The sequence below is a fragment of the Hyalella azteca genome, unplaced genomic scaffold, assembly GCF_000764305.2.
Source record: "Hyalella azteca isolate HAZT.00-mixed unplaced genomic scaffold, Hazt_2.0.2 contig14048, whole genome shotgun sequence".
NCBI lineage: Eukaryota > Metazoa > Arthropoda > Malacostraca > Amphipoda > Hyalellidae > Hyalella > Hyalella azteca.
In genome coordinates, this window is record NW_025943947.1 from 41,973 (window position 1) to 114,061 (window position 72,089).

A 72,089-nucleotide genomic window follows, 5' to 3' on the forward strand; every position below is an offset into this window, starting at 1 on the left:
GTACCCTAGGGATTGGAGCGCCTAATGAGTTAACTAGAGTCTTGAAGTTCCTCGTGGAGGCGTGACCCCCCTAGGCTTGCATGGGTCGAGCCATCGTGTTCTAGGCGAGAGCGCAGCCGTGCACCACCAATTTTGTGCACCAATAAGCCCTGAATCGAACGCCTTGGATCTCTCCGGATATCCACCAATCAGCCGTGCACCACTCGGCTTTGTCTTCCTCCGGCCTTGACCACCACCTGCCGTGCACCACCAGGCCGCGGATCGAATCTGACTTCCGAGCATCGTTGAATTACGCAATTTTACGTTCACCGCATCTGAGGTTAGGTTTCAGATAGCATAGTTCTGTTCCAAAATGTATCGTCCTTCGACAAGTGGCCGTTCGACCGAGGGCTGGTTCGACCCACGGCCTAGATACGGACGGCTTGAAGTGTTGAAGGCTACGTTCCGGAAGGCAGGAATCATGATGGTCCATTACATTCAGGGCAGTTGTGGTCTTCGGCAGGCTACCCTTCTAGGTCCGGTGTCTGTGCCGCTTGGGGTCGCCCGTTAATGTTTTAGGGCTTCCCCTGAAAGAGATACGCGGCTCTCGGGTAGTCGGCGCGTCTCGTGTTCGGTTTTGTGTAAAGGTCAATAGGTTTTAGAATTGTCGCGGGTCGACTATTTTAATAAATGGTTTAGTTAAGCAGCCGATGAAGTAGGTAGTTAGTATTTATATTTGTGTCTAAGTTTCTTGTATAGATTGAATAAAACTTCGGGTTGAATTTTATTCTTGTGCCTTAGTAGGTCTTATTGTATGCGATATCCCTCGTTACCAGTAGCGTCTCTTGCCCGGGGACATTGAGCGTTTAGGCAGCTCTGTTATATTTATTAATAGTTACCCGCTCTCTCGTAACAGCGACATACATTCCTCCACTTACTAGGATATTGTGCGATTGATTTAGTAGTGGACGATGCGACATGAATCGTAATTGAGTATAACCTGACGATTGGTCCGGTTGTAGCGTGATTCGAGGTTATTGAGGAACAGCGTGAACGAGTATTCAATATTATGTAGGATTAAAGTTCGGCTTAGAGTTTAGGAGGAAATTTAACACTGATGTCTTCGGCGCCCAGTTGCAGTAGGGATAAGTCTAGATTATAATCGCGTGCTCTCTACTCTGACGTTGAGTTGCGTCACTGTCCTGTTGGATATGGAAAGAGCAAGGGATTTAAAGACAGCGGTACTCGCCCAAGACTGAGGTTTCCGGGTCTGGGCAGAGCTCAGATTTATCTTTCAACAAAGGAGATTATCTTTCAACATGGATGATAAATGAGGAAATATTCAAGGACGGATGGTATTAACATTGTCACCTTACAATACGTACTCGAGTGCACACGTAACGGCAGATACATTTGTGAGGAACGATATCATTATAATTTTTTGTCGCAGTGGATAGCATCACATTTCAGGAATGCTGCTTTTCACCTCATATCAGCACATTTGAACATGCGCAGCATTTCAAAGTGCGTTCATGTTTGCTTAACATTTTCATGGAACAGCAGATGTTTCATATATCAGCACGAATCTTATTCACGTTCATGATTTATTTGAAGATATTACAACCCTGCTAGTGAAGAAACCGAGTTTCGTTTGCAGATGAATCGAGTTTCGTATTCAGAGGCACGAACGTCACAGCGACGCTTGCTTGTTCCATATGTCGCCCGACCCTTGCGAGCTGAAAGACGTCGCTTCAGAACAACCTGACGTAGTGAAGATGCTGCTTCAGCTGTTGCTGCAGTATAACAGCATTGCCGTGCCCATACTCAACAAGGCTTCAGATCCCAACGCCGACCCTAAATTTTGGAACTACAACAGGATTAACTAGCTTGACTTTCCTTCGCCCCCTGGTGTAAACGCAAATAGAATACATCTTTGGACAGCCAAATAAATCTCGAAATAAATTTTTGCAATATATTTTCTGTTGACGATGGTGGGTTCTCTCCAACTATAATTGCTGGTGGATTAACTTTGTTAAGTTTCATGTTATCTTTCTTGGGAGTGTTTGGTTGTTATTATTTGTGATGCTACTATAATGCTTTAGAAAAGTACTGGTAGAATTTTGTGTTATCTATGCTGGTACAAATCTCACTATTAATAGTGAAATTTTTATTTATATTATGAAATTGAATCATAGGAACCGTATGGTTGGGATGATTCTGCATCTCTCTTAAGTCATCCCTAGATTACTCAACGAACCCTAGATTACTCAACGAATTAGCAACCGTACTGGCCGGCCCTTTAACAGTATTCTTTCGAAAAGCCTTAATCGAAGGGACTTAGCCGGTCGACTGGAAAGAAGCCCAAGTGACACCCCTGTTCAAAAAAGGTGACAGAAGTAACCCCGGCCACTACCGTCCTGTAAGTCTCACAAGTGTTGTGTGTGAGGTGATGGAATCGGTTGTGAAGGATGGGATTATCGACCACTTGACTGTTAACCATCTTCTATCAGGCTGTCAGCATGGCTTTATTGCTGGCAGATCATACACCACTAATCTCCTGTCTACATTGAATAATTGGACTCGCCTGCTGGACGAAAGGGTGCCAGTGGATGCACTGTACCTCGATTTTGCTAAGGCATTTGATAGTGTGCCGCATGAGCGGCTGTTACGTAAAGTGAATTCTTTGGAAATAGAGGGAAATGTACTCCAACGGATCAGTAATTTCCTAGTAGGCAGAAGACAACGAGTCAGCATTAACGGAACCGTGTCAGACTGGGCAACTGTGCGCAGTGGCGTACCGCAAGGAAGCGTTCTAGGGCCTGTTTTGTTTGTCACCTTTATAAACGATCTACCTGAAGTAGCGTGTGCTCCATGTATGCCGATGGCACAAAAGTTTATAATACAATTAAGGATGCGTCAATTAAAATGCTACTGCAAAATGATCTTGCTAGTTTAGTTAACTGGGCTTATGCATGGCAGCTGAGTTTCAATGCAGATAAGTGTAAAGTACTTCACCTGGGCCTATACTTTCAAAAAAAGTTAAGAGATCGTAAGTTCATCAGCCAATCATTGACGGCCTTTCAAGCAAAATCCACCAATCGTAGACAAGAAAATATAGCGTAAGTACACACGTTCACTGAACAATGAACAGCAAGCTAACAGCATTAGAAGACATGGTTGCAACGAGAGGGCTATGATTGAGAAGTCTTGCGTGGAAAAAGATCTTGGAGTTTGTGTCGACAAGGAGCTAAAACTTTCTAGGCATACTGAAATGCAAGTTAATAAATCCAATAAACTGCTGGGGCTTACCAGACGCTCCTACGAGTACCTACATGTAGAAATGATGAAGCCGTTGTTCACCTCTATCGTGCGACCGAACCTAGAGTTTGGAAACGTTGTGTGGTCACCGAGACTTGAAAAAGACAAAAATTTAGTAGTGTTCACAGACGTGCAACAAGGATAATTCCTGGCTTAAAGGGCAAGTCTTATGAAGAAAGATTGAAGATTATGAAGCTTCCCAGTCTCCGTTATCGCCGCCTGCGTGGTAAACTCATTGAAGTATACAAGTAAACTCATGTTTTGTACAAGGTCCCAGAAGGATTACTAGAATTTGAAACGAGAACGCACCTAAACGCAGTAGTTTGAGAAGAGTTTAAATGACCAAACCTGTTCATTCGCTTCCTAGATTGGTTTGGCTAACTTAGACTTCAAGAATCGCTCTAACAGCGTGCAACTGCGATGGACAGTCACCGAAACCATGAGGAAGTGTTAGTGCTTATACACTGGGCTATTTGTTGCGTCTACTACAGTTTTGCAGGTTGCGAGCCTATACGTACACTGCCGCCCGGCCGCATTGTCACTGCGCCCGCGTCAGTGCGACGTTGGGAGTAGTCGAGTTATAAGGGTGTGCACGGTGGAGTCATGCGAGAGCACGACAACAGTGCGCGCTACAGTGGGTGAGAGAGAGAGCGACGCAGCTGTGCTCGGTATGACGGCCGGGTGGCTACTGAGCGCAATAGAGACTAGTGAATAGACTGCTTCAAAACAACTCTGGTTGCCTTGCCTGCAATGAACCAGCTAGTTGCCTCTGAACACGTCAAGCATCACAAATTTTAGTAGCCTGGGGCCGTATTATCAAAACTTCGTAAATACGCAAAATCGACTTACGAGTATCGTTGCTATGACAACGTAATACTAACGGTGGTATTATAAAAACAATTGCGCGGGAAAAATTAGAGCGGGAAAAAAATTTAGGCTTTTAGCTAAGACTTGCGTACGAAAGTTTTGATACTGCCAAAATAAAGGTGTATTTACGTACCACAGAACTTTTTTGTCGTAAGTACAAAAAGTTACGAAGTTTTTATAATCCGGCCCCTGGCCTATAGTAGACGCAACCAATATATGCAACTAATCGCCCTGTGTGTAAGCACTTTAAACATATCAATGCAACTTTTTTGCAATTAACCTAACCGAACTAGTACGGTTAGATACAGTAAATAAAAGTGAGTTATTTTTATGTTTTACCTTCCCTACATGGATGACTACTTTAATCTACCTATCTCAAAAATTATCCACATATACATATGAAAAATCAGTCTTTTATTTGTATATATATGTGGATTGTTTTTGAGATTGGTAGATTAAAGTAGACATCCATGTAGGAAAGGTGAAACATAAAAATAAATGTGTAAAAAAAAACTGTAAGCAAATTGAAACATGAAAAAATACCTGTAAGGGGTAACTGGTAACAACTTAACAAGTAACAACTAACATGTTGACACTAGTAACAGGCTGAGGTTGACAACATTACACCGAAATCTTTCGTACAGTTTTATTCTGTAATTTATATTATGTATATATCATGCTGGTTTTTAAATAAGATTTAATACAATTAAGTAAAATCTAAAGGCTTCATCTATAAATGTAGCGGTAGCGCTGTAGCGGCAAAACATCGTATCACTACTTAAATATGTAGCGGGCGCTACCGCTACCGCTACATTGTTTCAAATGTAGCGCCGCTACCGCTACTAAAAATGTAGCGGCCGCTAGTAGCGGCCGCTACATGTAGCGCGCTACTGCCCACCTCTGCAAGTAACTGTTCTAGAAGAGATGATCACAAATCTGAAGTGCTGCTCGAAGAGCAATATGAAAAAAAACACATCACGCGAGAAGCACTGGCTAGTTAAGTAATTAATTTTTATACGTGCTTATAGTCTAATAAGCATCCAGCAATTCATCTGGAAAGTCGGAATGTCAGTCGGAAAGTCTCCTAACTCTTCTAAGCAAAATCATTAATGTAAATCGGTTTCATTAGTTACCAAAAGCGAAACTGGAATCTAGGCTTCGTCTCTTAAATTACGTGAGAACCAGTTGTCTATTGACGGAAACTCTTGGTACTGAGCCGCTTGATACGAATAGTATGCACCACGGTTAATAATTCCAAATCAAAGGATTAAGCCCCGTGAGTATCTAAGCTCCAAATGGATTCATTGTCGGTTGCTCACAACGCCATGTCTGATTGATTTTTCAATTCGTATTAACACAGCCTCAGAACCATGATATTATGTTTGCGTCATCATATCCTTAGCAAAATTACAGAGTTTTTAAATAAAATAACAACCAAAAATTACTTGCCATAAAATTGGAGCCAAGATATCCCAAGGACGCGTTAATGAAAGGGTAGTCTGTAACTCTGTCTACATGAACGTCGCGTGTTGTGCGGTTCTGACGAGCTTTCCTCTAAAATTACATGCCCGCGGTCAAAGACATGCAACTGTTAGAAATTTTACAGAAATTTAAAGACTTTGTATAGGAGTAATTTTGACATTTCGTAGGAGTAACGCGTTATGACAATATTGTTGTGAAATTTGTTCAGCAGAATTTTTGCAACACCTCGTGCTCATGCAATGCAATGAAAGATGTGAATTAAGGCTGGAAAATAGGATTTAGAGGACTAACGCCTATAGACGGATTTTGCAATTCCTATAAACCATTACTTCCATTATGTTTGTCGTTGTCGTCTTCAGATCAATCACCTACGATGTCCGATCTATTAATATTAATCTTCAGGATTGAATATAGAAACCTTAGAATATAATATATACGTATGTTCTAAGGTTTAGTTGCCGCGATATAGCTAACAGCTTCTTGTCCTTTGCATTGTTCTTAGACTATAAATGTGTTGTTGTGCATAAACTATTAGCTATGAGAATTTAAAAGAATGTTTTTAAAATATCTGTTTACCTACAGCACCGTTCAAGCGTAGTCCCGGAGTTGGCGAATCAGCCACGGAATACCTTCAGTGTTTACCAATGGAATATATCGCATTTGGTGGGCGTGAAAGACCCGACATGAAAAAATATTTGAACTTCACGGCCCGCTTGCAAACTTTCATCCATTAACAATAGTGATAATTACCGCTACCAGAAAATTACGGCAAGAAGCAGACGGTACACAGCGGAATACACCTTTGGTAGGTGGTAAGAAATTGTTCTTACCACAAAACTTTCGTGTTATGTAATTAAAAAGCCTTCGATTTTATTAAAAAAAGAGCACAAATGATTTTTTGACTTCTCGAACTATTTCTAATTTCATGTCATACTGGTTCTGTTTAATTTTGATTACATTGGTTCTCTTGGATTAAACAAAAAAGCTTGAATGCAATTTTTCAATATTATCGATGGTTTGAAATGTATGACGGGAAAGTTCCCACTTGTTCATTGTGGGGGATGAACAAATTACTACCGTACCATTTACCCATGTACATTGTACACTAAATCGGATCAAAATATTGAAAGAGATTCGTCTGGGATAATTTTCTTTCTTCTCGAAAAACCACTTCTAAAAAACTAACGTGCTCTGAATTCAGAAAAGAAGACAACTTTTTGGCGTGAGCAAGGGTTGACCTTCAACACGGACTTGGAAACTGCGGCGTCAGTGTGATGAGACCCTCATAGTATGCTTCATTGAATATCATTATATTGTAATCTGATGTTTGATGAGATTAGCAACATCAGATCACGATAATTTATTGAATCCATATTTCTTTCTTTACATCATAAGTTAACTTAAAGTGGACGATGAAAATAATTCCTAGCCAAACTAAAATCAATATGATGGATGCATGATGAATTAAACTTAGACGGTTGGAAATACTTATGAACAAAATTCAAAAAGAAAATATATATTTTAACTGTAATGGCAAGGTATTAGTTGAATGGGCGTTTATTGAAAAATCATGATGTGGACCGACTGCAACAAGTTAAAATTCAAACCATAATTGCAATTGGATACAAATAAACGAAAGTTGTTATGCTAAATAGTCGAAGCTACGGCATCGATATAAGCGAGACGCTTATAATTAGGTCACATAAGCGAGTTGTAAAAGTTCAAGATCCACGACAAAAAATACAATATGCAGAGTGTAACCACAAGATAGGAGATCTAATATTAATGGAAGATTGAATATTTCTCCGAGACATTTCAATCGTCCGCACAGACAATCAGCAACACGTGTTTGGAAAAACTTTGTTCTTCTCTCATAACGTTCCCAAAATAAACGCTCTCCTTCTTTCCCAGTTACAGCCGTGATAATTTTGCAATATTTAGACTTATTTTCATTAACTGTCGACAACTAGTCAGTCGTCATTTTAATACATACGATTTACTTGCACAAATCAGAAACACCATTAACTTGACCAACTTCAGGCATTCGAACAGGATAAGGCGAAATTCATAAAACGTATTCGCAGTGATCATTTAAGTTTGAGATTTGCAGATATTATTGCAATGCCGACTGTTTATCACGCTAGTTTAAGCGCAATCGATGACACAATATAATTCGCGAAAAGTATTTAAGTCCTCCCAACTTGTGACTGCTTTAATTAGCATCGTACGGCTCCTCGGACAAGACATATCTTGTGTTGGTTGTACACCCTTAGCAACACTGAACACCGATGCCTTGTGCCCAGGCTAACTGGGTGAGATATATAGTGGTCAGTGTTCATTTGGCTGCAGTAATTGTAGGTATGTTGTCAACCGCCGCAGAACAGTGAAAAATGCGTAATATTATCCAGTTTACCAAGTTTGGTTGTTAAATTTCATAGATTAAAAAAATGCTCATCGACTTAAACGAAGGACTTCTCGTATATTTTTTGCACGTATCACATTTTTATCTGCGTGTAGATTAATTGTGCTCATTACAATGGATGGCAAGTGCTATAAATACCTACCTAAACGCACTCAGCAAATTCACACTTTAGAAACTCGCAAAAAAGCCTGATAAGAGTCTGACCTGCAAAAACCTGCTAATACATTTACGCGTTATCAGCGAAGCTGCTCTTACTGGGAAAATCTCAATGTTTGTTATCTGAACAAAGAAAGAATGTAACAGAAATAAAATGCTTGCTAATTTCCAGAAAAGTTAGATGTTAGGAATTTTAATCGAGTTTTTCGATCTAACAGGCAATTTCCTATGAATTAAGAAAATGTTTGTTAGTTCAAGAGAAAAATAATTTTTTTGCTTAGGACTGAGAAAGTTTCACACTCCGAAGAAAACACAAAAATATAAATCCAATGAATGAAATGCGGCGAGGAAGGAAAAATGACTAAATACAAAAATTTAAGGAATCAAAACATCAACAAATTAGGTTTTAGCTGATGATTAAATGGATATGTATTTTCTTAGCAGTCCGAAGCGCGCATGCTACATCCTACGTAGAAATGCCTATAGTGTCAGTTGAGAGATCTTAGGACGAAAATAGTTTAAGATTTTGGACCGTTTCAGGCACTACGCAGAGGAAATTTTTTGAGACGGCAGCTGCCGACTTTTTGTTGATGCATAGTTTTGCTACTCATGTTCAAACAATTAATTAATAGTGCTGTATTATGTTACCGAGAGACGATTGTGTTACGATTTTTCTAAAACCGAACTCATGTTTTCTGTGTAGCAATCTTTCTATATGAATTACGAAATTTAATTATTTGTTTGGAGTAAAGAAAAGTTTCTAGTAAACTGTCCACTGATTTGATTCAAGTAAAAGTTTGATTCTCACATTCTGAAGAAAATTCGTTCTCCCATAGAGAACGAATTTTTGCAAGCCTGTTAATTTTGTCTCAATTCTTCAGTAATTCATGCTTGCAGCTCTCATTAGATAGTGCGGTGCGATATAAATGTTAGATCTAACAACCTCAACGAGGCTTTAAATTAATTTTATCAATTCACTACTGCTAAAAATTAGCGTATTTTCTGTTAGTTGACAACGCAACTGCCTCTGTTGGCATAGCGCTAAAATTAATTGACATTAAATTGATTTTACTGTTGGCTTTGTCACTAGACAACGATCTAATTGCGACACACTTGCACGTTTTTATTTTATTTGATTTCATTTTATGTACTGGATGAAAAATATCGCCGCGCCTCAATGTTGCAACTCGACCGCATGCATTTTTTCTTTATTCGTTCAGCCAGATTACAATCTAATTTGTATTTTCAAGGCAAATAATGAATTTAGAACTGCTTGGGTAGCCGTTTTTTACATGGAACTTCCGATATGATGTTTATTTCAAATTTCAACCAGTTGCGTTTTATTGTATTCTTTCAGATATCTGTTGGCTATCCTAAAATGCAAATAATCCGTTCAAGTTCCAGTATTACATTCAAATTATATTAAATAAATCAGTTTTGAAGCTCCATTTCAATGTCTGGAATGAAATGTATCATCAGGATTGCGGTGCTGCCTCTGCTTCTGGCCTCCGGTGAGGACCAGTTGCGTTGCAAACCTGATTGCTGCTTATAGGTGACATGATATCATTATTAAATTAAACTTTAGGTTCATGTTAACTCTCGGGGCAACTTATATCAGTCTTGCATGCTTCGTTATACTACATGTAATTTATTATTTCTCCACGTGCTCAGTCAAAAATACTAAACTAAATTGTACATGTGATCTTAACGGATTCTTATTCTTTTGCACATTTTTGTCCGAAATTATTGCAATGCAGTTTATGAAAAAAAACTGAATAACGTTATAAGCAACTATCAATGGATGACAACAACCAGTTTAAAATTTAAAATTCAGGGACGCTCGTGAAGGGATTATCAACTCCTCCTTCAACGGTGGAAGGAGACTGCAAAGATCAACCGGGGCACAACTGCAGCGTTGTAGTCGACGCTAAAGACACTCCAGCGCCCGGCCACCAAAGTATTCTGAGTAATAAGCTACATCATTAAACTACAAATTCTACATTCTTACATGCATCTATGTGACTATATGTCCTTCTGAACTTACTGTTTCCCTAGAACTCGAACAAGATTGAAGCACTTCACAAATAATTTTTTCCGACGCAACTAATTATACGGAAGCGCCAACGTCAGCACCGGAATTACTCGCTAAAAATTAATGTGACATGAATTCATGACAGAAAAACAGTCATACTGATTTCCGCTAGAAATTTACCTTTTCTTTTCATGTATTTCTGTGGTTAAGATTTCCGTATCGAAATGAAACCATTGTGTTGTCAGGCTGATTATATTTTTTTGAAATAATGGTTGGGATATTTTTTGCGAAACTCTAAAAATAGTTTGTCTAATAAATACAGCGAGATTGCAGTCAATATGCATCTGTGATTGAACAGTTAAACAAACCAAAATATTAATATAAGCAATTCCATTACCCGTACGCATGAATAGAATGAATAGAATAATTGAAAGAATAAATAGAATGAACTGTTACTGTTAACCAGAATAAGTTCGTTGTTAGGGAGCTTCGAATTTACGAATCGATTTTTTCTACTTACAGTCAATTTAATCGCGCGAATATTTATTTACGATTTCCGAGGCTTCTGTTAGAAATTTCCATAACATACGGGCACGCGTCGGGCAATAAATTGAAGGGACAATGACATAAATTCAGTTTCAGGGCGCCGAATATTTATTAAAGACCAGGTTGCCAATTGGCAACACTAACTAAAATCAAGCTCTGTAAATTAGAACGTATCTAACGTACCCGCACCAGGACACACGCATGTGTGGTGTAACTTAGTAGACAAATTGGGTTGCGTTGATGTATTCCGAAACATACCAGCTGATAAAACAAGCTTCGCTCGAAAAGAAATCTCACTCAAGGGAACTTGAAATATAAAGAACCCTCACAATAATAATAGCGCAATAATGGCTATTAGCAATTTCCAGTTCAATTTCAATTCTGAATAGCAAAATTAGCGCTGAAATATCTCGCTACTTCGGCCCTCGTGTGATTTTCGCCCTGATTTGAGAACTGACCAAACGTAGTACAGATACGTCTCAAAACCACGGTATTGAGTTATAGAGAACTCATTATAATCTCCTTTTTGGGAAGTCATTATTGATAAATTTCTCTATTCAGTGTTATCATTTGTAAAGTGTTACTAAAAACAACTGCACCCATGCAGACGCAGACGAATGTTGCGTGTGCGAGGCTCCCCCTGAACAGCCGCAACTTTCCGAAGAGTTCCAGCGACTTGCCGACGACTTCTGGCAATGGTTGCTTCAGGATCGGCCGGAGTTTGCAACGAGGGTGAGCTGAAATTGGAGTATTGGATTGCAGTTCTCAAAATTTTATATTTCGTCTCAAACAATAGTTCTTTTGACACTTCAATCCAGGCACAGTGAAAGCAGATATTTGAAAAATAAATTCAGAGTTTCACTTAAAATCTTTCAAACGCACAGTTGAAGTCATATCAATGACGAACTATGTAGAAATCCTCGCCATAAATTAACCATCTACCGCCGTATGTCACTCTCCGGGAACATAACTTTCAACTTAAATTATTTTCGTTTGAGGAACGAAAACAATCTAATTAGAGCTCGGAGTTTTAGGCCGTTTGCTTTTAACATGTTGAAAGCTCTATTTGATCTTTTGGATTGTTTCTTCCTCGAATTTAATCGTTTCAGTAAAGAAAAAGGAAGAAAGCTCTGCGGAAAAGATTTCCGCCATCGCCAAAGTTATTTTTAGTATATCGCATGTTCATTCTCCGGCTTTGTTTAGGATATACGGTGCACTGGGAGCAAATCAGGTTCTGCCAGATTATGTGTGCCTATAAAAAAATAGGAAGGTTGAAATCTGGAAACTTGTCATCTGCTGCTGGTATCGTGAATTTAGGTTTTATCGTCTTGCCTCAAACGTGAATGTACCTCGCCGATCTGTCAACCTTGGGTAAATTCTCTAAGATGGCCTGCAGCAGTGTAGAACTATCGTAATATTAATGCAAGAATCCACAATGGCGACGTGTGGGAAGACATCATATCACTCGATGCAATATCTTCTTCTTCTTCTACACTGAAACTGCTTTTGCCTGAAATAAGTGCACCGATGAAGCTTGCAAATGCATCATATATCATAGTGGACATTATTTGACCGGGTACCGTATTTAAGACGAACCGCCGTCATCAACGTTTATTGTTCCAGCATTTATTTCTCTGTGGTTCGAAGATTAGGGACATTTTGCAGGTATGATCTTATAGATCACTTAAATCGTTTCTTCCCGTGCAATAAACGTGTCACATCAATTTTTCACATACGTACACGTTGCCCCTAGAGATTTACTTATCCTCATGAAGTTAAAATGACTGTTCACCGAAAATGTTGGTCAGTTACAACCGGATCGTCACTTCAACGAACTCGCCTGCGAACTGGTTTGCGCACTCGAACACAAAACCTAACTTGACGTTGAACTCACCCAGCTATATATCCATTAACACTGAACGGATTTCATTCAAACTTAGAACATTCGTAGGTATCACTGATGCGCTGCGGAGGGAATTATTTCATATTTTTACATCAATTAATTTTTTATTAATACGGAAAACCTAACTTCACGTTCACCTAGCAGGTTAAGGCCTTATCAGGTCAAGTTTCAGTATTTTGTAGCATTTAAAACAAAGAACTATGCTGTCTTAACCTAACCTGCGAGATGGCTTTTTAGCTAGGAATTCTTGAAAAAAAAAACGGGTAGCATTTTTTAACTCAGGCTGGGTGAGTTGAACGTGAAGTTGGGTTTTCCGCATTTATAAAAAACTAATTGATGTAAATATCTGAAATAATTCCTCCACAGCGCATCAGTAATACCTATTCATGTTCCAAGTTTGAATGAAATCCGTTCAGTAATAATGGATTTATGGCTGGGTTAGTTGAACGTGAAGTTAGGTTTTCCGTATTAATAAAAAACTAATTGGCGTAAAACTCTTGAATGATTCCCTACGCAGCGCATCAATAATACCTACTAATGTTCCAAGTTTGAATAAAATCCGTTCAGTATTAATGGATTTATGCTGGGTGAGTTAAATGTGAAGTTAGGTTTTCCGTATTACTAAAAAAATAATTGATGTAAAAATCTGAAATGATTCCCTCCGCAGCGCATTAGTAATACCTACTTATGTCCTAAGTTTGAATGAAATCCGTTCAGTATTAATGGATATATAGCTGGGTGAGTTCAACGTCAAGTTAGGTTTTGTGTTCGAGTGCGCAGGCCAGTTCGCAGGCGAGTTTGTTGAAGTGTCGAATCGGTTCAGTTACATTGAAAGCGGTCAGAAAAAGACCACACACTTGTGCTTTATTTTTTAAAAACAATTTTCTCACTGTGAAGGCCTACAAACGCATGAACTCTGAAATTCTCATTGAAAGAATCGAATTTCATCTTTCTCATTATGTTAGGTGGGCTTCCATGACTTCGACCACCGCCTCACGAACATGTCCCTAGCAGCGTACGACAAGAGACTGGCGGACGTGGAACAGTTCCTAGCCAGGGCCGAGACGCTAGAGGCCAACCTCACGCGTCATCAAGACATGCAGCGGCTCCATGCGCTGCCTGAACAGATGGCGCAAATAGAAGAGCTCATGGCTCTCGGTGTCGAAAAGAACATCACGCTGCACGAATATAACGTGGTGCGTTACCAGGGTTCCTACATGTCATCCTGATCATGCATGAAATTATAGATTTTCAATGGTCAGCCGATTGTAATTGTCAATTTGCACAATAAATTCAATGCGATGGACGAAATCTTCTTGTACGACACTTTTCTTTCTAGGAACTGAAAGATATCTCTTGAGATGAAGAGGAGAAAAAATATAAATATATAAATGAGTAATCATTTATGTCTATTTAAATATTTGTTAATTTTTATTTGATGAGTATTTTATTTATTTGAGTGTTTTAGCTGCATTGATTTCAAACTTTATATCCTACAGAATAGACTGGATAAGGAGTTGGGTGAATTTATTTCGGAAGTACCTCGAGAATCTCCGATATTTACTGAATTTTTCCAAAAGTTCCCTGAAACTTTTTTCTCAAGTGAAGTGGCTTCCCTGCAACAACAGGCAGAGGCGATCATTAGAGATAAGGTAATATTGAGGCAACTGGTTAAGAAAAAATGTAATCTTCCGCTATCCTACTTTCTAAGACAAATCAACTATATATTGTGACATGTGTTTTCTGAGATTAGAAAACATTTAATGGTCGGAAAACAGTTTATTATGTCCATTATTGTTCTCCAATAGTAGTGCAAGATTGTTGATTGCAATAATGCCTGCATATTATGGGAGGGAAGGTTTGGTTAGTAATTCATTTATACTAAACAGAAGAGTACGAACTACTTAGTTAAAGAACAAACTTAGTAATCATGAGGTCCAGCTGACATTAAAAAGCTAAATCGATAGGTCTAAAATTTTCTGAATACTTAATTTCTAACAACGTATATTAACGTGTTTCTAACAACGTATATTTCTAACAACGTAATATTAGTGTTTCTGAACATCCCAGCTACACTGGTATGTTAAACACTTGTTATTATGAATGAAATAAATATATGAACTATGATTTCAAATGCATAAATTTTCTAAATTAAAATATTATGGCAACTATTAGCATATTTCTACAAATTAAACACAAGCATCTTACGACTAAATGTTTAAAAAGAATGAATTACAGGAGATGTACAGGGTGCATTAAATTTAGTTATGTACTTCAGGTAACTCCAGCATTCATGAAGCTGAAAAATTTCATGTCCACGAAGTACGTCCCTCGTAAGAACATTGCCATCACATCGCTGCCAAACGGTGACAAACTTTACGCGCAAGCCATCCAGTAAGAACCTCTGCATTATCTTACTTATATGAGATAACGACATAATTTGTAAGTGACATATAATAAATGATATCGATATTTAACTTGGAATTCACTTGGATATATAACGTTCTTTCGGCACTTGGTTGTTTGTCGGTCTGTTATAGCCTTGACTGCATTCGGCGACTAATTATTGTTTACTTATCTATTAATTAAATAATTTATTATGTTACCATTTACTTTGGCACCAACCGGCAACTGCCTTCGGGAAGCACAATGTCAGCATTGCAATTAAAAATTCCTGTAAACTACTTGTTCGGTGGATTTTAATTGGATATTCGGACGTATATTATTGTCCATTACTTTAAAATTGAACTAATTTCAAAATCACTCAAGTTATGATTTTATTAACTTCAAGCAAGATTCATACTATAATTCACGTCAAATCATCCTCATCATCCACACATTCATCCGCAGGTTCTACACGGGCCAGAACCTGTCGGCGCAGGATATCCACGAGACCGGACTGAAGGAGGTCCAGAGGATAGCAGCCCTCATGCAACAGGTGTGCCATAGGACTTTCTAAATATCAGTGTAAATATCAGTAAATATCTAAATATCAGGCACTGTTATGTACGAATTTACTAATATTCTTGTGATATATTATGTCGAGTTTTGATTTAAACATAACTCTTCAATGAAATTAATGTCCCACACAGTTTCTTCTAAAATCACGAACGAGTAGATATAATTTTTACAACACTTCTCTTTAATTAACTTCACTTCTTGTATGTCTGTCTGCTACAAATATTCTAATCGATATTTAACACACTTCTACCTGTCCAATCGATCTGAAATTTTGAACACTTGCGTAAAGTCGGAGACAATGCACGAATCAATTGACAATAAATAATTTTGAATTTTTTATATATTAAAAAATTGAAAAATTATTTTTTTTAATATTCGAAAATAAAATTAGAAATTCATTGTACATGTGTAACGTTGGAGACACGATTCTTTAGAAGTGTTGTCTGTCTTTAAAAAGTAATTTTTAAACGTATATTATTTCCAATTTTAAGTCCTCCAATTAAAAAAAATCGAATTTAGATTCTATGAAATTTACATTATTGTTCTAACTGAACATTAGAATTAAGGGGAGCGTCTACCCCAAAAATTATCTCGGCTATTTACGAACGGATCACTCTGAAACTTGGTACACATATGTAAAATGGAAAAAAACTCACATTTTGTTCATGTAAATTTTTCGAAAAAAATGAAAGAAAACGTGAAATTCATAGAAAACGGTCGAAAAAGGGGGTACTTTTGAAATCTATCTCCTCCTAGGAGATAGATTTCAAGCTACGACATCGAGACACATATCATTCGATGCGTAAAATCTTTATCTATAAAACGACCTAGCTGTTTTTTGAATTTCTAATTTTTGCGGGTGTGGGAGCATTTTTCGTAAAGTTTTCGGAAATTTTTCGATTTTACCCCTTTCCACCCCCACTTTTTCAGGAATAAAATCCAAACTATGACGAAATTGAAAAAAACGGCTAGGTCGTTTTGTAGATCTATTTTTTGCGAATCGAATGGTATATGTCTCATTGTTGTAGCTTCAAAACTCTAGGAGGAGATAGGTTTTCCGTGACAATAAGTGTGAATGTTGAATATTACAGCGAATACAGCATACAGCGAATTATCTCATATCTAATTACTGAAAGAACTCCCCCCCCCCTTTCATGAAGTGTCGTGTACGTAAAAATCGACGTACAGAGATGGTAGTGGTACCATTGGATAGGCCAGAATGTCAGCTTTAAGGTGAGACTAAACACGTAACTGCAGCACAACTCAAGTAGACACTATATATAAAGAGCTCACCAGCTAATTAGTTCCTATCTAATTACTTAAAGAACTCCCCCACCCGCCCCCCTTTCATGAAATGTCGTGAAATCATAAATCAACGTAGAGAGATGGCAGTGGTACCGTTGGATAGGGCAGAATGTCAGCTTTAAAATGAGTACCGGTATAAAAACCGAAAAAGTTAAAATTTTCAATTTTAGGGTAGACGCTCTCCTTAACTGCTCATTGGAACGATTGAAAATTTATTCCAATTTGTGAAGATTGATTTTTTTAGTCATTAACCAAATCAAAATTATCAAAATGTATCGTTCAAAATGAGAAATCACACGAAATTCATGGTTTTACAGCAAAATAATACAATGAGAGCGAAAGTGTGGTGTATGACGCAGGTGGTGTACGACCTGGGCTACAACCAGACACTGCGGGAGTTTGTGTCGCAGCTGCAGGACGACCCAAGCCAGCAGTTCTCCAGCGTAGAGGAGCTGCTCGCCACCTACAGACATGTTGTCCACAACATCACTATACCCGCAGCAAAGCCGTTCTTCAACAAAATGCCTGCAGCGCAACTGAAGTATCTAACTCCTGAAGTTATTTTTACGGATTGCAGAGGATTTGCTAGAAGTCTTCATTTACTCAAGTTTGGTCGCTGTTGGTGATGTAGTTTGAGCTGCAACAATTCCGCGCAGATTCGAATCAATTGGATATTTTTGCTGCGCTTAGTGGGGTTTAAGTTTCAGAGCTGGTTTCGAAATCATGGATTACCTACAAATGCCATAATTAAAAATTGAAGTGCATTTAAAAACCTGTTGCAGTATATACAATAGTTTATCATACAACACCTTTAAAAATATATGAGTTTCCAATCAACATGAAAAAAAATTATTATTGAACATTGGGCTCTCAGGGCATGTGAGCTTTGAACCCAATGTGTGCTTTCTCAACCCAACCATTTGTGCTCAGGGTGGAAGAACAGCCAGATGCAGGAGGAGCGTTTTACGTTTCTGGAGCCCCTGATGGTACTCGACCAGGCACGTTCAAGATTGGCACAAGAATTTTATCTGCAAACTCGAAATTAGTTATTGTTTCTTTATCCCTGCACGAGGGAGTCCCGGGACACCATTTACAGAGTTCTCATGCGCTCGAGTCCAGCTTTATTCCAAAGTTCAGACGGACCACTTTTGCATCTTCCTACACGCAAATGCCCTCCAGGTGTGTCATGTTGTCGTTCAGCATTTATATGTGTACATCATCTTCTTTTTCTTCAACATTTTTAGTTATAAAATTGCAGCATTTAATAACATTATTAGGCGATGTAATTATTTATACTTAGATCGCTTCAAACGCTTCCTCTACAGTCTACAGTGTCACGCCTTAAGGCCTGTTTACACTAGGGGCAACGACATGCGCGGTGAGGCGTTTGCAGCAGTGCCTCACCGCCTACAACCGATCACACTACTTTTGTACGCAGTAGCACGAGACCGCGCGCTTTGGACACTAGTTGCCACCTAGACGTCAATGAGGATAGATGCTACCGAATTTGAGCTGTGGGCCATTGTTCTCGGGTGTGCTGCGGTTAAGAAAAGTATACATTGTAATTGTTTGTGGCCATTGAATCCATCTTTATTTATTATCAAATGCTATGAGGCGAGATATTTCTGTTGTAATAAACACGAAGCCCGTCATTCTTCGCACTATGCCAGTGGTAAACGAAAATTTAGCATAGTCAGCATAATTAGAAAATAAGCACATTCAAAAAGATACAGTTTATGAAAAATATAGTCTATTCTTAAATAAAAAGTTCCAATATTCGTACCAATATTATATCATCCTTTCAAATCACTAAACTGTAATGCATAAATTGTCAGGAGTAGCTAAAAGCACATAAACTAAACACGTTATGTAAAAATAACTTACGTCATTTGCATTTCGATTTTTGTACCTTTGACCGAACACTCCATAGGCATTCATGTTCTCTACAAAGATCAATTAGGCTCTCTACTAGAGAGTGACTCCAAACGAGTGTGGTGTTAGTCGACATTTGGTGTGACGGACCAACGTACGCAATCAACCTTACTAGACCACAGACAGCTATCTACTAAATGCCGCGCTTGTGTTGCATGAGTCATGCCGCGCCCTGTCAATCGCTAGTTCGTCAATCGGTTCGTTGCACACAAGAAGCGCATGTAGAGGCTGCACAGAGGGACGGTGAGGCGCTTGACTCCCGTGTGTTGCCCCTAGTGTGCACGGGGTTTAAGGACAAGTCTAGTCGGGACCTCCTCAGCAGCCAGGCACCTCTTTTGTCTTGTTGATCTATTTAGAACTAATTTAATTTATTTTATTAGCACTAGTATGCCAATACAATTAAATAATTATTAGTTTATATATTTAATTTATTAGGTAATAGTTTACTATTTTAATTTTTTTTATCATACTTAAACTATCACTCCCTGGCTCAAATATATTTTTTCATGTCTGTGAATCTTTTGGCAGCACAACTGCACTTAAGATTGAAGTTATTTAATTAATGGTTAATTTAAGTAGGTTATGGTCATTCATAATTGCTCACAAAAAAGTTGTGACGCTACCGGTTTTAAATTCTTGAGAGATATTCAGTGCAGGACGCAAGAATTTTTTAACATCTGGCACTTACTTGGTGCGTCGTCTAATTTGGTGGATTGCCTGGCAACGCAAGTATGTAGAGGCTGTTTCAGCCCGTATCCACGATACTTCTGATGTCGAATATTACCTGGACCTGAAATTTTGTTCTTGTTGGAGAATTTTCCGAAGATATTACTAAACGATTGATTTTAATGGATAGGTAGAAACGATAGCTAGTAGTAAACGATATAACGAATGGCCCGCAGATATTACTTAAAAATATATATATTTTTGCAAGTTCAACTTGTACTTGGTTGGAATTGCTAGGTTGCTAAATTTTTAAGTTCCTTTAATTTGAATGATTTAGGAGCCAAGAATACGTTAGCAGGAAGAAACATTAAATTACTTCACGACGACAAAAAATATTTTCATTACATTTTTACCCGTTATATTTATTGCAGTTGTTTAATTGAGAGAAGTAGAAATGAGACAAACGAACCACATGACATTGCGTGAGTGAAATATACTCTTTGTCACACGTTTTTTGGCTCTATTTTACCAAATTACTGAGATTTTCATTTATTGATACTTATTTCACTGACGGAAGTTAAAACGACGTTTTTTGTTCATCGATTTTGTTTTGTTCAATTTGTATCAATTTCACGGTTGTTACTGTTCTCCAGCCCATTTGCGAGATGATGGTTTTAGAAAAATTATGGCTTCTACATTGAACGTTGTGGAAATTTCAAATTGAACTCAAAATGATTGACTTAGTAGAACGTGTAGAATAAATTCGCAATACATGAAAAATTTCATGAGATAATTAATGTGTTTCTGATAAGCTTGTGATTTGAACCTGAACAGAAGACAGAATAGAAATCATCAAATTTTGATGAACAATAAATATTCAGGAAAGCCAAATGCAGTATCCTTGTTTTTCTGCAGCTTCCCAACGCGTTCATTTTACAATGAAGGCTGGGCGTTGTACGCAGAAAGCCTGGGCTTCGAAATGGGCGTCTACGAAAATCTGTGGGACCGACTCGGCCACTACTCCGAGGAAATCTTCCGAGCGTGTCGGCTTGTCGTCGACACGGGTAATAATACATAATTGCTCAAAACTAACGCCTGTTGAAGTGTGAATATTTAATTTTTACTCAGTTGGAACAATCACATTTCAAATATTTTCAAAGTGATTTTGTGTTCCTCAGGCATCCACGCTTTCGGCTGGTCAAAGGAGCAAGCAATGCAGTACATGTTAGACTATGGCATACGGCCTAGGTCTTCTATCGAGGTAATAATACTGTTGATTGACATACCTTTTTAGGTACCCCGTAAAAAGTGGGCCATAAATGTCCCAATCGTCTGATGACGGTAATGGCAATTTGAGCACTGTCAGTTACTTTGAAAAGTTACTCAAATCTACTGAGTAACTTATTCTTCTAACTCAGAAAAATGTCAGTTACTTTGAAAAGAAACTGAAGGCGTATGCAACTATCAGCACAAAAAAAATTTTGATCAACTTTTCCAACACTACTGTAGGTTGAAAATATCTTCTCGTATTTTCAGTTCCGGCTCCACGTACGTAGACAACGTGACAAAATATGCATTACAGTTAAGAATTATGTATTTATTGAAGGAATATGAAGAAACAATGAGTTTTTGAACTCGTCGTTGAACTGAATTTTATCGTCCTGCAGCCTTCTTAAGTAAACAAATAGTGATTTACCTTCATCTACATCAGTGGTTCCCAAAGTGGGTGATATCGCCCCCCTAGGGGCGGTGGAGAGATTTTGGGGGGCGGTAAGGAAGAAGAGGGCGATAGGGGGGCGATAGGGGGGCGATAGTCCGAAGTCGATGTAATGCAGAAGTTCGAACTTTTGTTTATCGATTTGTACACAACACGTGCAGCACATGACTCCTAGCGATGGTTTTGTCACCCAGATCTATTTTTTTAACCTCTCCAGGGTTTACGTCTCGTACAAATTAACGGCCGGACTCGCGGCCGGTCTCACGGCCAATTTCCAAATTCAATGATCAAGGAATATCTCTCAAACTAATGAACTTAACTCGATGAAACTTAGTACATGTATTCATTAGGACCGAACGATAATGTTTAGCTCGTGAAAATTGTTTGAATTTTGCCATCGTTTGTTTGTGCCATAGTTAAATGGCAATATATACGGGCCGAAATTTACAGTGATCAAGTAATTTCTTCCAAACTACTGAACATATTCGAACGAAATTTTTAATTTGCTGTCCTAACTACCGAACGGTAATGTTTGGCTCGTGAAAATTTTCTCGATTGTGCCTTTGTTCGCAATTTATTTTTTCATTTCACCTTCATTCGTGATTTAAACAGCAATACGTGTTTAAATTCGCAGTAATCAAGAAATTGTTTCCAAACTACTGAACAGATTTGAACGAAACTTAGTATTTAAATACCTAACATCAGCAACGGTGTTGTTTAGCTCGTTATAATTTTTCCGTTTTGTCTTCGTTTGAGAATTATACGGCTATACGTATACGGCTCTTGGTTAAACCGGCTGGTAGAAAAGCCGGTCGTTCCTCCTATATCTGTATAACTCGCGAACGAAAGCAAAATAAAAAATTGTCAGGAGCTAAACATCACCGTTGAGAGGTTAGGTAATTACTGTATATATCTGTATCTGTATCTGTATCTGTTCTGTAGTTTAGAAGAAAGTTCTTGATCGCCGCGAATTTAAGTGACAAATTACCCGGCGATACGGGCCGAATATATGGAAGTGTGTAATCAAGAATGACGGTGAAATGAAAGAAAAACTCGCAAACGAAGATAAAATCGAAAAAAATATTTTTAGCTAAAAAATCACCGTTTGGTAGTTAGGAATCTATATTAAAAATTTCGTTCAAATCTGTTCAATAATTTAGAAGAAATTCTTTGAGCACTGCGAATTTCGGCCTGTTTCGCAATATACGCGTAACTCACGAATGAAGGTGAAATTAAAAAAAAATAACCACGAGCTAAGCATCACCGTTAGGTTCTGATGAATACATGTTCCGAGTTTCATAGAGCTGCGTTCATCAGCTTGGGAGATATTACTTGATAATTAAATTTGGAGATTGGTCGTGAGACCGGCCACGAGTCCGGCCGTAAATTCGCCAGAGACGTCCTAGGTTTCTAGTGCTGAAACAGTTAAAACAGCTGAAAAAAAACATATTGGTTCACTAAATGGGGTTCTATTTGTGAAATTCACATTTGTGTTTAACCTTTCTCTTTTAAAATTGCAGCGTACTAAATTTCAAGAAAGAGGCGTATGTCTGTGGGGGCGCTAGAAATTCAGTAGGGAGCCAAAGGGGGCGCCAGCCTGAAAAAGTTTGGGAACCACTGATCTACATTGATCAGTATTATGATAATGGTATGATATGTCGATGATACGTGATTTCGATATGATATGATAATTATGGTAGTAATGCTTATGATAATTCTAATAAATTGCATATTGACAGCAACAAATTAACCGCTACATCGCATATCCGGCTCAAGCCTTGTCTTACAAGATCGGCCAAATGCAGATATCTTCTTTCCGGGCCTCTGCAGAACAGCAACTCGGAGACAAGTTCAACCTCAAAGACTTTCATGACGTCATCCTCAACAGCGTCGGCCCAATGGACCTTGTCAAGGAAGAAGTACAAGCCTGGGTCGACAGAGAGCTTGCAAAATCACAATAAACTATGAAGAAAAAAGGGCGAGCGCAGAGTTTTCAAGTGACAAATTGCTTTCTAAGGTCATCATTGCTAATCAAGATAATTTATATTGAAATTTGTATTATTTGCTCTTTTTATTTAAGCCAGTTCAATAAATTGTGTATTGCTGTGTGAAGAATTATTTTGCACAAGATACTCTATGCACGAAATTTTTCGCACATGTATTGCGTGTAACGCTGACCGGCAAAATTAAAGGCACGCCTCTGGCAACATACATTTCTGTACAAACATGTACAAATCATAAAAACCGTTAACTTGGCCAACTTCAGGGATTCGAATTGGAAAATCCACATTCGCAATTATTATTTCCGTTATCACCATATTTCACCAGTTACTGCGTATTCGATGAGATACTATAATTTACGAAAAGTATTTAAGTCCTCCCAAATTGTGACTTCTTTAATCAGCATCGTACGGATCTTTGGACAAGACATACATATCTTGTCTTAGTTGCACACACTCAGCAACACCGAACACCGGAGCCTTGTGCTCAAGCTTACGGGATGACATAGTGGTCAGTGTTCATTTGGCTGCAGTAATTGTAGGTATGTAGTCAACCGCCACAGAACACTGGCAAATGCGTAATATCACCCAGTTTAACAAGTTTGGGAGTTAAATTTCATAGACTAAGAAAATACTTATCAACTAAGCGAAGGACTTCTCGTATTTGTTTTAGTACGAGCCACATTTTCATCTGCGTGTAGATTGTGGACATTACAATGGGTGGCAAGTGAGATAAATACCTACTTATAAGCACTCAGCAAATGCAAAGGTTATAAACTCGCAGAAAAAATTAAGTCTCATAAGAGCCTTTCCTGTAAAAACCTAGTTACATTTATGTCTCATTAGCAAAGCTGCATTCAATGGGAAAATCCCAATGTATGTTATCAGTTATCTGAACAAAGCATGAATAGAAAAGAAATAAAATGCCCTTAACTTCCAGAAAAGTTAGATCTTGATAATTTTAATAACGTTTTACGGGCAAACAGGCAATTTCCTTTGAATTAAAAAAATGCTTGTTAGTTCAAGAGAAAAATAATTCTATTGCTTTGGAGTGGGAAAGTTTCACACGACGAAGAAACCGCAAAAAAATTCAATGAATGAAATGAGACGAGGAGGTAAAATGACTAATTACAAAAAATTTTAGGAACCGAAACATCAACTAATCAGGTTGTAGCTGATGATTCTATGTATTTTTATTTTCTTAGCTCTACAATTAAAGCGCGCATGCTACGTCCTACGTCCCTAACAAAATTCGGGGTATGCTTCAGCCTATGCCCCAGAGTTGCTATGTTCGCGTTAAGAGTTATTATTGGTCAGCTGGCCAACTGATCGCAATCAGCGACTAGTCAGAACCTCCTGGCCGACTTTATGGTCTCCTGAGAGTAGGGCAAGAGTTGGCAGAATCCCCTCAGTCCCCTCAACAGGCTCTGGTAGCTGTCTGATTCGGGGACCGGAATGTAGACCAAAAAGTGGACATATATAAGATGAGCTGATTTACGTTCGGTCCGAGTCCTAGGCGGTTCCTAATTCAGGGTCGCCACCAACTAAAAATTTTGATAGGGGTCGAAATGCCTAGTGCCAGTTGAGAGATCTTACGACGACAATAATTTAAGCCTTTGGACCGTTTCGGTCACTAGACTCGTAGGAAATTTTTTGAGCCTGCAGCTGCCAACTTTTTGTTGACACATACTTTGGCTACTCATGTTCAAACAATTATTAGTGCTTTATTATGTTACCGAGAACCAATTGCGGTGTAATATTTTTTAAATCGAACTCATATTTTTGGTGCTGCAATTTTACTAAATGAAACTCAAAATTTAATTATGCAATTATTTTTTGTAGTTAGGCTGCTAGTCAACTTTCCACTGATTTGAGTCAAGTAAGAGTTTGACCCTAGTTTATTTTCACGAACGAATTTTCACAATTCCGTTAATTTCGTATAAATTTTTCAGTGATTCATGCTTGCGGCTTGTCATTAGATAGTGCAGTGCTATATAAATGTTGGATCTCACAACTGCAACGAGGCTTTAAAGAATTTTTTCTATTCGCTGCTGCTAAAATTAACTTATTTTTTGTTAGTCAGTTGACAACACAACTGCCTCTTCTGACATAGCGCTAAAATTAGTTGGCATTAAATTGATTTTGCTATCGGCTTTGTCACTTAACCACGATCATTAGGCATGGAATTTTTTTTTTATTTAATTAGAACTTCTAGTAAGATGCTGTGATAGTGGCATGTATTAAGGGGACCGGCTACCCTCCGGAAAAAATTCTACAGTTATTATCCGATCATCATGAAACTTCACATACATACGTAAAATGTAAAAACAATAAGATTTTGCTCGAATAAATTTTTCAAAAAAATTGATAGAAAACGTGAAATTCATGGAAAACGGCTAAAAAGGGGTACTTTGGAAAATCTATCTCTTCCTACAAATATCATCCTACAACATCGAGACACGTATCATTCGATTCGTAATGACCATACCTATCGACTAGCTGATCATTTTTTTCATTTTCCCCATAGTTTTTTTTATGCGCGTTTTCCCCATTTTTCTCATTTTATTCTCATTTTCCCCCCTTCCCTCCCCCTTCTCCCCCATTTATAAGACGAATATACACAAATTAAAAAAAAGATCAGTTAGTTTATAGGTATGGTCTTTACGAATCGAATGGTATATGCCTCATTGCTGTAGCTTCAAAACTGTAGGAGATAGATTTACCGTGAGAGCAATAGGAGGTTTTCACCACGCCCAAAAAACTGCCGCGCGGCACGTAAAATGACGTAAAAGAGTCGTAACGTAGCCTAGATACCGTAACTAAGCCTCAAACCAAGTCAGGGAGGCATAGAGCGACTGGCTGCATACCTCTCACCTCGCTGTCATGATGGGCACTGAGTGTGTTGGCCGCTATACGCGGTATTTGTAGTGCTACTCTCGAATTATCTCCCATTCAAATAGTGAAGGCTGCCTCCCACCGCCCCCCATTCTGCGACGCTTCCTGTGCCTCAAAATGCAGGTAGAGAGATGGTTCTGGTACCGTTCGACGCGTCAGAAAGTAAGCTTTAAGATGAGTATAAGCACCAGATAATGCCATAATTGGCCGCTTTACGTCAGACGTTCCTTTTTAGTGTGTCCGGCCTTCGAATTAATCCCATAGAGTATAGACTTTACTGAAGGGCCCTCAAAACCGCCCCCCTTCAGGGAGCTATCACGAAATCATTTTTCGACACAGAGAGATGATTCTGGTACCGTTCGATGCGTCAGAAAGTAAGCTTTAAGATGAGCACAAAAACCGGAAAACCCCAAATTGAAAATTTAGGGGTAGCCGGTCCCCTTAAACATAGTTTGTTTTTAGTATTATTATTGGTCATTTAAGTCTGTTTCTGTTTGTTACATCAGAAGAGATTACCTACTAATGAAGCTCATTAATTATTTAATGTGCCTTGATCAAAAGGAATTTTCAATGTCCCCATAGATTGCGTGCGACCCTTTACATTTTATTGACTATCTATTTTTTCTCTCAATATATATGTTAGGGTTTTATTCGTGAGTTTATTTGATAGTTACACTTTGCTTGATAATTCGTCTATAATGTATGAAAGTAAATGTAATTTTTCCGTCACAGATCAGTAAGTAAATGTAACAATTTTAGAAGTTTAATTTCGACCTCAATAAAAATAACAGGTCGATTAGTTGAATGCCCGAGCGAATTTCATAGCAATGGAGCAACAGTTCAAGCTCACAAACTCTCTCCTTAGCGCTACCTGCTTGCTAAACCGACATACCTGGACCGGTTTATGTGCGTTTTTTTTTGTCTGGCCAAAAATATCCTGTTTTTATCTGACCCCAATGCAGGTTAAAAGCTCGGTATGGCTTCTGGCTAGGCTCAGTTGAATGCACCGTGTATCGGCGGATGTTCGATTGTTGATATTGCGTTTTGCTGGTGCAGCAGTCCTATTAATTCGTATTTGATTGTAACACCGCTGCAATCAGCCACAGTGTAATCAGCAACAACGCTAATTGCGACACGGTTGTAATCAGGGTTGGTTCCTATAGCAAATTACATTCAATTCCTTTATATTTATGTTTGATTTCATTTTATGTATTGGATGAAAAATATCGCTGTGCCTTATTAGAAATTTTGTTCGGTTTATTAGAAATTATGTTCCATTTTAATGTATAACTGAGACCAAGAAGATTAAGATCTTAGCGCGTCAACTATTTCGCATGGAAGTGACTGCAACAGCTTTTTGAAGTTGTATTTGCTACTGCAAACTAGCTTCCACATCATTTCTTTTCAACCAATTTGATATAAGGCATGCCAAGGGCCCAAATTTGTTACATTAATGCATGCAGTGTCACCTCTTTGGTCTGGCCCAACATTCTAGGTGTCATTGCCGCCCTCTGTGCCTTTCTTTGCGTTTAAACGCTCTATCTTATATCTTGTTACCCATAAACTGGGGCCAGCCAGTGTTTCATTTCTTTTTTCATCTGCACCCAATTAACATTTCACCCCTGAAAGGCTTGCATGCTTGCATGCTTGAATTTGCATAGAACTTCCGATATGAAGTTTATTTCAAATTTCAACCAGTTCCGATTTAGAACTGCTTGGGTAACCGTAATTTGCATAGAACTTCCGATATGAAGTTTATTTCAAATTTAAACCAGTTCCGAATTTATATTAATGTTCGCTTGCGCTGAATCCGGCCTTCTGTGCGCAGGGAAGTAGGATGATGATTTTTAATATTTTTTTTTTCAGCAAGCAGTAAAATAATTCATTCTTTGCTACGTCAGAGAAATAATGCGATCTATCCCTATTGTAAAAATATTCTTCTGAATAAAACGGTGTGGTTGAGTAATTTGTTTTGCAGAACATTTAATGCAGGCTGTATTATGTTCTTTCGGATATTTATTGACTAATGCATAAAATACAAATAATCCGTTGAAGTTCCAGCATAACGTTTAAATTATATTAAATAAATCAGTTCTGAAGCTCCATTTCAATGTCTGGAATGAAGTGTATCATCAGGATTGCGGTGCTGCCCCTGCTTCTAGCCTCAGGTGAGGACCAGTTGCGTTGCAAACCTGATTGCTGCTTATAGGTGACGTGATAACATAATTAAATAAAACTTTAGAATCCAGCTAGTTAACTATCGGCGTAAATTTTACCAGTCAACTCTCGTGAATGCTTCATTATATCACATATAATTTCTTATTTCTTCACGTTCTCAGTCAAAAATACTAAACTCGTACATGTGATCGTCGTCATAAGTACTAAATCAGTACAAGATTACATGTTATTGTAAACTTTTTTGTACGAAATTATTGCAATACAGTTTATGTAAAAAATAATTTATATTACAAACACCTATCTATGGATGACTGCAACAAATTTAAAACCAGGGACGCTCGTAAAGGATTCATCAACTCCTTCAACGGTGGAAGGAGACTGCAGAGATCAACCGGGGTTTAACTGCAGCGTTGTAGTCGACGCTAAAGACGCTCAAGCGCCCGGCCACCAAAGTATTCTGAGTAAGATACATAATTAAACTAGAAATCTATGTTCTTCTGAACTTACAGTTTCTTTACGACTTGAACAAGATTGAAGAAGTTCACAAATAATTTCTCTCGATTCAACTAATTATATGGAGGCGCGCAACGTCGGTACCGGAATTACTTGCTCAAAATTAATGTTACCTAAAACCATGACAGGAAAACAGTCCTATTATTTTCGATAGAAATTTAGCTTCTCTTCTTACGTCTTTCTGAAATTCTGCACTTAAATTTTTTGTGTCGAAGTAAAACCATCGTGTTTTCAGGCATATTCTATTTTTGCGAAATAATGTTGGGTATATTTTTTACTAAACTCTGAAATTAGTTTAGCTAATGAGTACAGTGAGATTGCAGTCAATATTTATATGTGATTGAACAGATAAACAAACCAAAATGTTAATAAAAGCAATTCCATTCCCAGCACGCCAGAATAGAGTGAATTGAATAGTTGAAAGAATAAACAGAATGAATTGTTACTTCTAACTAGAATAAGTTTGTTGTTAGAGAGCCTCGGATTTAGGACTTGCTTTTCATCTACTTATAGTCGATTTCTTCGCGTGATGATTTCCGAGGCTTCTGTTAGAAGTTTCCATAACATACGTGCGCACGTTGGGCAATAAATTAAAAGGGCAATGAAATAAATTCAGTTTCAGGGCACCGAATAATCAATAAAGACAAGCCTACCAATTGGCAACTTGAACTCAAATCAAGCTCTGGAAATTAGAACGTAATCGCACCGGGGCACACGTATGTGTGGCGTAACGAGTGGACAAATTGGGTTACGTTAATGTAATTCGAAACATACTAGCAGAAGAAACAAGTTTCGCTCGGAAAGAAATCTCTCTCCTAGGAACTTGAATATAAAGACACCACACAATAATAATAGCGCAATAATCACTATTGGAAACAGTGAGTTTTAATTCAATTCTGATCAGCAAATTAGCGCTGAAATATTTTGCTACTTCTGCCCTCGTGTGATTTTTGCCCTGATTTGAGAACTGATCAAACTTTGTACACGGGCGTTTCAAAATCACGGTTTTGAGTTATAGATTTCTCATCGTAATCTTATTTCGGGAGGTCGTTAAAGATGAATTCCCTATTTAGTGTTATCATTTGTAACGTGTTACTTAAACAAATGTCTCCGTGACAGACGCAGGCGAATGTTGCGTGTGCGAGGCTCCCTCTGAACAGCCGCAACTTTCCGAAGAGTTCCAGCGGCTTGCCGACGACTTCTGGCAATGGTTGCTTCAGGATCAGCCGGAGTTTGCAACGACGGTGAGCTGAAATAATTGTATTGGATGGCAGTTCTCAAAATCACATATTCCTCCTTAAACAATAGGTCATGAGAAGGTAGCATGTACCGTGAGAGCAGATATTTTGAAAAATTAAATTCAGAGTTGCACTTGAAATCTGTCAAACGCATTAGTTGAAGTGATACCAATGATAAACTATGTACAAATCCCAGCCACAAAGTTTTAAAGTTATTTTTAATTCGTCGCATGTTTATTCTCAGGCTTTATTCCATGATATTCTGCGCATTGGGAACCCATTAGGTAAAGGCAGATTATATGTGCCCCAAAAAATAGGAAGGGGGAAATCTGGAAACTAGTCATCTGGTATCTTGAATTTAGATTTTATCGTCCTACCTCATACGTGAATGTACCTCGCCAATCTGTCAACCCTGCAGTGAAATCTCTAAGATAGCCTGCAGCAATGTAGAACTGTCGTATTATTAATGCAAGAATCCACAATGATGACGCGTGGTAAGACATCATATCACTCGATGCTGGATTCAATAGCAATTCTTCTTCTACACTCTAACTCTTTATTCCTAAAATAAGCGCAACGATGAAGCTTGCAAATGCATAAAAATCAGAGTGTACATTATTTGACCGGGTACCATATCTTAAGACGAACCGCCGTCATCAACGTATATAATTCTGCATTTACATATTTGTGGTTCGAAGATTTGAGTTATTATGAACGTATGATCTTCCTTATCAAAGTTTTAGAGTGGGAAGCTTCAGAATTAAAGACACCTTCAGCTCGCCCAGCGCGAATATTAGCGATTCTATGTTCGCTTTACGCTATGGTTGTGCGAGCGAAATAAACGTCTGATTAGAATCCGGTCACAGACCGAGAGAGCTTTTAGGCGAACGTGGGGGGCGCGTATTTGGCACTGATATCTTCGGCATGGATAGGGCCGAATCTGAAAAATGCGTTAAAAAGTGCCCCCTCCCTTCTTTCCATATAATGGGGGAAAGGGCACATATGCAAAACCAGACGTTCATCTGATCTCCCATATAATAGGGGAAAGGAAGGGGCGGTTGAATCGCTGTACGCTTTATATATGTGCACTCCTACCTATTGTGGGTACCAAAAATTTTCTACACACGGCAGAGCAAAACATTCTGTCACCTCAACTAATAATAAATCTTCTTTCATATTCGCCAGCATCAAACAATCACATATACTGTTAAGCACTCTTCCACAATGGCCACTTACAGCAGTCTTCAAAGTTCTCCCAAAATATTTGCAGTCAACAGCCTAGTGTATCTACAGGGCTCAATTTCAACCAATTCAACATAGCGCAGATTCAATATGGTAGCTGATTCCTGCGTTTCCAGTACCTAACGAAGTATACCAAATGTGATTAATTGTTCGCAGTAATGCAATTCAGGGCAAGACGACACCCGCGTGCATTCACATCCAGTGTAATTTGCTAACGACTACTCACGACATGCCATTTGTACGGTCTATCGAACTGTTTTGCACGAGTCTAAAAAATTCTGCTTACAGTGTTTCTAAAGAAGAATAGATCAATTGCTACCGTCGAAATTTCAGTAGAAATTTGTGACCTCCCTAATTCCTGTTCAATGGCGGCTCGGATATTTAACCTCTAATAATTTGTAATTCTTCAAAAATAATCCAATCCATAGCACTTCCATTGCACTCTGGTACCAAACCCAATGATAACGAAAAAAAAACATAATGACAGAAAATACGACTTGTTTGAACACGTTTCTCTTGCAGTGGCTCGGTGACTGATGTAGACTAAATCCAATACAAGTTTGTAGACTGAATTTTTACATATGAACACATTTCCACATGTGATGCCAGCTTTCTCGATAAATTAGAAATTAGAACCTGAAGTTTATGGACACCAGCAGCTACAATAACACGCTCATGGCAACGTCACTCTTTAATCTCAAGTTAAAATTTCCATTACTGCCAGTGCCTAAATTTCTGAAGCTCAACCGAGTGTTCTAGTATACCGGCATCATTGCACCATGTCGACTATTCACTCAGTGCCGATGCCGGCGTCGCGTTTTTCAACGAATTCCACTTTAAGAGGCATTGTACAGGAAAACTAAGAATTTTGTGGTTTCTAATAATGTTCAGCATTTAAAATATATCATTTATGTGTCAAATACTTCACAAGTTCATTTTTGTCAATAAAATTACACGATTGAAATGAGCAACGTTCACCGTTCGACATCTGATCATCACTAGTACGGGAGCGCAGCCGTGGGTATCAAAATTGACTCGTAAACAGGCCCTGGGCCCAACGCCAACCATCAGCATGCAATATCTACACATAGCCTCAGATCAATGAGCTGTGGGTAACTCCGGCTAACAGTAAATCCGCTTTGCACAACACAGCCACTGCTTCACAGCGCCGGAGCACAACTGGCCAGAGCGCAACAGGCGGCGCAGTTTAGGTTAGGTTAGGTTACGTTAGGAGTAGCTGTTGCGGTAGGGCCTGCTGCGCTCCGGCCAGTTGTGTTCCGGCCTTTATGCGCTCCAGCCTGTGACTGAACTGCGCTGTTGTGGTGGGCGCTTTGTGTCAAAAGCCGTGAAGATGCCCGGCTGCGTTACGCTCGGGAAGGTATATGAATCGCACTGTGGACTTGGGCTATGCTGACCTCTAGCTATCCACCCACTAGTACTACACGTGAACTGCCGCCGGCAAGGCAAACGTGCAGCGTCCGTGGTAATGTAGTATAGACAGTATGCACGTCCGTGAGTGAGTATAGACACGTGCATACGTGTCTATACTCACTCCCTTCAGCTGCATCACGTTAAGCCGGAATGATATTTAAAAATTTACCGAGTCCAGCAACAAATCTCGCCCTGCGAACAGAACAAAGTAACCATGAGGAACAAGAACCGTAAAGCATTTATCAGCTTTTGTCATCGATGTAGTAAGAACGAACGACTAAAATTTAAAAAAAAAAAAATACAGGGTGCGCCACAGAAACTTACTTATTTGAAAGGTCAATAAAAACAAAAGTACTTCAGTTATTGTTTTAAATTTTTTTTATTCGAGGAAACAGTATCCCAAATTTTTTTTTCATACAGTTTTGAAAATTAAATCTCATGGATGACGGCCTTCATTGTGCATAAACTAATGAAGTCGCTTTTTTTATAATGGTTTCCACTCTATGCAGAATATCAATCGGTATTTTGGCAATGACGTCGCGAATGTTGTTCTTGAGGTGTGCTATGGTCCGTGGTCGATCGACATAAACCAGAAATTTCAAATAACCCCATAAAACGAAATCGTATGGAGTCAAACCTGGAGAGCGTGGCGGCCATTGGAGATCGCCTCTGAGAGAGATGAGGCGGTCGGGGAAATGATGTCGCAACAAATTCATCGAGTCTCGTGCTGTATGTGTTGTGGCTCCATCTTGCTGAAACCACACGTTCCTAAAGTTCATTTCTTCGAGTCTTGGAAGAAAAAGTTCCTCGATCATGTTCCTGTAACGAGCCCCATTAACGGTAACTGCGCGTTCGTTTTCTTAAAAAAATAAGGACCAATTATTCCCATTACCGACGTCGCACACCAGACAGTAACTCGCTCACAGTTAAGTGGCTTCTAGTGAAACTCACGTGGATTTACACCACACCAATAACGCATGTTTAGCCTGTTGACGCAGCCGGAAATGTGGAAGTGAGCCTCGCCACTGAAAAAAACGACCGCGTCTTCAGGCAGGTTGTCAACCAGCATTTTACATGCATTTTGACGGGCAACAAAATCGCGTTCAGTTAATTCTTGCACTACAGCAACTTTATTTGAGAAACTCTGAGAAACAAACTTTGGAACTTTCCCCTTCAGATGCACCCCCTCTCGCCCCTCTACCCGACCAACTAACCGCACAGGAATTTTTTCAAATAAGTAAGTTTCTGTGGCGCACCCTGTAGTAGTCAGGTGCAGAAAAGTAGTCAGTAGTCAGAGTTGTATATTACGACACGCGTAGCACGCCGCGATGAGTAACGCCTAGTACGAACAACCGCCATTGAATGAAACGATCAAAATTGACTAAAGGAAATATGCGAACCGCACCACAATATTATACAATTAAGAGCCTCACCTAAACATATTGAAATTTCGTAGACCTTTATTTGTATTACTGAAGGTACATTGTTTCATGCCTGTCATCTGGCAATGCACTGTCATCACAATATCGAGCAATTTCATCCCAAAATTAAAGTGACACTTCAACATTTAATAAAAAAACTTGTAGGCCATGCATGCAAAACCGGGCGTTCATCTGTAGCTTTTTCTGCTAGTTAACAGCTTACATATTAGTTATGTAAGTTTTGATATGTTATGATAAAGATTTGAAATTTATCTCTTGGAGCTACAAATATTAATTTATTACTGCCCTGTACTTGTCAAGTATTCTCACTTGATCAATGAAATCACTATCTAACTACTACGTAAGCTCAAGAAATTTGCAGGTAAATTTTCATTTTTCAAAGGTATCCCTTAACAAAAGTTCGCGTGAACATACATCGACGCTATTCCATGAGCGGGTGACGGTCATGATTTGCTTAAATACTAGCATCTGAAATGAGACAGCCTGACTTGCTGCTCTTTTTTGGTTATATTACGCAGATTCGGCTCATCGTGCAATCGACTCCCGCAAGAAGCTCCTAATTTCCAGCCGAATATGGTAGAGCCTGATTCACTTGCACCTGATTCACATCGATGCAGAGTCGATGGTGTCAGAGGCGACCAAGAATAGAATCTAAAATTCGATTTGGTTATAGATCACTTATGTCGTTACTTCACGTGCGCAGAAACGTGCCAAATCAATTTTTCACATTCTCACACTCTGCGCCTGGAGATTTAATTTTACATAAAATTTACATTGTAAGCTGTCAAAAAATCACATTTATTTGCTTCATTTTTTCAACCTATTTTCTCCCTGCGAAGACCTGAAAACGCATGAACTCTGACAATTCGCATTGAAAGAATCGAATTTAATCTTCCCATTTTATCAGGTGGGCTTCCATGACTTCGACCACCGCCTCACGAACATGTCCCTAGCAGCGTACGACAAGAGACTGGCGGACGTGGAACAGTTCCTAGCCAGGGCCGAGACGCTAGAGGCCAACCTCACGCGTCATCAAGACCTCGTCAACATGCGGGTCCTCAAGTACACTTTGCAAACTTACATTGATGGCGCTTCGTACCAGGGGTGAGTAATAATGAATAATGACGAATGGTAGTATAATTTATTATATCAATGAGTAATGGTAGTATTAAATATTTTTGTTAAAGACAAGGAATAATCTCAAATTGAAAGTTAAAAGTACTTTTTATTAAGCGGCAAAAAATATAAAAATTACGATAACCCCAGGTAATTATTGCAATCGCTATTCAATCGTGTTGTCAACTGCTATAGGTAAAAGGGCGAGTCTAGTTTCGATCAAATGTTTTATTTAAGTTTAGCTAGGTATGTGTAGGCACCAGTTTAGGATGTATCTGAATGGCAAAAATGCACTAACAGCCTTCTAAGGTGCAATGCAAGTGATTTATTTCATCCATGTTTTTTGAGTATTCTCTTACATGAATTGATCATCGGATAATTAGAACACTAATTCACTTTTCCTAATACCACCGTGTGGAGATCTTGGGTGGTATCTTCACCAAATGCTATCAGCTCTAAGCAATTTATATTTTGCTTTTGATTTATCGGTTAAACTTCATTAATATCAATACCGAGGAAATTATTCCTATCTCATTATTCTATATTAAGTATTTATATATATTTTTCAATGCTGTTATTGGGTATCGCTCATGTGAGCATTGAAGTTAAGATGCTAGTAAAATATTTGGCGTCTCCGGATCTCAATCGATTTATTTTAAATTATAACGTAGATTTCAATCTTGATGCTGAAGCAAAGAGGTATTGATGCACTGTTGTTTTGTAGGACCCCTCCATACTCTGTCTACTGACCAGTTTGATATCCCCTAGTTACTATTCTGTTGTCGTCATTTTTGTTATTATTAGATAATCATACAACGTGAAGCGACAAATGCTAAATGTTAATATCAATCAACTAAGATTGACTATTCTGGCAGCTACTTGATGACAATCAGCAATCTTGGCAATCCCAAGTCTGATCTGCGATCTCTGCTCACCAAAATGCCGCGCCTCACCTACGCGCACTACATGTCTATCCTGCAGCGGCTCCATGCGCTGCCTGAACAGATGGCGCAAATAGAAGAGCTCATGGCTCTCGGTGTCGAAAAGAACATCACGCTGCACGAATATAACGTGGTGCGTACCAGGGTTCCTACAAGTCATTCTGATCATGTTTAAAATTATATATTTTACTGGTCTGTTGTATAATAAATTCAAAGCGATGGATGAAATCTTCTTGTACGAAACTTTGCTATTTAGGAATTCAAAAATATCTTTTGAGATGAAGAGGCGAGAAAAAAATAAAAATGTAAATAAGGATCCATTTATGTCTAGTTAAGTATTCGTTTATTTTTATTTTATGAGTAGTTTATTTTTTAAGTGTTGTGGCTGCATTTATTTCAAAGTTTGATCCTACAGAACAGACTGGATCAGGAGTTGGCTGAATTTATTTCGGATGTCCCTCGAGAATCTCCGATATTTGCTGAATTTTTCAAAAAGTTCCCTGAAACTTTTTTGCCAAGCGAAGTGGCTTCTCTTCAACAACAGGCGGAGGCGGTCATTAGAGATAAGGTAATATTGAGGCAACTAGTTACGAGAAAATTTAATCTTCCAAATTTTTTATAGATAAATCAAGCGTATATTGTGAAATGTCTATTCTGCTGAGATTAATGATCATTTAATAATGGAACAAGTTTATTATGTCCAATGATTGTTCTCCAATAAGTGCAAGATTGTAGATTGCTAATACTTGGTTGTGCCTGCGCATTATGGGAGGAAAGGTTTGGTTAGTAATTGATTTATACTAAACAGACCACCACTAGCTACTTGGTAAAAGCACAAACTTATTAATCATGAGGTCCCAGCTGCTGACATTGGGAAGCTATATCAATATGTACCTATACATTTTTTGAGTCTCTTGTCTTAATTTTTGACAACGTATACTTGAAAACTGGATGCATTGATTAATATAGTTAATATTAGTGTTCATGAACATCCCAACTGCACTGGGATGTCGAACACATATGATGAGCCACTTACTCAGTAATTTGGGTAATATTTTGAAATCAAATAAGATTGAGATGAATGTGAATGTTGTTATAAGTAAAATATATATATGAACTATGATTTCCAAAGCATAAATTTGTCAAATTAAAATATTCTGGCATCTAATAGCAAATTTTAAAAAATTACACACAAACATCTTACGATTAAATATTTAAAAATTATGAATATTATAGGGGGTTTACAGTACGCAATAAATTCAGTTCTTTATTGCAGGTAACTCCAGCATTCATCAAGCTGAAAAATTTCATGTCCACTAAGTACGTCCCTCGTAAGAACATTGCCATCGCATCGCTGCCAAACGGTGACAAACTTTACGCGCAAGTCATCCAGTAAGAACCTCTGCATTATCTTTCTTATATGAGATAACGACTTAATTTGTTAGTGACAAACAAAAAATGATAACGACATGTCAATTGGATGTTTGTCGGCCTGTTATAACCTTATGGCCTTATGATGAGTTTAAGACTTCGTAGTCCACGGTCAAGCTGATGCTCCGCCTTCGTCGTCCGCCGTCTCCGAGTCGTCGCTAGGCAGGTCACCCCACCCTTGGGTCCCGGATGTAACGTTGGACGTGTTCCGTCTATTTGCCCTTTTTTGGGCCAGCTGATGCAAGATGCTGTTGCTTGTCACTTGCTGAGGGTAGTTTCCCATTACTGGACAATCTGGGATCTTTCTCAACCAATTGTCCAGTCGTATCTTGAATGTTGCAAGGGTGAACTCCCCTCCTTTTAGCACTTTTGGCAAGGCATTAAAGAGCCTCGGTCTTAACACGGACAGTGATCCCTCACGAAGGGTCTGTACTCTGGCCGCGGCTCGCTTATCAAATGGAAGAACCCTTCACAGCCTGCCCCTCCTTTCGTTGTAATGTGTCACTATTCTGGAGGCCTAACATTCAAAGTTGGGAGCCAGTCCGCTTATCATCTTCCAAGTGTACAGTACTCCTCGCCAATGAGTACAGTCCCAGGTGTTTCAGCCTGTCCCAGTAGTTCAGATCTAGCTCCCTCATGCCGCTGATCCTGTACGTGAAGATCCGCTGTACTGCCTCCAGTTTTCGCACCGCACCCGCCTTGAGCGGCGCCCAAAGCTGACAGCAGTATTCAAGATTGGGGAGCACAAAGGCTCTGAAGAATGTAATCGTTGGCGCTGCTTCTCTTGTTCGAAATGTCCGCCATATCCACCCCATCTTTTGTCACCCTCGCGCAACTATTTCCTCGATGTGGTCATCGAACGTGGCTTCAGTACACATCAACACTCCGAGGATTCGAACTAGTTGCCTCTCTTCAATTTCTGTGCCATCTGATGCCAAGTAGCGATGTGGCATCCCGATCTCTGTGCCAACTCTGTATCTCACTCATTACTTTGGACTTGGTGCCGTTAAATTGCATGTTATTCACATAGGGCCCAATCATAGATTGGCGACAAGTCGTCCTATAACCTCTCGCAGGCTGTTTCCTCTGTGATCTTCATCAACACTCTTGTATCGTCCGCAAATGACGATGTAGATGCGTGGGTGAGTTTTTAGTCGATATCGGCGATGTGGATGAGGAAGAGGATCGGTCCAAGCACCGAGCCCTGTGGCACACCGCTTTTCACTCTCGCTCCTCTCGATTTTGAGTTTCTAATTGCAACAGCTTGTACTCTATTCGTAAGGAAGTTGTGGATCCACCCTAACAGGTTTCCTCCAACCCCCAACAGTTTCAGCTTTCTGACGAGCACCCCATGGTCAACTTTGTCAAAGGCTTTAGCAAAGTCCAGGTATACTACATCCACGCCAGCTCCCTCCTCCAGTAGGGCGATAAGGCGGTGATGGTGTTCCAGTAACTGTTACAAACAGGAACGATTGCGTCGGACACCATGTTGTCCGTTATTATACAGGTCACCTCTCCATGTACTGGACAAGCCTCCTGGTCACTACCTTCTCAAAAACCTTAATCACCTGTGAGGTCAAGGTCACCGGTCTGTAATTTTGAGGTCTGTCCCTCGAGCCTTCTTTGTGGATTGGCGTTTTAAGTCCCACTTTTAGGACCTCAGGAATAATTCCCTCCATCATCTAGGCTTTCCAGAGCATTGAAGGCGTGGCCTTCAGAGTTCCAACACACTTCTTCAACAGCACTGCCGGAATTCTATCCGGTCCTGGTGCTGAGAACGTCGCCAATTCTTTGATACTTATTTCCATATCTTCTGACCCAAACTCAATGTTCTCCAACCCCCTTCCTCCTGGCAGTTCCTGGAGAACTTCGATTTCATTCTCCTCCCTTGAGTTGCGGGGGTTACTGAAGACAGATTCAAACTGCGATCCCAGTAACTCACACATGCCCTGGTCATCTCTGGTCTCTTGGCTTTTGACAGGGTTAGGGTTGGGGGAGAGGAGAGTTGAGGAGGCATGGGAGGGGGAGGTGGAGAGGGAATAGGAGGGGGAAGGGAAGGGGTATGGGAGGGGGAGGGGGTAAGGCTGGTAGTAGGGGAAATGGAGGAGGCCGTACTGGATATGTCTGTTTGCCGAAAATTCATAGAATAGAATAGAAAAGAATAGAAGTGTCGGCATTGAAGAAATAGGCCCATGGCCTGTTGCCGATTCTTGAACTTTTCGTGACTTGATTCACAAGGGATTCCGGCCTTTGGGACCCGAGATCCCAAAGGCCGGATCTCGATTTTCTGGTCCGTAATTTGCTGGGCATTTTAAGACTGAACATATGCTCCTGCATAGCTTCGTCTAGTCTGTTTTCGAAGATGTTCATACTCGGAGCGTCAACTATGCTATCAGGGAGGCTGTTCCACATGTCAGTGACTCGAAGCGAGAAGAAATGTTGTCGCATGGATGTGTTCCAACGCCGTTTTTTCAGTTTATAGCCGTGGCCCCTGGTGTCGGTTCTTGTTTTAAATTCTAGTAATCCTTCTGGGATCTTGTATAAGCCATGAGTATACTTGTATGCTTCAATGAGGTCCCCACGCAGACGTCGATAACTGAGGCTTGGAAATAAATTTTTGTCCTTTTCAAATTTCGGTGACCACACGACGTTTCCAAACTCTAGGTTCGGGCGCACGACAGCAACAAACAACTGCTTCATCGCTACTGCATCTAGGAACTCGAAAGAGCGTCTGATCAGTCCAAGTCGTTTATTGGCTTTATTAACTTGACCTTCAATATGCTTAGAAAATTTCAACTCATTGTCGATATTAACTCCTAAATCTTTTTCCATTGTCGACTTCGACATCATCACTCTGTCGTTGCAACCGTGTCGTCTCATACTGTAATCTTGCTGGTCATTATTCTTGCCAAGGTTGATTACTTCACATTTGTCAGCGTTAAAACGCAGCTGCCACTTATCACTATCAGCCCAGTCAACCAGCCCGTCAAGATCACCTTGTAACTGTACTTTTTGCGACGTATTCTTCACTGTATTATAAATTTTTGTGTCGTCAGCATACATCGAGCACACGCTAGATACAGCTTCTGGCAGATCGTTTATAAACGCAACGAATAAAACAGGGCCGTGCACGCTTCCTTTTGGCACGCCGCTGCGCTATGACGCCCAGTCTGATACGGACCCATTAATACTGACACGTTGTCGCCTCCCTACTAGAAAATCTCTGATCCATTTGAGTACATTACTCTCAATTCCCAAAGACTTCAATTTACGCAACAGCCGCTCATGTGGGACACTGTCAAATGCCTTGGCAAAATCGAGGTACACTGCATCTACTGGCTCCCTTTCGTCCAGCAGGCGGGTCATGGCTGACTGAAGCTTTGTTTTATTCATGTTGTATTTATCTCCGCATTCTTTCATAACGCAGTGTTAGCATTCAAATGAAACTCTGCATGGTCTGGTCAAGTCTCACGAGAACGTAAAGCGGAAGTTCTGCACACTGAAGGTGTATAAACACGCGGCATTTGTTGCATTGAACGGCTATTGGTGATTTGCAAGACTTGTGGCAGATTGCAAAAGAATTACCCATAGTGGGCTCAATCGCAAAACATTTTGACCTAATGCCGTATTTTTTCTAATTCGTATATCTAATTGCACTAATTTTATTTTTCAAGATCACTATTTCAATGAATAGTTAGTTCGAAAGGTTTCCTATTTGTCGGTAGTCTTGCCCTATAATTAGAATAGTGACTGACTCACTATCTCTTCCTGTTAGATTCCAGGGTAAGGAATTTTGGCCGCGGCTGGCGGCTGTCTGGCGACCGGATACTCGCATTAAAATTTAGATCCGACCTGGGCTGGAATTTATACTTCCTGCACACTTGACACCTTCCTGAGTCACAAATGCATTCACTGTATTTTTCTTTAAATATCTAATTATTTGTGTCTATCACACATTGCTATCATTGATTCACTTCTTCACCGAAAAAAGGCTATTTTGATTTTCAACTTAAATGTTTGATTACTAAGTTAGATTTAATCTAGCCAAATCAGGATTTTTTTCTAAAAAATTACGATATTTACGAAATTTGAAAGTATTAGCCTGGCCTTAAACTTTCAATTGACTTCCACACTTCTACTGGCTTAATGAGTTCCCTTATCCGCCATGATCACTTCACCGGACTCATAACATGTGAGATCAGATTTGAGAATAGCACTGCCAGCTCAAAACTCAAAAACCGACGTAAATTCAGGCCCGCGGCAATAAATTTCATGCGAGCGGCACACGTCCTACCAGCACAACGATCAGGAGGGAACTCCTGAGCAGTCGATGTCGAACACGGTCACAATTAACCGTGACAACATGCGGCGACTGATTATTGTTTAATTATCTAATTAATTAACTTATTTTGTTACAATCTACTTTAGCCCAAAACAGCAACTGCCTTCAGAAAGCACAACAACATTGGAATTAGAATCTCCTATGAACTTCTTGCTCGGTTGATTTAAATGAATATTTGGATGTATTTTATTGTTCTTTAACTGTTTAAAATAATAATTCTTGAACTATTATCATACGTCACACGAGTTGAGATTTTAGTCATTTCAATAAAGATTCATCCTATAGTTCAGATTCACATTATCAAATCATCCTCATCATCCATACATTCATCCGCAGGTTCTACACGGGCCAGAACCTGTCGGCGCAGGAAATCCACGAGACCGGACTGAAGGAGGTCCAGAGGATAGCAGCCCTCATGCAACAGGTGTGCATAGGACTTTCTAAATATCAGTCTCGAGGGAGAAAGTCAGTTGCGTTCACGGCGAAAGCACGTGTGTTATTTGAGCTCTCCAAAGTACCGGTGAATTTATTGTCGAAGGATAAGCATTTGCATTTACTTAAAATAATATTAATTTAAAGTTTGATACCTTATAAACACAACTGGCTTTCTCCCTCAGGGGTTTGCCAGTCTGCTTTGCTGAATTTTTTTTTTTTTTCTTGTCTTAAATTATTTTGAGTTTATTTTATATTTTTCTTTTCTTTCTTTATCTGTATTAAAATTTTTATTTCTTTTATTTGTTTACTTNGGCTGGGCCTGGGAGCAGCAGTGGATTACGTGGCTTATGGATCTTTACCACGCTCTATGGAATGTGCTGTGGCTCGTCTGCGACTTGGTCATGCTGGCGTGAGGGCTCATTTGTCTCGTTTCAATTTGTCCAATTCCAGCATGTGTCCTACATGCAATGTCGAGGACACTATTGATCATTTCATCTTGCATTGTTCGCTCTACACAAATCAGAGGCGCGAGTTTCGCTCCAACTTGGAAAATCTTTCACTTCCTTGGAACCTTGTGTCAGCTCTTGGTGGAGGAGATATCCCTCAGAAAATACGCACAGCAGCAATTCGTCGGCTGGGACAATACCTGCTAAGCTGCAGCATGGTAAACACCCTATGAAGACGCCCAGTAACTAATCCTTTTATCTCTTCTTTCACACAACAACCACCGGCTGGTGAGAGTGAGCTAGAGATTAATCTGTGAACGACTGTTGGCAAGAGAAAGAAAGGCTCAGAGAAAAATCAAGTTGTGCTCAGACTGGGAGGTGTGATCTTATCATACCCGAAGTCTTAAAATCAATTAAAAAAAAAAAAAAAATCAGTCTCGCACTAGTATGTACGAATTTACTAATAACCTTGTGGTCTCTTATGTCGAGTCATGAGTTTAATATAACACTTCAATTTAATTAATGTCTCACACAGTTTCTTCGAAAATCAGAAACAAGTATTCATTATTTTTTCTAATTACAAGTCCTCTAATTACAGACAATCAAAGTTTTTTTCTATGCAATTTACAGGATAGTTCTAACTAAACCATAAGAAATAACCGTTCGTTGAGAACGATTTGAAATTTGTAATAATTTGTGAAGGTTTAATTTTAGGTCATTTGTCTGGGTTGATTATAAAAATTGTCAGGTTGTCTGCCGTCATCTCCTATACTTGCCTTGGCGGTTACTACGTCACCTTCTATGACGTCATTTTTGGATGTCCATATAGGCACTTCAAGCGTTCCCTGCGTCAGTCGCAGAACAGAAAGTAACCAACTAACCCACGCTGCTTTGACATCCTGCCTTTATTCGCATCTACTACTGACGGCTCCGGCAATTGTGTCTAACGCAATAGTCTCGATATTATCATCCGTACTAACTCTGCAATATCTGTATTAATCTCACCGTGTCTAACCCTAAATAAGTCTTAGATTAAGTAAAAGACTCGTCATTCACCTTCTATTGTATTGATCGGACAATTAATAAGTTATTGGGCCCTTTTGTGAACTAAAAACTATATCATTATATTGCTCTACCTATCAATCCTTATATTGCTCTATATTATATTGCATGTGACAAAATGTTCCGTAAAAAAATTATACGAAATTTATAATTTTAACACGTCTAAATTCTACAATGAGAGCGAAATGTCAATTGCAGTAGGTGGATAGCTAGAGGTCAGCATAGCCCAAGTCCACAGTGCGATTCATATACCTTCCCGAGCGTAACGCAGCCGGGCATCTTCACGGCTTTCGACACAGAGCGCCCACCACAACAGCGCCGTTCAGTCACAGGCACTGCTTCACAGCGCCGGAGCACAACTGTCCGGAGCGTAACAGGCCCTACCGCAACAGGCTGCTCCTAACGTAACCTAACCAAGCCTAACCTAACCTGCGCCTGTTTCGGTAGGGCCTGTTGCGCTCCGACCAGCTGTGCTCCGGGGCAGTGAAGCAGTGGTTGTGTTGTGCAAAGCGTATTTACTGTTAGCCGTAGTTACCCACAACTCATTGATCTGGGGCTGTGTGTAGATGTTGCACGTTGATGATTGGCGTTGGGCCCAGGGCCTGTTTACGAGTCAATTTTGCTACCCACGGCTGCGCTCCCAATTGCAGGTGGTGTACGACCTGGGCTACAACCAGACACTGCGGGAGTTTGTGTCGCAGCTGCAGGACGACCCAACCCAGCAGTTCTCCAGCGTAGAGGAGCTGCTCGCTGCCCACAGACATGTTGTCCACAACATCACTATACCAGCAGCAAAGCCGTTCTTCAACAAAATGCCCGCAGCGCAACTGAAGTATCTAACTCCTGAAGTCGTAGTCGTATCTAACTCCTTTTACGTATTAGAAACGATGAATTTGCCAGAAGTCTTTATTTCATCAAGCTAGCTTGCTGTTGGTGATGTAGTTTGAGCTGTACCAATTCCGCGCAGGTTCGAATTAGTTATTTTTATAAGATTTTTACTGCGCTTAATGGGGTTTAAATTTCAAAGCTGGTTTCCAAATGGATTACAACTTCAAATTTAATCATTGAAGTGCTTTTAAAAACCTGAAATAAACCTGTATGCAATACCCTAACAAAATTTAGAGTCGCCCCAGCTTCTGGTAATCCAAATCAGAAGCTGCCGCGTCTGTAAATTTTCACTGGGTAGTTAATAATGCTTCACCGTTTAAAATTTTTAAGTTTGCGATCAACATAAAAAAATTATTATTGAACACTGAGCTTTCAGATCATGTGAGCCTCGAATGGGAGCATTCGTTTAAGTAACGAATAAACAGTATAAAGTTGACAGAAACGAGCAATGATTTACAACGCAAAACTAGCCAGCAATGAACTGGGGCACTAATAATTTTTATATAAGTGCGTACTGAAGGCTGCTTAGTCTATAAGCTGCTGATGAGCTGACTGCTGGACACGCTTTAACTCACCTTAAGGCAGTTGTAAAATCAAGCCATGTTGTCTCAACCCAACCATGTGTGCTCAGGGTGGAAGAACAGCCAGATGCCGGAGGAGCGTTTTACGATGCTGGAACTCCTGATGGCACTCGACCAGGCACGTTCAAGATTGGCACACGAATATTATCTTCGCACACGAAATTACCTATCGTTTCTTTATCCCTCCACGAAGGAGTTCCGGGACACCATTTACAGATTTCTCATGCACTCGAGTCCAGCTTTATTCCAAAGTTCAGACGGACCACTTTTTCATCTTCCTATACGCAAATGCCCTCCAGGTGTGTCATGTCTTTCGGCATTTATCTATTTACAAACATGTTCTTTTTCTTCATTATTCTTAGTTATAAAATTTCAGCATTATTAGCCGATGCAATTATTGATGATTAGATCGCTTTTAACTCTTCCTAGATAGTGGCGCGCCTAATCAAGGACAAGCCTAGTCGGGACCTTTTCCTGCAGCCATGCATCCCCGCTGTCTTGCTGGTCTATTTAGCACTAATTCAATTTAGTTAATTAGCACTGGTAAACTAATCTTGTTTACTATGTAATAGTTTACTAATTCAATTCACTAATTAATAGTTTTCGAAGGAGATTTATTAATTAATAGTGTACTATTTGTATTTTTCTATCAAATTTAAACTATCATTCCCTGGCTCAAATATAGTTTTTCATGCCTGTGAACCTTTATTCAGCACAACTGCACTTGAGATTGAAGTATTTAATTAATAGTGAAATTAAATAGGTTATAGTCATTCATAATTGCTCACAAAAAAGGTTGTGACGCTACCGGTTTTAAATTCATGAGAGATATATATTCAGTGCAGGACGCAAGAATTTTCTAACATCTGTCACTTACTTGTACTTCGTCTAATTTGGCAGATTGCCTGGCAACGCAAGTATGTAGAGGCTGTTTCAGCCCGTATCCACGATACTTCTGATGTCGAATATTACCTGGACCTGAAATTTTGTTCTTAGTTGGAGAATTTTCCGAAGATATTATTAAACGCTTGATGTTACTACGATATTACTAGATAGGTAGAAAAGATAGCTTGTAGTAAATGATATAACGATTGGTCCGAAGATATAACTTAAGAAATAAATATAATATAACAAATTGAACTTGTGCTTGGTTTGAATTATAGGTGGGTAAATTTTTAAGGTCTTTTAATTTAAATTATTTTAGAGCTAAGAATGAGTTAGAAGGAAGAAATATCGGTAGTTAAAACGTCTTTTTTGTTCATCATATTTAATTTCTATAAATTTCACGACTGTTACTTTATGGCTGCCCATCTGTGAGATGATATTTTGGAAAAATTATGGTTTCTACATTGAACGTCGGATAAATTTCGAAATGAGCATTAAATGATTAAGTTCTGTAGAGCGTGATGAATAACTTCGCATTACAAAAAAAAGTACGTAATCGAATTAATGGGTGTAAACAAAGCTCGTGATCTAAACCTTGGAGACAGAATAGAAACCATAAAATTTTATGTCTGCAGCTTTCCAACACTTTCATTCTACGGTGAAGGCTGGGCGTTGTACGCAGAAAGCCTGGGCTTCGAAATGGGTGTCTACGAAAATCTGCGAGACCGACTCGGCCATTACTCCGACGAAATCTTCCGAGCGTGTCGGCTTGTCGTCGACACCGGTAACATGAACATTCTTATACTCGTATATAATTGCTCAAAACTAACGCATGAATGTGAATAGGAAACAAAAATTGAGCTGATGCCGTAAGTAGATTGCTGTTTTGTTTTAAAATAAATACCTGAAATAACCGTGGAATATTGGAGATAATTTTGAGGTTATATGAAAGGCAGTTAAAAATGGTAACACATTAAGACTGCTCGTAAATTGTAGCATGCCTGTTGAAGTGTGAATAATGAATAGTTACACAGTTGGAACTATCACATTTCAAATTTATTCAACAATATTATATGTTCCACAGGCATTCACGCTTTCGGCTGGTCAAAGGAGCAAGCAATTCAGTACATGTTAGACTATACCATACGGCCCAGGTCCTTTATTGAGGTAATTATATCGACAATCAACACGTCTTTTTAGCTACCTCGGAAAAAGTGTGCCCATAATGTCGAACTAGTTTGATGACGGTAATGACACTTTTGAGCACTGGTATGGCAGATACCTCAGTTTAAATGTCAGTTGCTTTGAAAATTACCTGTAGATGCATGCAACTATTGGTAATAATTTTTTAAATCAACTTTTACACTGCACGAGGTTGAAAAGAGTCTTCTAGTATTTTCAGTGTTGGGCTCCACTTAAAAACGTAACAAAATATGCATTACCGCGAAGAATTATGTAATTATTGAAGCTATATAACGAAACAATCGGTTCTTAAACTCGTCGTTTATCTGAATTTTGTAGTCGTGAAGCCTTACTAATCAAACAAATAATGATTTAATTTCAGCAACATTGATCACTGTTATGATAATGATATGATATGATAATGCATGGTATGATATGATAATGGTATGATATGATAATGGTATGATATGGTGATAGGTGATAATGATATGATATAATAATGATAGCAATAATGATTATGATAATTCAAATAAACTGTATATTAACAGGATCAAGTTGACCGCTACATCGCATGGCCGGCTCAAGCCTTGTCTTACAAGATCGGCCAAATGCAGATATCTTCTTTCCGGGCCTCTGCAGAACAGCAACTCGGAGACCAGTTCAACCTCAAAGACTTTCATGACGTCATCCTCAACAGCGTCGGACCAATGGACCTTGTCAAGGAAGAAGTACAAGCCTGGGTCGACAGAGAGCTTGCGAAATCACATTAAACTACGAAGAAAAAAGGGCGAGCGCAGAGTTTACTATTGACAAATCGCGTTTTAAGGTCATCGTTTTCAGTCAAAATTACTTGAAACGAATATTGTATTACTTGCTCTCATGATTTAAGAATTTTAAGCCAATGCAATAAATTGTTTATTGCTGTGTGAAGAATTATTTTGCACAAGGTACTTTATGCATGGAATTTTTCGCACGTGCATTGCATGTAAAGCTGACCGGCAAAAATCGTGTCATGCCGCCAGCGACAAACATTCCTTCACTTACTGGGATATGTACTCGGGTGCACATGTAACGGCAGATGCATTCATGATGAACGATATCGTTGTAGTTTTTTCGTCACAATGGATAGCATGACATTTAAGGTATGCTACTATTCACCTCACATCAGCACACTTTGAACATGCGCAGCATTAAAATGTGCGTTTGTGTGCGCTTAACATTTTCTTAGAACAGCAGAGGTTTCATACTTCAGTACGAATTTTATTCACGTTCATGATTTATTTAAAAATATTACAACCCTGCTGGTGAACGAAATATATTTTCATTCAAATACGGGCTTGAGTCTCTGGCTCATTAATGATTTGATCTTTGTTAACTTCCAGCGTTTACAGAAAATCCATTTAAGACTGTTAAATCGAAAGCTAAAGCTGATGGTGCAGCTTCAATGACAAAGAAAATATAGAATCAGGGCCCTCGGCTTCTAAAAACCACCAGCTTATAACGGTAGATTTGATGCAGCATGCACATTCCTGAAATAAAACATACAGAGAGCTTCTGTGGCTGGCGTGGCGATGCCCGGTGCTGTGAATCATGATGGAGTTATTTTTTTTTGTACTCCCTCTACTTCTTTCGAATGACTGGCTTAAAGATAGTGTTTTTAACGGTTAAGCGAAGCAATTGCCGTGGAGCATGCTTCACTGAGCAGGCGCTATGATGTCCACCGGAGTAGGATTATCAACCATATTTATAAATCAACAGTTACTCAATAAGTAGTTACAAAATTAGTTAAAAATTCACCCCTAAAATGACGCTAACTTGGTCTCTTCACCATATGATACGAATTGTTTTTATTATCTTGTAAAGTGATATATGCATTGTGTGACGTTTTTAACATCACGAGTGCAAAGTATTTCATTCAACCATATCTAGTCACAGAAAAAGAAAATCTCGCATTCATTGATACAATTATTTTTTGAAAATTTCTTGTTTGAGACGTTTTGGAGTGCAGTTCCGTCGTCGGTTCGAAAAATCTAGAACATTAAACATATTAGAAAACACAGAAGTAAAACCTAAAATTACGAACAAAAGATAGAGTATGTAATTGAAAAAGGGGCAAAACATATTTATTTACAATTTCTAGAGGATAAGAGCTAAAGGCTGCATTTAAAGTAGGACTCTCCTTGAAAATATACAATAATTTCAAAATACGCCTTCCGGAAGCACAAGAATTAGAAGCTAAAACCTAAGAGTCACTGTCTGGTACTGGAACGCTGCCCTTGTAACCGGAAACACCGAGTCGAAGTTGAAATAATTACAAATAGGGTACCGACTTGTTGGAGACTTTGGTACGGTTTCTAAATACAAGGGCTAAAGAGTCGCTCTTTGGTTCCGTTCTTAATTCCCTTGCGTTGGAGAGAGGAGGAATGAACACAAGAAACTTTTCGTAGTTTACTGGTGATTAATCTTCAGGCAAATTACAAGATTCTCCATGTAAGGGCGCCAATTTATTATACGTCTTAGTCCAAAAGTTCACGGAAAAAGGATTTACACTTCAGGGATGCAAACAGCAACGAGAAACTAGAGTATGAGCCCTAATATACAGCTGAGAGGAACAAAAAGGGACAGCAAATGGTACGGGAACTAGCCGCACCGAAATGCCAACGACCAGCCGCAGAGACTAGGGTTATTGGCCCTAATGCACTGCCAATAATCACAAAAATGGGAAGCAAATGGTACGGGAGCTAGCTGCACCGAGACGCCAACAGCCAGTCGCAGAGACTAGGGGTACTAGTCCTAATACAATGCCAAGAATCACAAATGGATGGCAAATGGTACGAGAACTAGCCGCACCGAGATGCCGACTACCAGCGCAGAGACTAGGGAAACTAGCCCTATACACTGCCATGAATCACAAATATGGACAGCAAATGGTACGGGAATTAGCCGAACCGAGATGCCAACGACCAGTGGCATAGACTAGGGATACTACCCAGTTAAAATTTTGAGCCGAGACCGGCGCCGGGTTTAGCCGGGCTGGTCGCGCTTTAGCAGGATGGAGCCGTGAAACTATAACCGGCCATCTATCTCTAAAACGGCGCTGCGTCATGGCTATTATAGAGACAAATTCTATACAGCTCGGCAGGGCCGGAACTCTGCGCTGTTACCGCGCTGGTACTTGGATTACCCGGCAGGGAGCTGAACAGAGCAGCTAAGCAGGCCGTGCATGGGGGGGCATTGAGAGAAGGAGGAGGGGTAGGGGGTTGGAAACAGCTAGTGGCGGGAGAATGAACTTCATCCTTCAACTAGTTCATTCGCATAGTACGTTATTTTGGGTCAATTTCTGGTGCCAGTTATGATATTTATTTCACGTCAGTATTATAATACTTTGAATTACATAAGAATTTTATATGCTCTTATAGTTTTAACACGCAAACAGAAACGTTTACGGTCATTCACGCGTTGCCAAAGCGAGATATCAATCAGTTTATCATGAAAAAATTTCTAACTTGGATTTACAGAAAACGCGCTAATAAAAGTAAATGTTAGAGCAAAGAAAATACCAAGGAAATTCGCCATTTTATCAATGAAAATGTGTAAGCCAGCTTCATCATCAGTTTATAAATTGATCGAATTTCCCTGCGTTTCGGTGCTGGTCTCCGAAACGTTTTCATCGAAGATATGGTGAATTTATTTGGCGCTTTCTTCGCATTAAACTCTTAGAGAACCTGCTATTTCAGCATACTAATGATTTGAGTGCGTTGTTAATTTTCCTATTAAACTATCGAATGACATGAACCTAATGCAATAGGATAATTTACTTACCAAATTTAGCTCTAATATTCACTTTTATCTAACTGACGGGATCATGCGAATGGCTACTTTGTTCATTTCATGAAATTAGCGCATTATGAATAACATCTATCAAGTTCAACGAAGGATAATTGAACGTAATGCCGTAAACGTAATGTGGCATCCGTATTATAGTTAAGTAGTTCATAGAGCCTAGGCTGGTAAAGTGTTCGCGTGGCCAAGGTGGTACAGGCGTGCGCTACGACGCGGAGGATCTGCGTTCGATTCTCGGAGCTGTCGTCGACGTTTTCAGATAGTTTATAACGGTGAGTAGTTTGATGTGTATATTTCCTCGATAATTGAATGTGTTAGTTTCTAAATACCGTTGTTAATGTCAATACGATATGAATGTCAAAAACCAATGCCAATACAACCTGTCATTGCAAGAGAGAAGTCTAGGTGATCTCAGAGAGAGAAGGATAAATTTTTTAAATCGTTGACAAACGGTGATGCGTAACTGCCGCATACACTGCCAGAGCCGCCCCAGAGCGGGCTTTGGGCTGATTTGAGCAGGCGATGCTCAGTGAGGGCTGCGTGTCGACAGGACAGAGCACACCTAGGCAGGTACTCAGAGGTGAATTAGCGCCGCTACGCGACTGGCGATATCGTCTCTAATGCGAACATATCTGCTCTATCGCGGCTCTGTCACGTCCCTACGTCGGCTCTGCAGCCGGCGACGGCCGGCTCTATTCCCTGCCCTAAATTTTAACTGTGTAGCCCTAATACACTGCCATGAATGACAAAAATGGACAGCAAATGATACGGGAACTAACCGCACCGAGATGCCAACGACTAGCTGCAAAAACTGGGGGTACTAGCCCTAATGCATTGCCAATAATCACAAAAATGGACAGCAAATGGTGCGGGTACTAACCGCACCGAGATGCAAACAACTAGCCGCAGAGACTAGGGGTACTAGCCTAATACACAGCAAAGAATCACAAAAATGGACAGCAAATGGGACGGGAACTAACTGCACCGAGATGCTATACTAACCAGTGCTGCAGAGACTTGGGTTACTAGCCCTACTGAACTGCTAAATTCCGACTATTCCCTAGCGTGGAAGTTATTAGTTCCTGTGAGGCGTGAACGGTACGGCGGAAGCTGTACCAGAGCGCAGACAAATATACTCGAACGCAGAGGTTATTAGCCACCATAACACGAGAGTTCCTCGGCACGGGAACTAGCCGTACCAGAGCGCTACCAGCAACTGGAACTAGCCAAGAACTCTACCTACGCCGTAATTTGTCCGCTAGACGGCTAGAGGATCTCTTTACAAGATGTGTCCGGAATTACGGTAGAGTCTTGGAAGCACAAATCTGGCTCTTCCCCCTATTCAAGCCGAAACGCCTGCACCCCCACCCAGTAGAACTGAGCACACACAACTTTTTCGCAAGAGGTAACTCAGCTAAAATAATGTCAACACGATACCTCGTATGCAGGGAGCACTAAACGGGCAGTTAACACACTTCAAGTGCAAAAAGTTGATAATATAATATATTACAACAAGCAACATCTTATCCTAATCCTTTGGTTACATATTAATGGACGATAGATGATTTATTACAGAATTACTCACAAAATACTTCACAAGCACGTGAGTCAATACGAATTTGTCAATAGTCTTGATAAATGAACATTGACAATCAGCATTATCAAATACAATAAGTATTATCACCTAATAAAATCATAGTAATAAAAATTTGAACCTTACAAAACTACAAGCTATAATCAACTTTTTATAGAACATCTACCTCGAAAGTGTCTATCCTGCTCACGGAAGATGGCAGCGTAGCCGTCCTCACCTTAACGATGGTATCGTAGATTGACAGCACTTATTTACGTAAAAACAGCAAATCATTACGATTATCACAATAACAACGAATTCCTTTGACAAAATATTTGCACATTAAAGCGAATAAATCATAGGTCAAGTAATAATGTACAATAATTATTAACATATAGAAAAAAGTCTAAACGTGGTTGGGGCTCTCAGACGACGCGTGGCGCTTAGCAGACGATGGCAACTCAACGCTACCGATAGATAATATTACAGCAAAGGAGATTCCATGTTACAGTCAAAGAATAAAAAAAATGCCTACGCATTTCTTCGTCATACATAAATTAATTCCTTGAGTTAACAAAATAATATCACACTCAAATGAGATTACATAATTTAGTTATAAAATAAATATATTCAACCATTATTGAGTCACTAATCTAACACAAGAACATCATCAAAATAGCACGTGGTCAAAACGGTACCCCTAAAAATAAAAAAATATCACATAATATGCATCCCGTCACACACTGTTCGGCGTGAGTGCGCACAGCCGAATAAGAAGGGAGCGATAGTAATTAGTAACTGCCCAGTTCTTTTACTTTTGGGATCGCAGAGCATAAGATGAGAAGTTGTAGGACTGGGCAGCTACTATATATACTGCGTCTTCACCATTCGGCTGTGCGCCGTCACGCCAAACATTGCAACGTTCTGGTGCCCGACGGAAAATTTTTAAGGAGAAGCCTAATTTAAATGCAGCCTTTAACTAGCTCATATCCACAATGAATTATAAATAGATAGGTTTTGCTTTATTTTATTTTCTTACTGTACTCCGTCTTTTGTTCGCAAATTCAGGACTTCTGTGTTTTTAATATCGACTGCATTAAATTCTTATTGTATATGTGTTCTAGATTTTTCGAACTGACGATGGAGATGGAGTTCGAAACGTTTTCAATAGATATATAGTGAATTTGTTTTGAATTTTCCCCGCTTTTGAATTATTAGTGAATTTGCGAATTAAGCAATTTAGTGACATTAATTCCTGTATATATGTGGCAGTTCCGATGCAAATGAAGGGAAAACAATTATTTGGTAGAGTATTTCAATTTATAATGCGTATTTTATAAGACTTTGAATTGCTTTTTCTGAATGCAGGAGCATTTTTTATTGAAACTTCATTCGCCTATATTTGCTGTCAACCTTCTCACGCTTGCTAGTTGACAATTTTCCAAATTTTCAACTCAATATTTTAGGACATCCAAGTTAAAAATGTTTACCTAAAAGCCATCAATCGGCATTTGGAATTTTCTAAAGATTCAGCCAAAAATTTATAAAACTGTGGTCACAATTCAACTTTAGTTGCATAAATCTGCTGACACCTCAGCAGTTTGCTCGCGGTTATAACCCGCAATAAATCCTCAGGAGACGTTCCGGCTTTTAACAAAGATCTCTGAGTGCACAACTTCTGCGGAAGTTATAGATGTAGAATATCATCCGGATTGTGACGAATCAAAAGATCGAGTAATGACTTTTTGAAACTTCTAGCAGCCAAAATTCGCAGATAAACGGATGACGCCGGAGCAATAGCGGGCGAAAATTCGACTTGTTAAGTTCGGAAAATGAAAATCGGCGATAAAACTAACTTCTTACAACCTGAATGATTGAGGTAGAATTTGAATAAAGATTAGCAGAGACAGAGTTAATGTTTGCAGACTTGATCAAATGAATACGACGGTCAAGACCTGAATATTAATATGTAAACTACTATAACGTTGCAAAGATTTCCACTGAAAACTTATTATCTGATTTCTCTTCGATGATTTTCTAATGATGAATCCGCTGCTCTACCCGTTAAATAGATTTTCCAAATGTTCCAAATTGTTTTAGAGGCTACACTGCAAGGTGTGTATATTTATTTGTAATTTGCAAGTTTCTTTCGATTCTGTTACAGGAAAATAGGTAAAGAAAATCAGTATTTAGGCTCATAATATTGCTAAATACTTATTTACGTATATAACATAAGTAAGTAGGTGATATTGGTAAATAATGAATAATTATTAGTATTAATATTGCACACAAGCGCAAAATGCTTATTGTTTTCTTTTCTTTCATAGTTTATTTCACTGCAAAGAGGAAATTTGTATCACATATTTGAACCCTAACATCCGTAGCATTCCGAAAATAAGCTTCCGTCTCACCATATTATCTTTGATTGAAGTGCTTGTATTGATTGTGGTCTTAGAAAAGAAGAGTCACTATTAGCATTTATCGGTTGGTCAAGTGAGAACCTGTTGTGGAGCTCGACGTCGATGAATGATCTAGTGTTTCATAATAATCAGGAACTAGAATATTTCAGACATTTTTTTTTATAAATTAACTTCTGTGATTCTTCTTGCCGCACGGTTATTTTTCATTTCTCCATCAGACATTTCTTTATATCAATTTAATTTGGAAATAATAATATAATTTACAGACATATCGTTATTTTATTGTCGATCATTTCTCTTTCATCATTTATTCTATATAAGATGAAACGTTCGGTGTAGATGCTCTACATTTGGCAGAGGATATGTGCATTAACTTTCCTACAGACAACCCTGTTAATTCTAAGCCGAAATTTATCAATATTGTGAATTGTACAAAAAGAATATGAGCTGTGCATGTGCTCAGAACTTTATCTCTTTGATAAAGATATGATTGAAATTAGTTGTGTGCTATAACTAACACCCATTGATTAAACGAATAAAAATAATGTAGAGCTGTAATTTTTGCCAATCATTTTTAGTTCAATTAATGACTTTTTCGATAATTATGGCGAAAAGTGAAAAGTTTTATTCATTACAGCAAAACATACCGAATGCCAGTTGAGCTTTAAGTAATATATGCAACAATGTCATATTTTATTTAACGCTGAGCTGAACTTGGTTTGAATGCCACTATACGTCTGGCAGAAAATTCAATCTAAAATCCCATGCTTGTGAACACGAACTTATTGTGCACCTTTCAAATAATCCTCGACGTGTTTTGTCAATCGCCTCAATTTCGTCGACAGATTGGTCAAAAAAAAAAAAAAAAAACTTTAGCCTCATGAGTAGAGCCAAGCTTCTATGAAAGTTTTTGCTTCAGCCAGCTGAAAACAATTAAAATTGGAGATTGCAAAATCGTCACTCAAAGTGTAACGTTTTCACACAATTGTGAGAATTTTATTCAAACTAAATAAACCTCAAAGCTCATGCAACTAGAATTTATGAATCTATCAAGTTCGAAAAATTAACGACAAAATATTTGCTTAATAGACTTCAAAAACACTTTTCTTGCTGCCGTCTGCTGATTCTGCTTGCCGCGTTCACCAGAACTTTATTTAATTGAAACCAATTAGACAAGTTTAAATTCGGTGAGAGGAAAGGAAGGACTTGAATCCCGAGGGAAATTTTGCGAAAACAAAAGAATCATGATTTTTTTTGTTCTCTAAATATTTTTGCCCTGTATTTTCGATAACATTCGATTGAGCACCACAAATGAAACCTAAAAAAAGAAAGAACTATTTTACATCTCTTGATCTTAGTCAACTTTTCTGTCTTTTTCGAAAGAATTTTTGATCGTTTACACTGTTCGACAAACAGTGAAAAATGGTCTCACGGGCATTCTGGTGACCGGCCGCCACGGTAAACTAAACCATTTCGCGGTGTTTTATTTTCAGATGTACGGGTTTCTAGTGTTAAATTGGAATAAAAATGGCCACAGGTAGTTTCTTTTCGCGTGCCGGCAGGTCACCGAAACGCCGCGGTTATACCGTTTAACGGGATATTTCGAACAGTGTACACCTGTGGTTTTTCGTCAAATCGTTTTCCTTGACAAAGAACCTTGATGGCATTAAAACAAACATACGATTGTTGTGTGTAATACGATATACGCGGCCGGTATTCGTAACTGATCTAAAGTCTAGTTTGAAAATGCCAACAATTAAAATATAGATGCCGACTGCACTCAGTACCTATTACCTTCACTTACTCATTCAAGCTTCACTTACTAATTCATTCAAAATTTATTTTTGTCTTCCCCTAACAAAATTTAGAGCCGAGGGAGGCTCTGAATTAGGGAACGCCTAAGACTCGGGGAGTATAGTAAATCAGCTTCTCTATGTCAGCTTTTTGGTCTGCATTCCAATCCCAAGTCAGACAGCTACCAGAGCCGGGACGCAGTATAGACCGCTACATAGCCCTTGCCCACAATTCAATATCTATTCCTTTCCGCTCGTAATCACGCTAGCTAGAGAAAATATTAGCCTGTGTGATTAAGTGCCCAAAGCCATAGGCGTCATTTCCTTTCTTGGATATGAATCAATCAGCCAGATAACATCAAGCCACCGAAGCAACAGCCGTGGGCAAATAGCCAAACTGTTGCGTGCTTGTATTAAACACAGCCTGGCGTATTCGCGGCTTTTGAAAATAAGCGCCTGACATAACAGCGCTGTTACGTCACAGCCACTGCTTCATCGCGCTCTACTCCACAGGCTAAAGCGCAAACCGCCGTCCCTATTACGCCATGCCCCGGCTCTCCCCCTTCGCAGCCAGCAGAAAGCTTTTCTCGTTGCCTGATCAGTAATGCGCCTGACGCGATGGAGGTACCTAACCTAACCTAACCTAACCTATCCTGGCGCACAACTGATCAGCAATTGAAGAAAGCCTTATGGCTGCGAAGGGGGAGAGCCGGGGCATGGCGTTATAGGGACGGCGGTTTGCGCTTCTGCCCGTGGAGTGCAGCGGGATTACGCCAGTCCTGCAAATAGCAGAGCAGGTTTACGATGATCCGGCATGGCCTGCGACCAGTAAGGCTTACGGCGTGTGTAAGAAGTGATAGTATGGGGTAAGGAGTAGGACTGTGGAGTAGGACCTGTTGACAATTGACTATTTGATTCAGCAGGCTGTGGAGTGAGGTAGGTGTTGCTTAAAGTTGGTGTGGGGAGATGACTCAGTTACCTACAGCTTCTTGGGTGTTAGCTGAGTTTAGTTATTGCATTATAGGGTAGGCGTTGGCGCCAGGGCTTGTTTACGAGCTAAATTTGTGGTGTAGGGCTGCGCTCCCCTCCTGTTGAGTGTGATCGGATGGCTGTTTACTGCAATCAAGCTACTGCAGTAACTTGACTTTGTTAAGATTAACACTCACTTTTCAATTGTGTTGTCTTCCATAAATTATGACGTATTTGACTGGAAAATTTAAATTATGAAAAAAAATTTGTTAGTTTTTCCTACGAGTATTTTATTAATAAGATGTAGTTGTATGGTGTATCTTTCACAATCACTTCTTTCAAAATACAGCAATTATACTATGCAAGTTCTTTTTTCGACAATAATAGATTTCATGCGGAATATGCTCTACATCAGTTGTTATTTGATCAGTTCGTTGCAATAGGTACTTCTCAAGTTCTCGTCCGCAGGCGACATTCATCATGACTACGCATTTGTGTGTTCAAGATTTTGGCTGCGGTAGAAATTTTCAACTTTGGGCATGTCGACACGAGCATGTTATTTAAGCTGCTACTGTTTATATGCTTAAGGTTCTAATTTCTAAATCAACACGTCAACTGGATCTATTTGTGTAGTCGAAACTCGAAAGTTTATCTTTGCCTACGATGCTACCTAACCGACAGACAACACTCGACACCACTGGACGGGCCAGCTGAACAGGATGGAACAGGTTGCAGAGCCTATTCCGATTATTCGCAAATAAGTTAGTTGCTTTTGTTCTGTTCTATCTACTATATTTCGTTGTATCATCAGGTTTCATTGTGGAGTTACATTTAAGTATAAGGATGAATTTGGTTATTTCTGAAGAACTACAAATTATACGATGATAGATTCAGGATATTTTCATCGAGCTCAGCAATATTGAATTGGTTTTAGGCGTTAGAAATGCTTCTATTCATCATTTTGCAACAGTTGCAAGCAGTATTTTCAGACCACGGTAAAATTTTTTGCTAGACAAATGGTTTCATCAACAAAAGAACTATTCAGCTTTGGGCGTATGTCTGCATGCGTGAGCTTATTGCTCAAGCAGAAGATAGTTTATGAACTATCGATAACAAGGAGCCCCTCTGTGAGCAAAACATCTGAATTGAGGATTTCCATAACTATCGGATATACAGCTATTTATTTGATTGCCTCTCCAGGAATTTAAAGTGCAGTTGATAACTTTAATGCGTGAGAAGAACTACATGTGAAACTAAATACTGTCGTTGCAGCAGCCGACGATGGATGCAGAAAGATCCTAATTTGCTATGAAGTGTGAACAACTGAAAGCTGCAATCAAGTTAGTGCCGTAATTATATTTTGTTAAGATTAAAATGTGCTTCTCCATTCTATTGTATGGTCTTTCTTTCGTCAATGGACGCAGAAATTCGAAGCCCTTGCAGAACCGTTTGCTCGATAGAAATTTAATGTGACGAAAGTTACATGACATGAAACGGCAAATAATTCAACGATTATTTTGAACAAAACGTTGTTCATTCAGCAGGATATATGGATTTAATAGGAGAAATTGGCTTTACTTGCATAACCTCGAATCAGTGCTATTGATGTATCGATTGAATTTTTTTTATTTGCGATTATTGTCCTCATTTCTAACCACGCCATGTCATAATAGTTACTAGCTGTAAACGTCTTTGCATGAAATTGAGCTTCTGATAGACTGTGCTCTGATCTTAAAACTAAGCGAGTAGTACTATATAGACTGCACATAAATATAACGTACAGTGATTGAAATGCATTTTTTTAACGCATTTTTCAGATTCGGCCGTGTCTGTCCCGAACGTATCAGGTACCAAATACGCGCGCCCCACGATCGCCCCAAGCTCGACAGGAATTTCATAAGATTCTATTTTGGCGCTTATTTCGCTCCGGCAACCGAAACCTAAAGCGGACATAGAGCTTCTAATTTACACTGCCATAGGAACTTGGGGCGTCCATGTGCCAGCGGCTGACAGGTCTTCGAATTTCGATAGGGTTCTGGCATACATTTAGTTCGCAGATGCAGACAAGTTCGCCCATTCAACTCCTGACGGCTTCTGCCCACTGCCCTCTGCTGATGGCTTGAAGGCAGCTTCTGGGCAGTTAAAAAGGCTGGGTATGTTCGGCCAAGCCAAATCTTGCCATCCTCTCAGGAGGTTATAAAGTGGGCAAGGCGTTCGATTGGCCGAGCAGACCCAAAATAACCTTACCCCAACTACAGCAAACTTGTGGCAGAGTCTCAATCATCCCTTGATTATTGTTAAGGTCTAGTTGCGCCGATTCTGTGCATTTACTTTATTGCCATTTTGAACCGAGTCAGAAGCCGGTTGCCAGCGGACGTCAATCGCTCTTGAATTCGTTCGCATTTCAAGTTTCGCGTGTTATGGAAGGTTTAGTTTTCGTATACGGTTTGTACCCGTTTTAATATGTAATATCGCACATAAGTTATGTTTTCAATGAAATATTCTCATTAGCTTTAAATAATATAAACGTAATATTTCATGAAAATCGTTCAGAAAGTAACGATCGGTATTTGGACGAGCAATTTGTTTGATATTGCGACTTTAACAAAACTAAATGAAATGTAATGCAATTCTGCGAACTTTTTCCCTCAAATTGTAACAAAAGTATTTAATATTATAGAATCAGATTATATAGAATATATTACATACTAAAATGTCGGAATCGAATTTAAATCCAAATCCAAGAATTAAGTAGTTAACTTGACGATGCCCAAATTACTTACCAGGATCCTGATTTTTGTCTATAGGTCGAAGACCAATAAAGACAGTACCAGGTGCGCGTATGAAGATCTTGTTTCTTTTACTACAGTATGACGTAGGGGTTTGTTGCTGTCCTAAATAATGTATACTTTTTCAAAATTTAATTGTGCTGTTCTTGGTAAACACGCACAGAAATTTCTACGAATGTGTATATATTCCCAAGAAGGAGACAGGAAGCCATCTCTCAAAGTTTGTTACGTATTCAGTGTATGTATCGAGGCCACCGGTTATTTTAATTTCAACCGGTCAAAAATTATCGATAAGGTAGAATTGTAGAGTAACATGCATAGCTATGATATTGGCCCGTACCGCCTCAAAAGCGACCACCTTCCAGCTCTCACGAGGCGTCTTTCTCGCAAATTTCACGATATTATAACCTTACTACAATATTTAATAAGCAATTTCAACGTAAGTCTTTGACTGAAATAATTATTAAATTTTGTCAAGCATTTCGTAAGTTGAAGTTAATTTTATCTTGATCAATAGAATATAAAGAACTTTTAAAATTCGTTTTGTTGGCCATGCGTGATGTCTGTACATAAATTCGGCGTCTTCTTTTTCTTTAAGGCAGTCGCTATAAATGACCTTCGCTCAAGTTGGGAGCTTCAGGTCGAGGGCAGACACTTCCATAATGAAACGTTCGTCTTGGGATCGTCATTTTTGAGAGAATTTTCAGAGGCGCGTAACAGGCACTGCGCGTCTTCTTTAACGGCGAGATTGAGAGAAATGCAAGCCCTGAGAAGGGCTGTCAGGAGAGAAAATTGTAGTCGTTCTGTAAACAGGTGGGTGTGAAATGAGACCTTGATAACAATAAACTTTTTAGGCGAGCCCCGAGCATTCTGTATCTATTTTATCGGTTTGAAATTTTCCATTGTTCTAGATTTCAAATGTTCTCAAATAATAATTAAGGGTGGCGCATCGATGATTAGAGGTGGCGATGGTAGATTACAGGGCGTAACGGTGGGTTGCCAAATCTGCCAGAAATCGACAATGAAATACCAATAAATGGGGAGTGTGACGAGTATATGTGGAAGTCTTCAAGGAATCAGCGATGATTTAGAAGGTTGAAATTTAGGATGGCGCATTGCAGGCAAATCTCTCGTAAGCCACCGATAACAGTTTTCTTTAAGGGCACAGTGCTCGAAGAAATTTGCCACTGTAATTTATCCAACGCAGAAAGGTGGTAATGGGTTACGGGGTCATTCGAGATCAAGACAAAATCGTGACTTCGTTCTGTGTGCTTGAATTTCAAGATTTTTATTCAAGTAATTTCAGTGAAAGTTTAGCATGAAATAAGTAGGTACGAGTAAAACTCACAGACAGAATTAAGGCGTTCACAAATTCTTCAAGCCAAAATGTAGCCACAGGGCATGCATCAGACTGCGCCTGATATAAATCGTCCGAGGCACAAAGGAGAATTTTGTTGCAAAATTCAAAGCTTCTCAAAAGTTTATAGCAAATCGTATTTTTCAAGTTCTCCTGATATATTGCGAAAATTTATTGCGAATTTCGCGTATGCCTCAACTTGCTGTGTAGAAAATGTTGCAATCTATTATGTAGACTAATTTATGGTATCATTAAGTATAAATTGTATGGATAGATTAAGTGTGTTCCCAATATTTATAATATTCTCAAGTTGCCGCATTTATCTAAAGCCACATTGACATAGTAGGCAGCGGCTCGGCATCTCTAAAGCGCAGCGAGCGAGCCAGTCGTAAGTACAAGTAAGTAAGTACACGGTGAATACCTGTTGGGTTGATGCGCGTTGAGCTTCTTTCCTACTAACCTTTACCATGTCATGCTTGAAATATTTGCCTTCGGGTAATTTGTTTGTCAAAAGTAGCATGGTTGCTGTTTGTCAAAAGCAGTTTTTCGCTACCCATATTGGTGTTATGCTCACATTATGAAACTTCGATACTTATTAAACATTTTGCCGTAACCTTAATTCTGAGCTGAAGCATAGTTCTTTATGGATAAAAGAATTTACTTCAAGCTGCAGTTTACTCGAATATAGCAGCATGTTCAAATGGAATGGTTAATGGAACCATGTATTGATCACGGTGATAGCATTAACTTCTGTCATTTGATGAAATTAATACTTGCAATACTTCAATTAAATCTCTTAAAATGACTCGAATGCCAAGCCCTCGCTGATGTCTCAACGGTAAAGGTTTTGCTACGTGTGAATGAGATCGGAGTTCGACTTCGATTTTTTTCTTCAAGTCGATTTCTCACGAAGTATGTGGTGGTAATCTGATAATTTGTTCCCGCTACATGTCTGACACTGTTACTTGTACTGCCATGCTGGATTTGCATTACGTGGCCCTTAGAATGGTGATTGTATGAAGCAATACCATTAAATGCAAATGCATAGGATGTGAAACTAAGGGGCGAATTTGTAGCGACTCATTTTAAAGGTGGCTCATCAATGTGCCACTGGTGCCAATGGGTAGTAATTGGTGAAAGAAGAGTTTTTTCGGGTAGGGTGGCCATCAACAGGTTATAGATGGAACGTAGGCCGGACGCGCCATCGATGCCGCATCTATGCGCCATCGGTGCTCCACCTATAATTTCTACCTATAGCCACCAATAATCATTGATGCTCCACCAATAACTATTTTTATTTAATCGGTGCTCCACGATTTAAATTCCATCCGAAATATTCTTCAAATTAAACTAATTGTTACGTATTCATTTCCAAGTCCTTGATGTGTTTCAATGTTGTTCAAAAAAGACTTGATTTTTCTGTCTGTTCACCGATTGAGGTAATGTTGTCACTCACATTACAAAAAACCAGTGAAACAAAAATTCCATTGAGTACCACTACCATACCCACCATCTGTTAATTAATGGTTGTTAACGTGAGTGCGGGAGGTCTAACTAATTTAAACCAATTAATTTGATTCTCTTACGGGACAGGTCAGAAAAGTTAGGCTATGGTACTCTCAGTAAATACATTCGCTGAATTAAAACATCTGTCTCCGTGGTACATAAGTTTAAGACCTTGAGACTTGAGAGCATTTCCAGCAGATTAAATTGCACCGCCTCGTCTGATGCGCAAGTTTAAATTAATGTTCCAAGTTACACCACTTATATGAATCTTCCATTTTCTACTTAACCTCGGCTGCGTTTATAGCTCTGTTGGATATATATCAAATAACTTTGAAAAATAGTGGAATACACGAAGGAATAATTATAAGTTACAAGACGTGACTTCGCAAAAAGAACGATACACATTTCAAGAGTTTGGTGCGCCGAAGGATAACCGAAGGAAAAAAATCGAACTTAATAAAATAAATTAAATTGTAACTAATGCGTGCAAGCTACTAATGATATGATCCATGTTTTCCAAAGATTTTACTATTATTTTCTTCGTCAAATCTGCGCACATTAGGAACAGGATGAATACCCACATGTAATCTTCGCGTGCGTTTTTAATTTCTACTTCAATTTTCACCAATTTAGAGGAAACACGATGCCGTCCTTGAACTCTCGTGTACCTTATTTGTGCAGGATTAATAATGAATTTTTATAAGATTGCAGGGCGCTACGTCTCACTATCGCTTGACGTTGGTACTAGCATGCAGGAAGATTCAGTTCATACACGTACATCGGTTTTTTACACTTATATTTCACAATGTGTATGGTTATATACAATTGCCCTTTAGGTGCACTGTCGCAGTCCTCATCAGCCTGAATCTAACATAAATATCTTAAACCCCGAAAATATAAAAATCTAAATTAAAGAAAAATCTATACGGAAATGGAACTATGATATCGCAAACATAATAATGTGTGATTTATATAAATTGGTACTACTTCCTAACAAGGTTGGAGGATTTATTTCTTTATTTACACATACTTCTAGGACCCACTTATACATACGTATAGGACCCCTTTGTACATAGCTGTAGGAGCCACTTATACATACCTGTAGGACTCATTTATACAGATTTGTATGACCCATTTCCATTTTCGTATTTCTTTGTGAATCAACTTGTTCACACCCCACAATAATTATAGAAACCAGTAGTAAAAGTTATTACTATTTAATTAAAACTAAAGAAAACATAATGAATTTCCTGTCACTCTCCACTGTGGACTATATAGATGAGCTTGAACTTGCTTGGGAGCTCGGCGTGAATTCGTGCCGTATCAGTTTAGCGTCTCCGGGACTTTGATCCATTCTTTGCTGGTGGAAATTTAAAATTGAAGTTATATTTTTTTACGGTTTTCTAAGTTAACCTCACGCATAATTGTTGTTCGGTCAGTTTAAAGCACCAGTTGTCTCAAAACTTATATATACATGAATTACTTCTTCAGATATAACAAGTAAAATATTGGAAGAATTAGTCATCTCGGCGACGATTGGCATGTAAGCAAATGAAAATTTGGGAGAATGTTTCATAGAATCAGTAAATGATCTACAGACTCAATTTGTGTCTGCAAATGCTGTTCTTCATATGATACGAAGAGCAATTATCTGCCTTGGTGCACATCCAGACAAAAATCATGGTCACAAATCAATCGATAATATTTTTGCCCTGTCGTTGAGAGGAAATGTGTATTTGTGTTTTTTTAATAATTTAAAGCTGCGCGAGCAAATATCCGGATCTGTTGTTCCCACGGGAAACATTCGTCTTCGGATGCACCCTTGTTATCACCCATAAGAAATTCGTTCGAGTGACCGGTCGCCCCGTGTACATAAAGCGTTTCACGACTTTTTCCAAAGGTTCTACGTGATCCTATGTTGTTAAATCGGGGAAAAAGGGCGTCACGATGTTTTATTTACATGCCCACCGGTCACTGAAATTCAGGTTACGCCGTTTAACGGGGATTTTCCGAACAGTAAAGTTACATGTACCTTTCTCGCGTTTACTTTCAGTTCAACTGTGATTAAAACAATGGCTCGCCAGTCAGAGTGTTTGGTTATCTCTGGTCGAGCGGCCCACAGGGAGTTTCGATTCGGCTCATAATTCCTTAGCGTCATAACTGTTAACTTCCATCAAAGGTTTAATGGAGTCCGGTATGATATTGCTTGCACACATCCTCTAGCAGATTCATACGATCAAATGAAGGCTCCACAGAGAAGCAGGTCGCTGTCAGCTGCGTCAGGCACTCGCTTATAAACGTGCGATGACGTCAGCGAATGTTTGTTCAGTAAGGGATCAGATGGAGGGATCCATTTGGCCGACCCTCGTTTGCTGACTCAGAGCTCGTGTTGCGACAGCGACTCATCGTGGACACACGTGATATGCTCAGCCATTATTTCGTGGTGTTTGTAATTAAACGACATAGATGTGGACAACATAACTGATGGTTGATTGAGAAACAATGGTTAATTAGCTCAGGGGAACTGGAAGATATGCACTTTTGATAAATTTACTAGTCATGCATGCTGTACACAAATATGCGATAATTTTTTCGACTGAAAACTACTTTCTCAACCTGTCACCTACACTGTAGTGCCATGCAAAACATGTACGAGACAGTGACATAGTTTGGTAACAATAAGTACACAGGATCAGGAGCGTGCAATGAAATTTTTAGCAATCCTAACACGTACTTTTGCCCAGAGTGTTGATTGATAAAATAAAGTTCCTACATCACCAGGAAAATTTTAACCTAGACGATGGGACAGTCACCAGCAAAAACAACTTGAGGAAATCGGTGCCATGTGCCCTTTTTGTCTGGACTGTCGTATGCCGCAGTGAGTAGTCGCGGGAATGCCTGCACTGCAGGGATGCGACGAAATGCTTCAAATGGGAGAAGTTTTAATTGCCGCAACGACCTTTCATGTCTGAAACTTTCACTGATGCTGCAGTGAGCTGTAATACTGCTGAGTTCCGTCATGCAGCATACTTCCGTGATGCAGAGTAGTTTCGTGTAGCAGAATAGTTCTGTGATGCTGCATCGTGATACGCCTATGTTTGCATATTATAGTCATGCACCATTAATGAATTTTAATTTCAATTCACCCTATGCCGTTATTCTAATTAAAATATAATTATCAAGAGCGGGAATTAACTCCATTGAAATTTCATAACAGCTTCAATCTCCGGGGTTCAGCGCTTGGACATTAAGACATTAAGGTTTTACAACATTGCCAATGTTGATTGTGCATTAATTGTTCGACAAATAGACACAACTTTAACTGTACTCTTCTATTTTAGACCATTTTAAAACGAATGATCTCTAACTCAGAGCACATGGGCATTAAAGAAATAAATTGTAGACTTTGAGTTGTGAAATATTGTCAACTAATCTATTATCAAATATAGCAGCCGTCTTTAATGTTGTTAGAGATACCGATTAAGTAACTGCAATCTGGTGTGCAGGTAAAGACAATGAACAGAATCTGTCTTTAGCAAATGCAGAGGCTGCATATGTAACTTACCGTCTGCCGTGTAGTCAGAGACAATATGTAATAGCTGCTGCCTGCAGTGCACTGCAGGCAGCAGGGCCACAAGGAGATCCAACTAAAAAGACAACTTTCTTAAGCCCTTAGGAGTGTGGCTAGTTGCTGTAATTATCTGATGTCCCATGCATGTGGAGCCAGAGACGGTGAGATGTTGTAGTCGGTGGATTAGACAGAAATTAAATTTATCCGTTTAAAGGAAGCGTGGCCGTGGATGAAATGTAAATGCTCTCTGTTAGATGGATAGGTGGAGTAATCTGCTCTGGAGTTTAGTCAAGGAATGAGTTTTATCTTTTTTGATGCTGTTGTAAGATGCGGAAGTGCAGCCGGGGATAAATATCTAATAATTATGGGGTAAAATGTAAGCCAGAGGCCAATATGAACAACACAGCCACCTTGCCGATTTCAATTAGATCTTTCATGACCAATTACCAGTCACTAACTGCAGCTTGCACTACAAATCTACAATCTTGATTATATTGACCAGTCGGGCACTCCGAGCTCAGTTCTCGCAATTTGTTTGTGCCTTTAATGTTTAATGTAATAAGTGACAGAGTTTACAGCGTTACGCATGAGAAATTCTGCCGAGTAATGTAGCATATGGAAGCTTGTCAGGAGCTCACACCAAGCCGATATCTATTGGAAACCTTTATCAACCTACGGCCGATGTCTCGAATCTTCCCACTTGCATTCATCACGCAGACCTCATTTTTCGCCTTGCTCAAAAACAACGCCGAGCGAGTTCTCTATTCTCTGATGCTCTAGCCTAACGAGCTAGTGTCCTAACGCAGTCATTGGTTACGAAATAAAGTCTGCCAAGCACTTATTTCGAGTGTGAAGTTTCCTTTCGTGTCTTTTGAAATTAGCCAAAAACATGCTTTTAGTTATTAGTTAATTTATCTTAACGCTCTTTGAGCTCTTGCTGAACAACATTAATGCACTGAAGGACTATGGCAATAATAGTTATTACAACATTGGGGTGGATTTCAGCACTGGAACAAGTTTTCTAATGCATTACGTGTTCTGCCGTGGGCATATGAACGGTACATTGACTTTCACTTAACTTGGAAAATATTATTTCTGAAATTTCTGTTTTGTGTCGTAGGAAAATGTTTAATATGTCCATCAATTATTTACTGGGAAATAATGCCGATGAATGGTAAAAATCAAATCGTAAATAATTATAATAATTAATTCAACTAACAGGAAAACGCCCCACACAGTTCTTTTGCTTCACAAAGTTCAAAGGTTCATACGCAGTTCAATGACATTACAAGGATCAACGTTTTAATGAAGTTATTGTTTCTAAATACAGTATGTAAGGGAAATTCACCCTCTTTGATTTCGGTTACTTAAATTTATTTTTGTGTCGTAAGTTTTACGGCTGTTTGTAGGGTTGGCAACCGTGCTATAAACTACCTTTGCTGTGTACTATCATTGTGCGATAATTACTAGGATCCTCTCAACCTTATATATCAGTGTTCAATTTACGTGCTTTGTTCAATAAATAATTATTTAGTATGCTTTCATTTCTCCTTTGTTAAGATCGGTGGCAGTATAGGGTTAATTGTCGAATCTACTTGGAGTCGTCCTTTACTTGAACCTTACACAGTATAAGCTATAAAGGTTCTGTGATTGTATGAGAAGCGATGCTTTTCAACGAGAAAAAATATGGAAATTAAAGGTCTTAAATACGTGTTGTATTTGTTTCGCATTTTCTCCAAGTATGATTTTTAAGGAACTATGATTATTTCATAACAGAAAAAACTGTAAATTAATTATTAAATTTGTATACATCTTAAAAATTAACTTTCTCTTATATATCCCATTCCAATCTTGCTGCAATTATTCTGGAACATTTGACCTTCTGCCCCACATGAATTTCTAAACTTTAATGTTCCCGTTGACGATGAGGTTGTTATGACTTCCAGTCCCATGTCGGGTTTCACCTGCCGCCAGTTTTATTGTCCTCTTATTAAATGACTTTCAGGGAGTTCCTTTGATGGCTGAGCTGTCATTAAAATTGCGCGCAAAAAAACACTCCCGGCAATATAGACGTCGAACGTCCAAGTAATTTTTTAACTAGCTAATCCAGCCGCTTTAATGATCGGGCGCGGATCTCAAAAAATTATTTTTTTTTGCAGATGAATTTTCAGTTGACAGTTTTTTGAAAATTGATTGGTATTCCGAGGAATGATCGGTGGAAATGAAATAAGGTGTTGATGTCAGCAACGAATGACGTCCGAATGGCTTCTAAGATAGGCATATTAAAGGTACGAGGTGTAAAAAAGAATGAATTCATTTATAATAACAATTATGATATTGTTATTCATGATGATACTCGGATATCATGATGAACTAAGAAAATATAAAATATATAATACTAAAAAAATATGTTCAACATGATACTCGTATATCATGTTGAACTTAAAAACTATTAAAAATGAACTAAAGAAAATTTTAATCGAGGGAAGTGTCCCATATGAGTAACTTCGGATGAAATCGAAATAAAATATATTTTTTACACTTCTTAATTAAGCAGGCTATCAAATTCAGAGCGTTTGGAAAACAAATCCAACAAATATCCTCCAAAAATGATTTCCGATTCATGTTATAGATTATTATTTAGGAACCTTGTTGGGTTAGGCTGAATCTTGGGGTAATGACTGAAATTAGGGATTGAAATCTTGGGGTCGAGTTACTATTGATTATTTTAAATCTTTGACTTCTGTTATCATTAAGAAATTTGCTCCTGATCTCGATCCGCAATTAATTAGGTTGGACAAGCTGGCGATCAAGATGATTATCATAGATCTTTAATTTTTGGTACTACATAACATGTGCTTCAAATCGTGTTCTAATGTTTGTTCAGAGATAAAACTCGATTTTGATCATGTTAAAGAAACATGCAAAATATGCCTATTCAAAAATATATATATTTCTTTCTTAGAAATATATATATTTCTTAGAGGAAATATCCAAGAAATGCAAGGCTTTTGCATACATCGATTTAATTGGTAAAGGAATAGGAGAAAAATTAACGAAAACCGGAATAATTAATATGCATCTTCGTGTCGGTTAATGAGAACATATAACCCATATTTTCCCGCATCTCCACGCCAAGTTTTATTTAAACACAGTAGATGATTTCTCCCCTCAAATTCGATAAAATATGTACTGTAGATAGATCTTCATGCAGGTAGGATGACTGGCTAGTCGACTGCCAGTAGGGCCAGCCTTGTACGGCTGACTGGAAGAAGGCCGGTAGGGATGTCATGCACTGTCACGACTTAGGCACTCAGGATGTTCCATACTCTGATGACAGAAGGAGTGTAGGAGGATATTTAAGTATTTTAAGTGTCTCGGGATTCTAAAAAGAATCCTTTTCTAATCCTAAAAAAGAAGCAACAGTCCGTTGATTGTTGCTTCATCTATATTTCATCTCATCGTAAATGCTTCATCAACATTCCTTAAGTCTCAGACCTCAACCAAAGCTTAACACACGACATTAGAAACATCAAGGAACAATTCAGGGATTTCCACCAGTTGGAGGAGCACATGGTTGCACAAATTACCTTTAAAGTATCCTCTTTTTCTTCGTGCACCCGTTGATGCAGAATTTCGTGTAATGGCGATGAAATTTAATGCCATAGTACAGAATAAAAAAAGATTTATAATATATATTAGTATGATTATACCATTTCCAGGAAGCCGAAATTTATTTTGCCCCTTTTACAGCGGTGAAGGTCAGTGCGCCAGAGCAATCAGCTCCTACGGTATGTTAACGCAGAGGAGAGATTGAAGTCAGAGATTTAAACAGAAGTCAAAGATTTAAAATACTCAATAGTAATTACCCTCAAGATTTCAATCCCAATTTCAGTCATTACCCAAGATGTAGCCTAACCCTACAAGGTTTCCTAATCACCGCAGGACTGATAGAGAGATTGAAGGTTAGGCGGCTTGCTCCTACAAACGGCTTTTAACGTGTGTTAGACGGTTCGCTCCTGCATTTTAACCTTGACAAAATTCAAAAGCAAATGTAAGACTGAAAAATTAGTTAAGATTATTATTGAATTAATTATTAAAATTATTGTTGAATTGTGAATTCATGGTGTTTTTCAAATTTTGTTCGAATTTTTGTTTGTTTAATTCGATTCGAGGGCTTTGAAGTCACCGTCGAGGAGTAAGTGTGCGTTGCGATGATTATTCAGGTCCAACAATAACCTAAATACGATGAAAAACATATTTCACCGTTTTCGTTTTGCCTCATGTGGACCAATTTAAAAATTGGCTTTTTTAGACTTGTCGTGATTCCAAGTACATTTTTTATTACCAGCCTGCGTTGAAGGAGGCATGGAGGCCTGGCAGAATTCTTGGGAGTTTTGTGGTTTAAATTAGAGTTGGAGGAACAATTAATACGACGCTTTGATTTCTTCAAATATGGTCATGGATTTGAACCCCGAATGAAAATTCAATCCGCTCATAAAGTTTATCAGTAAATTAATATTCCCAATTAGTTCACTAATGAACGATTTTCACTATTCGCTCCGGTATTTAATGACGACCCTGAAAATTCTACCTGTTCCATGGAAATTCAATTGACGGAGGAGAGGTTATCGCAAAAGAAGAAATCAGTTTTTAATAAAAATACAATGCATTTATTTTGTTTCGATTAATACCCTACTTCCCCAGAGGATTCCATGTTTTTACTTATAATAA

At 39.0% G+C, this 72,089-nt stretch overlaps 1 protein-coding gene across 4 annotated transcripts; it reads left to right on the forward strand.

Moving 5' to 3' along the window:
• Positions 1 to 9,593: 9,593 nt before the first annotated feature.
• LOC108667079 lies at positions 9,594 to 49,327 on the forward strand. 4 transcript variants are annotated; one of them, XM_018154063.2, is made up of 14 exons: positions 9,594 to 9,735; positions 10,059 to 10,190; positions 11,410 to 11,534; positions 13,671 to 13,802; positions 35,265 to 35,329; positions 36,217 to 36,415; positions 36,698 to 36,850; positions 37,559 to 37,674; positions 42,392 to 42,479; positions 44,643 to 44,830; positions 45,518 to 45,766; positions 46,988 to 47,136; positions 47,437 to 47,519; positions 48,083 to 49,327. In XM_018154063.2, exons 1-14 carry the CDS (start codon positions 9,678 to 9,680, stop codon positions 48,302 to 48,304), a joined length of 1,959 nt encoding a protein of 652 aa, XP_018009552.1. In that variant the 5' UTR covers positions 9,594 to 9,677; the 3' UTR covers positions 48,305 to 49,327. The 4 variants fall into 4 exon arrangements, with proteins under 4 accessions (XP_018009552.1, XP_018009551.1, XP_018009554.1 ...); XM_018154062.2 differs by lacking the exons at positions 11,410 to 11,534; positions 13,671 to 13,802 and adding an exon at positions 29,992 to 30,116 and having other exon boundaries at positions 35,133 to 35,329; positions 48,083 to 49,326; XM_018154065.2 differs by lacking the exons at positions 11,410 to 11,534; positions 13,671 to 13,802 and adding an exon at positions 29,992 to 30,116 and having other exon boundaries at positions 9,595 to 9,735; positions 35,133 to 35,329; positions 44,649 to 44,830; positions 48,083 to 49,325.
• The last annotated feature ends 22,762 nt before the right edge of the window (positions 49,328 to 72,089 follow it).

Bases quoted from the DNA above. Each gene is read 5' to 3' on its own strand.
- LOC108667079 (XM_018154063.2), top strand. From the start codon at position 9,678: ATGTCTGGAATGAAATGTATCATCAGGATTGCGGTGCTGCCTCTGCTT. The intron at 9,736-10,058 runs GTGAGGACCAGT...TTTAAAATTCAG, and splicing joins GCCTCTGCTTCTGGCCTCCG to GGACGCTCGTGAAGGGATTA. The intron at 47,520-48,082 runs GTAATTATATCG...GTATATTAACAG, and splicing joins GGCCCAGGTCCTTTATTGAG to GATCAAGTTGACCGCTACAT.